Raw genomic sequence first — 72,089 nt, forward strand, 5'->3', positions numbered from 1 at the left:
TTTATTGAGACGAGTGGCAAGAAACTACCTTTGCCATTAAATTGGGAGCTTTTGCCTACATTGTTGGATATAAAATAAAACAAAAAATGCAGTCCCTCTTGACTCTATCCCTTGCCAAAATCAAGGCATGAGTTCTAGAAGGGAGAGGCTAGGCACAATCTAATAAAGAGATCAAGAGCTAGCTGCAGACCAATTCCTCCAACACAGGCTGACTAAAAGTCCTATTAAAGAAGTCATCCAAAGTAGTGATTTGACTAGCCTACCTAACTCAGAAATGATTAGTTTCAGCCTCCATGACATTCAAGTAGCACCCAACAAAGGATGCTCATCAGCAAAAATAGCCTCTTTGAAGCAGAAGCGTCTCTGTGTGCTCCCTCCTACAGAGAAGAAGATGCAGAAGGGTGTGCCCAAGAAGTCCAAGCGTACACCCACGAAGGCAAAAACAATACCCAAGAAGGCTAAGTCACCCAAGAAGCTAGCCCCCGAGAGGGTAACAGCACCAAAAAGAGCTACTACTCCTAAGTCCCCTATTGTGAAGCCTATACCAATTGCTACTCTTGCTCCGACTGCCCCCTCGGCACCATCAGTGATAGCACCAAACAAGTTAGCAATGCCGAAGAAGGCAGTCCCTAAGAAGGAAACTCCCGCCTTTGCTCCATGACTGGAGCACACCTTCATTTTTAGCCCTACTACCATGGCGCTCAGTAGCACCCTCGACTTCTACCCATAGCAGGATCTCTTTTGCTCATGATGCTTAGCAATGGCCATAATATTTTGGGCAAGTTTTGACGAAGATGAAGACCACATTTGTGGGGTATCATTTTAGGAGATCGGAATGGGACTTTACCCTACAGGTAGAGAGATCGAGCGATGCATCCCTTTCGTTTCCCATTCTCTATGAGTCTGCTTCGGTTTAGATGCTCTGCACAAAGTAGATCCGATGCTAGAAGGCTGTAGAATGACTTGACCATTAGAAACCCAGAAAGATTCAGGTTGATTTTCATTGCAGAGTAGACTCAGGAGTCTCTAATCTACAAACCATGTGACATTCCATGGGAGTGCCAAACAACGTCTTTTAGATGACTACTAAAACGTGTCACGATCTAGGCACATCACATTAACATTAGTTAGCTATTACTTTAGTTAGTCTTTAGTTAGTAACCTTACTAACTTACTAATTGACTAACCAACTTTTGAACTAACTAACTAACTTTAATTGTGTGGAAGTATTACATCCTCCTCCCCTTAGAGAAATCAAGATTTCCTCATCTCGAGAGAAATTGTGAGTATTGTTGATAACTTACATTCTCATCTATCCGTGTCGCATCTTCTTTATGATAATCCTTCCATTCGTGGTGATAAGGTATTCTCTAAGGGTTCTACTCCTCAATTTTCTCTCCCTTACATTAATTACTCTATTAGGTTGTAGCTCAAGGACTCCTTGGCTAGGTATTACAACTTGTTGATCATCAAGGATATGGTTTGAGCTAGCTACATATGCTTTCAATAAGCTAACATGAAATACATTGTAGATTTTTATATTCTCAGGGAGTTGTATCTTGTAAGCGCTTGGTCCTAAGAACTTGAGAACCTTATAAAGTCCACAATATCTTGTACTTAGCTGATTAAATTCTCCTAAAGACAAAGAAATCTTCTTTGGATGGACACGGATGAAGACCATGTCTCCCTCTTTGAAGATTCATTCTTGCCTTTTCAGATTAGGATACGTCTTTTGTTGGTCCTTTTGGTAGTTTGAATATCCTGTCTGATAATCTTGATTTGATCATCCATTTCTTCTAACATTTTTCTCAAAGCTTCTATCCTTAGAGTAAGATTGAAAAAATTAAGTGGCATACGGCAATCTGGACCATATAGTGCATGAAATGGAGTCATCTGAATACTTCGATGATAGGAGGCATTAGAAGAAAATTCCACTAAGGGTAGATACTAAATCCACCTTTTAGGTTACTTGCTGGAAATATTGTGAAGCATATCCTCAATTACTTGATTAACTCGTTCTATCTACCCATCATTTTGTGGATGATAAGCAATGCTAAAACAAAGTTGGATTCCAATGGCTTTAAATAAACTCTTTCAAAAATGTGATGTGAAAAGAGAATCATGATCACCGATGATGATCCTTTTAGGTAATCCATGTGACCTAAAAATCTATTTTACAAAAATTCTTGCAATATCTGAAGCTTTGTAATTGGTTTTTGTTGGAATAAAATGAGCGACCTTTGTTAGCATGTCTATTATTACTATTATTGAGTTATATCCTCCTTGTATAGAAGGTAACCCAACTATAAAGTCCATGCTAATAAACTCCCATTTCATTTGGAGAATGTCAAGTGGTTGGAGTTTTTCTGGTAACTTGACACGTTCAGATTTTACCCTTTAGCAATTTAGACATTCAATGACATACTTAAGTACATCACCCTTGAGTTTTTGCCAGTAATAGCTTTTCTTGATAGCATTAAGAGTTTTTTCATACCCCGGATGTCTTGATAAAGGAGAGTCATGTGCTTCCCAAAGTATCCTTCTCTTGAGAGTCTGACTTGAAGGAATGCACAGTCTCATTTTGAAATAAACAAGTCCTTTGTTTTCATCTGTAGAGAATCCTTGATAGTTAGTCTTGAGTTTGGGATCTTGTTCATTATTTTGAACTTTCCAAAACAATTGTTGATAGTTTGGGTCCTTATTTGCTTTATCCTTAGTCAACTCGATGATAGGGTTAGTTGACATTGATACCATTGTAGGAAAAGTTTCTTCCCTAGATGGTCCTTTAGTGAATAAGAGCATTAAGGAAGGATTTACGACTAAGGGCATCTACTAATACATTTTCTTTACCAGGTCTGAACTTAATTTCAAAGTCATACTCCTGCAAAATTTCAATCCACAATCATTGCCTCATATTAAGATTAGACTGAGTAAAATTCCACTTAAGACTTTTATGATCCGTGACTAAGGAAAACTTATTTCCAAGCAAGTAATGTCTCCGTAATTTGAGACATTTATGATCCGTGACTAAGGAAAACTTATTTCCAAGCAAGTAATTTCTCCGTAATTTGAGAGCATGAATCACAGCTAACAACTCCAAGTCATGAGCAACATATCTCTTTTCATGGGCTTTCACTTTTCTTGAAGAGTAAGCTACAGGATGACCTTCTTGCATTAGTATGCATCCCAATGCAAGAGAGCTGGCATCTGTGACAACTTCAAATTCCTTGCTTATGTTAGGTAGCCTTAAAATAGGAGCACTTACCAAACTATGCTTTAGTTGCTCAAAGCTAGACTGCTCAATTGGTGTCCAGATAATGGCAACTTGCTTTTTTAGTAGGTTTGTAAGAGGTGCTGAAATTTGGGCATAGTTTTTGATGAATATCCTATACCATTTTTAGACCTAGAAAACTTCTCACTTCCTTGATAGTGGTTGGAGGTGGCCAATCTTGAACATCTTTGACCTTGGAAGGATCCACTGATATACCTTCAGCAGACACTGTGAATCTCAAGTATTCAATCTTCGTTTTGAAGAAGGCACACTTCTTTTTCTTGGCATACAACTTGTGTGTTCTCATTGTCTCCAGGACAATGTGAAGATGTGATTCATGATCTTCTTCCTCCTTAGAATAAGTTAGAACATTATCAAAGAATACAAGAACAAAATCATTGAGATGAGGTTTGAAAATGTCTTGCATTAACCTATTGAAGGTAGTTGGAGCATTTATCAACCCAAATGACATCACGATCTTGTGTTGAAGGCAATATTTGGAATATCTTCATTCTTGACTCTAATTTGGCAATATCCTACAAGGATCTTAGAAAAGATCCTTGCTCCTCAGACGATCAAGAAGCTTGTCTATTCTCGAGACCGGGTACTTATTCTTTATTATTACTTGGTTTAGCCCTTGGTAGTTGATACAAAGATGAAGATTTCCATCTTTCTTCTTTTGGAATAATAGTGGGGCTCCTCATGGTGAGCTACTTGGCCGAATATACCCTTGTTCTAGCAGTTGTTTGAGTTGCTTTTTTAGTTCAATGGCTTTAAGAATAGACATTTTGTAAGGTCTCTTTGCCATTGGAGTGGCTCTTGGAACAAGTTTGATCTCATGATCGACTTCTCTTTTCGAAGGTAACTTAGTTAGCTCTTCAGGATATATGACGGCGTACTCTTTTAATCGGGATGGTTCTTTTTCTATCGTTTGATCATCTTGATTTACCTTGTTAAGCTTGATCAAGTAAACATGTAATCCCTTCTTCAAGCCTTTCACAATTTGGACTTTAGGTTTCCTTGTTTCACCTTGTGTGGTTGCTATTTCACCCTTCAAATCCTGAAATGTGACTTGAACTTTTCCACAATGGATATGAGCATCATTGGGAATTAGTTAATCCATCCTAGTAAACATTCAGAAGCTCCTAAGCTCATTACTTTGAACCTCATACTTGAAAGGTTTTCTCCTAGGTTAAACTCTACCTTGGTGGTTTGCTGTGTAGAAAGCACTTCCTTTTCATTTGCTAATTCCACAAGTAGTTTTGATGCATTTATTGTATCTATTCCTAACTTCTTAGCACACTTGGGAGAAATAAATGAGTGTTTACTTCCACAATCAATCAAAACTTTAAATGATTTACCTCAGTGAGACTAGCTGGTGTCTGTATTACCGAATATTGATAATTTGGATATTTCCTATGGAATGCAGAATGAAAAGTTGCTCTTTCAATATCTTCTTCCATAGTAGGGTCTTCCTCCCTATTAGTCTCTTTTAGGGTAATATTTGATGTTCTTTCTCTTGCCATAGCTACTTAACCATGGTCTTAGACAGCTCTACCTTGATCTCAAAATTGGCCTTGGTGATAGTTTCCACCAAGATTTGGACACAATCTCTCATGAAATGTGCCAGCTCATTGTAAATAAAGCACCTAAGAACGTCCTTGTTTCCTTGGGTAGGAATAAAATTTCCAAGTGCATTGGATTTAGCCTTTTTCTTCTGACCTTGGTAAAATTGGCCTTGGGTTCTTTTTGCTTGACCTTTGAATCCTCCTTTATTTTGGTTATTGTAGCTCAAGAAATTATTATTTTAAGGCTTTGATTGTACATCCCACAGAATAGGAGCAGCTCAAATCAAAGCATCTTAGAGGTCTATTGGCGCATTGACTCCAAATGAGTGTTCGGAGGAGAATTTCGCCCATTACAGAACTCGGACACTTGTTGAGCAGTATCCATGGTGGGTGCATATTTAAGAGTGAACCAAACTTGGAGTAATACACTTCCAGGATCAGTCTCATTTGGTTCAAATTAAAGAACTCATTCATATTTTGGGTGCGATAAGTTGGAGGCAAATATCTTCCTCTTACATTTTCTTTCAGCAAATCCCAAGTAATGGTATTTTCAGGGACACCTTGATCTCGGCACCACTGCTTCCACCAGAGTTGAGCTTTGCCAATTAGTTTTAGCTTAGCTATCATGGCTTGGTTGGCTGGGACAGTGTAATATCTCCCTCCCCCCACTCCCTATGCCTCCCCCATGAGAACTCCCCCCCTTTTAAAATTTTTAAAATTAACTTAAAAATTCTAACCTCTCCCTCTCTCTCCCCACCGACAGCATGTCGGGGAGAGAGAGAGAGAGATAGAGTTAAGGGAAGGAGAGGGGGGCATGCAACCCCCCAGGTGGAGGGGTGGCGGCTGTTAACGGCCGTCTTTTTTCCCCCATATACCACCTCCTCCCCATTATAAAGGGGAGCAGCCTCCCCCCCCTCTTGTCGCCTTCAATAGCCCCCCCTTCGTGTTCAACAGGTACCGCCCTCCCTGGCCGTGATTTCAGCGCCCCCCTCGTGATCAAAGAACGATGCCCTGTTGCTCTGAGAGAGAGAGAGAGAGAGAGAGAGAGAGAGAGAGAGAGAGAGAGAGAGAGAGAGAGAGAGAGAGAGAGAGAGAGAGAGAGAGAGAGAGAGAGAGAGAGAGAGAGAGAGAGAGAGAGAGAGAGAGGGATAGAGTTCTTCTTTTCCCCCCTTAAAGAGAGGTCATACGCCCACGCATGACCTCTCTTTCCCCCCCTTAAAGAGAGGTCATATGCCCCCTCTATTATTTCCAGAAATACACCCCCCTTTCATTATCTTTTCTCCACTCAAGGAGAGGCTGCAAGAACTTACTTATAGTTGCATAGGAGAGTGCGAGAATTCTATCTCTCGTACACGCGTCTTCGAGTATGGCTCCAAAGCCTAGTTCCACAAGGATGGTTGAAAACCCTACAAGTATGGATGGCGGTTCGAATCAAGATGGCACCGCAACCGCGAACGGTTTATCAGGCATAAATACCACTGGAATCAAGATATCACTCCAAACCTAGGTTGCTCTATTATTAAATCATAGATTATAATTATCACGACAAAAAATCATATTCACATGCATCACATTAATTGCGTGGTTGATAATTTCCTAGGTATGAACTTAGCTGTGATGTATGTAACAAACAAGATAATTTTTGTTGTAAGATGATATCATAATAGGTGAAATTGATTAGATAATTGCATGGTAAATTACCAAAAATGTCTTGCATGAATTCCTACATAAAGTGCATTGCTCCTTGCACAAGTTCTTGTAAGATACACTTTAGAGGACATCGAAAGAAGCAAAGTGCATCTCCATATCGCAAGATGGATTCTAAGGTACATGTAATAAACTGCAGAAAAGATTAAAGTGTAGCTTGACTCATACAATAATCACATAAAGTTATAAAGATCAGATCATTTAAGAAGGTTATTGATCGTGTAAATAATTACATAGAGGATAATGTTAAGATTGCATGCATAGAAAATACCTTCTCATGTGTGGCTTAAAATATCGTATGGATTATATCAAAATTGTAAGCATTGAAATGAAGTCATGGCATTACATTGCGTGCATTAAAGTTGTTGGGAAAGTTCAACTTTGTTTGTAATTTACCAAATGGTACTGAGATCCATGAGTCCCATGTCAAAGTCATTGGTGAATTCAAGAGGGATAGGTAAAAGCTTAGTGCATGTGAGCATTATTAAGAGGGCTTAAGAAGATTATACTTAAGACGGAGTAGGAACTGTTCTAACTAGAACCATCTTGACCAACCATGGTCAAGGGGATAGACAATCTTGATCAATTAAGATCAAAGATAAAGGTACATAGGTACTCCAAGGGATCTAGGAGGAATTAGCAAATGGTCGTGAGGCCACTTGTACTAGGCAAACTGCTAAGGTGAAATTCCTATTGGGTGGGAAGCCAATTTTTATGAGATTCAGGGTAATGAATCTAGGTGTCCATGAATATTTACTCGGAATGGATTGGCTAATACCCAATGATGCCCACATCCACTGTGGGAAGGGCCAAGTCTCCTTCCAAAATTCTAAAGGAAAACTAGTCACGAATCAAGGTGAGACTGGTAAGCCAAAAATACAGTTGGAAAAAGCAACACGGATAATAAAAGGTGTTCAAAAGGGTCTACCTGTCTATCTGATTAAACTGAATAAGCTAGATCAAAATTAGGAATCCGGAGAAGAACCTTCATGGTTAAAGGAATACGCAGATGTATTCGCTGAAGATCTTACGAAACTTTCTCCCCAAAGGGAAGTCGACCACAAAATCAAACTTGTGCCAAGAGCTGCACCAGTTGCAAAGAGGCCGTATAAGATGTCCATTCCAGAAGCTATCGAACTGAAAGAGAAACTCAAGCAACTGTTAGATCAATGCTACATCCATCCTAGTAGTTTTCCATGGGGAGCTTCAGTGTTATTCCAAAAGAAGAAAGATGGAACACTTCGCCTATGCATTGACTACAGAGGGTTAAATCAAGCAACCATAAAAAATAAATACCCCATTCCAACAATAGATGAATTACTTGACCGTCTTCAAGGGGCAAAGATCTTCTCGAAGATAGATCTTAGATCTGGGTATTATCAGATAAGGATCAAGGAAGAAGATATTCCGAAAACTGCATTTAGTACAAGGTATGGACACTTCGAATTCCTAGTCATGTCATTCGGGCTGACGAATGCTCCTGCTACCTTCAACAGGTTAATGCAGGATATCTTTAGGCCCTATCTTGATGACTTCGTACTCGTCTTTTTTGACGATACCCTAGTCTACTCAAAATAAGGAAAGGATCATGAACCCCAGCTTCACATTGTTCTTGAAATAACGAGAGCACACAATCTTTATGCCAAGAAGAAGAAGTGTGCATTTTTCAAGCGAGAGATTGAATATCTGGGATTCATTGTATCAGCATAAGGAATTTCAGTAGATCCAGCTAAGGTCAGAGACATTCTAGAATGGCCAACACCAAATTCTATTAAAGAAATATGTAGCTTTCTTGGGTTGATAGGGTGGTACAGGATTTTCATCAAAGATTATGCTTTGATTGCAACACCTCTGACTGATCTACTAAAGAAGAAAATAGCAATTGTATGGTCACCTGCTGAACAGACCAGCTTTGACAAACTAAAGCAAAGCTTAGTATCAACACCCATCCTAAAACTTCTTGATCTTAGTATGGAGTTTGAAGTGGTAATCGATGCTAGCTCACTTGCTTTAGGATGTGTACTTATGCAAGAAGGTCATCCCGTAGTATATTCTTCAAGAAAATTGAAGAGCCATGAAATGAATTATGCTACCCATGACCTAGAGTTGTTGGCTGTCATCCATGCTCTCAAACTTTGGAGACATTACCTGCTAGGTAACAAATTTTTCTTAGTAACGGACCACAAGAGTCTTAAATGGATTTTCACTCAGAATGAGCTCAATATGAGGCAACATCGATGGATCGAAGTGCTGGAAGAATATGATTTTAAAATCAAATATAGGCTTGGAAAAGGGAATGTAGTTGCCGATGCACTCAGTCGAAAGGCATTTCTAAATTCTCTCATTTTGCAAGATCCATCAACAGCAAGATCTCTAGCCAAAGGTATCAATGCCAAACAACCCAATTCTTGAGCTAGCAAAAGAGAGGGCATATCATGACCCAGTCTATCAGAAAATGCTAAGGGAGATCCCCATCAAGGATCAAGACCCGAAGCTAAAGACGAAGTATCAAGAATTCTCCATCAGTAGTGGACTTGTCTACTTTAGGACAAGATTATGTATCCCTGCAAGCCAAACTCTCAAGCAGAAGATACTTTGGGAAGACCATGACTCCCCTTTCTCAGGGCATCTTGGTTATGGCAAGACCCTTAATACGGTCATAAAGAGCTATTATTGGGAAAGGCTCAAGGGAGACGTACTCAAATATGTCACGAAATGTTTGTCTTGTCAACACATTAAGGCATAACATATCAAAATGCTTAGGGAATTGCAATCACTTGACATTCCACAAATGAAATGGGAGTTCATTAGTATGGACTTTATTGTTGGCTTACCCCAAGTTCAGGGAGGATATAACTCTATTATGGTTGTGGTAGATATGCTCACCAAGGTCGCACATCTCATCCCTATCAAGACAAACTATAAAGCTTTGGACATCGCAAGATTATTCATCAAGGAAATATTCAAACTTCATGGGTTACCCAGAAGAATAATTAGTGATCGTGACTCTCTTTTCACATCACACTTCTGGAGGGCTATCTTTGAGGCTATTGGAACTCAACTCTGTTTCAGTACAGCTTATCATCCCCAAACTGATGGTCAAACAGAACGAGTCAATCAAGTCATTGAAGATATGCTTAGGGCATACTGTTGTCGCGAACCCAAAAAGTGGATTCAATACTTACCACTGGTTGAGTTTGCCTACAATGCTTCTTACCAACAGAGTATTCAGATGACCCCCTTCCAAGCATTGTATGGGCATGATTTTTGTACCCCTTTGAACTTCTCAGATCCAACTTTGAGGGTAGAAGCTTCAAGACAGATGCTGGAAGACATGGATGATCAAATCAAATCAATAAGACAAAAAATTCAAGCTACCAAGGATAAACAGAAGGCCTACGCTGACTTGAAACAGCAAGACAGAACCTTCGTAGAAGGTGATATGGTCTTTATCCGTGTACACCCTAAAAAGAGTTCACTGTCCTTGGGAGAGTACAAGAAGCTAAGTCCGAGGTATTGTGGACCTTATGAGATCATCAAGTGCCTAGGGCATAATGCTTACAAACTACAGATGCCCGCAACTCTAAAGATTCATAATGTATTCCGCGTTAGCCTATTGAAAAAGTATTTACCTAATCTGAATCATGTATTTGATGATCAGCAAATTGTAATGCCTAGCCAAGGAGTCCTTGAGCTATGACTTGATAGAATCCTAGATGTTAGGGAGAGGCATTTGAGATCAAGGACCTTGAGAGAATACCTCATCCAGTGGAAAGATTATCCCAAAGAGGATGGCACCTGGATGGATGAAAATACTCTCAACCAATAATACCCCCAGATCTTCTCGAGATGAGGACATCTCAATTCCTCTAAGGGGGAGAGGATGTAATATCTCCCCCTCCCCCCCTGGTGCCTCCCCCATGAGAACCCCCCCCCCCCCCCCATTTTTTTAAATTTTAAAATTAACTTAATTTTTTTAACCTCTCCCTCTCTCTCCCTGCCGACAGCATGTCAAGGAGAGAGAGATAGAGAGGGAGTTAAGGGAAGGAGAGGGGGGCATGTAGCCCCCTAGGTGGAGGGGTGGCGGACCATAACGATTGTCTTTTCCCCCCCCATATACCACCTCCTCCTCATTATAAATGGGAGCAACAACCCCCCCCCCCCCCCCCCCCCCCCCCCCCCCCCCCGGCGCTCCCCCCGTGATCAAAGAATGTCGCCCTCTTGCTCAGAGAGAGAGAGAGAGAGAGAGAAAGAAAGAAAGAAAGAAAGAAGAAAGTTATATTAACGTCTTCTAAAGACCAAAACTGGCCTATGAGACAAACTGTGATACAACTGATGAGGTCCAGCTATCCAAAATAAAAGTGCTGAATGAAAAGCTAAAAACTGGAAACTGAAAATATGGTGCTGTGAGTGTGATAAGTGTCGTGTATGTGTATGTGCATATGTAGCTTTGGTACTCCAGATAATGGCTACAAAAGGGGAACAAATGTCGGCTGTGATAGGGGAACAACTGTCGGCTGTGATAAAGTGGTGCGATGTGTATATGTAACAGATGCAGGGAGATATACTATCCTGGGATGTAGTAGCAGTCGTCGAAGTCGCTAATAGCAAGTGATCCCTCCTGGATGCAGGATGTGGTACATCGGCAGTGGAGAAAGAGTAAACTGGAGATCTGAGATCCAATGTGTCGAGTGTCGTCGGATCTCAGTCTGCTGTCGATGTAGATCAAGAATCCTCCGGATCTCCTGTCGGTGTGGCTATGGGGTCCGAAACCCACGGATCCTCGTGCGACGTTGGGTACGCTGGTCCTCAGCCTACTATAGTGTGAGCCCGGAGGTCTGGCTGGAGGTTGGTACAGTAGCTCTCACTCTGTCTGTCTGAAAGAACTGTGTAATAGTCGTCTGGGTGGGCCCCTCTCTGACTGGGACCCGCTGTGTGCTCTACTCTCTGATGTGCTATGCCTCTCCCAGAAAACGGCCAAATGATCTCTGATCCATATCAGTCATACATCCCTGAAGTGAGCTGCTCAATGTGTATCTAGATCTTAACTCTGAGTATGCCGGGCATCTGAGAACAAAATGCTCCTCACTCTCCACCTCTGATCTGCAAAGGGGGCATATCCTCTCCTCCCGTGGGATGCCACTGGCTCTGCCACTCTCAATCATAAGCTGATGTGATGATACCCTGAGCTGTCCAATAAGAACTCTCAATCGATATGGCATATAGATCTGCATATATCTCAGAATCTCTATGAATCCCTGCTCTGATATCCTCAAGAACTGTGTATAATAATGTGCCATCTTCGATGGCTGTGCAAGGCTGACCCATGTCCTCTGTATATAAATATGCCATATCTCCTGTCTGATGACTCTGTTCCTCTCAGAGAGAGAGAGGGTGTAAGTGGGAGCCTGAGTATCATATAGAAGAGGTGGGAGTCTATCAATGTCCAGCCCATGTCTGTCAAACCAAGCTCTAGTCTGTGCATACCATGATGTGGTATCCCCCGCTCGAGCCATCTCCTGAGATGCCATATATGCTCTATATGCAATGCGATCTCTGTCCATATCCTGGAATCTGTGTAGGAAGCAGACTGTCTGAAATAATGCCTCGACTAGTATGGGCGGTGTGGCAAGCTCTGCTTGCACAATGTCATGTGGGACTGAGGCCTTGCTGCGAATCAATCTAGATATCATGATCACCTGAGGTCTCTCCATCAATGTCCATACATAATCGGCAAGGCCCGGCCCCCATATAGCTGCTCCATACATCAGTGCTGGAGTGACTAGAGTATCAAAAAGCCACCCCTTGGTGCGGGGCTCCTAGAAATGTGCCTGATGACACTGTCGCTCCATAAGAGCCAATGCTGAGTATCCTCTAGTGAGGCGGTCATGAGCTGCCTGTGTCATCGAGAAAGTCCCTGAAGCTGCTGTAAAGGTGACTCCCAAATATACATATGATCCAGTGACCTCAATACTCCCTCTTGCTACCATGAAAATACTCTGTCTGCGTATTTGAGCTGATGTATGGAATATAAGAACCTTGGTTTTACCAAGGTTCACTGTCATGCCTCTCTGTATGCAAAAATCATCCAATGCTAATAAATGCTGCTGTAATCCCTGAGCTGAGTCTGAGACAGCACAATGTCATCTGCATATAATAAGATATGAAATGTGGCTCCACTGAGATCTATACCTCCACCGGCTCGCTGTTGAATAAACTCTGCTATCTCATCAATGTATAGCCCAAATAGAGTCGGTGAGAGTGGGTATCCTTGCTTCACACCAATGGTGCTCACAAGGGGATCTGATATACCTCCCGGACATCTGACTCTACCAGTAACCCGCTCATATAGTGCATAAATACCCCACATCATGTCATCATCCACGCCCAGATCAAGTAGGCGTCTGAAAAGCCTCTCTCTCGGAACCGTGTCAAAGGCTTTGCGGAAATCCACAAAGCAACAGTACAATCTCTGTTTCTTCACTCGTGTCTGGTCGATCAGACAATGGAGAGAGAGAGAGAGAGAGAGAGAGAGAGAGAGAGAGAGATCTTCTTTCCCCCCTTAAAGAGAGGTCATATGCCCCCTCTATTATTTTTGAAAATACACCCCCCTTTCATTATCTTTTCTCCACTCAAGGAGAGGCTGCAAGAATTTACTTATAGTTGCATAGGAGAGTGTGAGAATTCTATCTATCGTATATGCATCTTCGATTATGTCCCCAAAGCATAGTTCCACAAGGATAGTCGAAAACCTCGCAAGTGTGGATGGCGGTTCGAATCAAGATGGCACCGCAACTACGAACGGTTTATCAAGCATAAATGCCACTGGAATCAAGAAATCACTCCAAATGCAGGTTGCTCTATTATTAAATCATAGATTATAATTATCACGGTGAAAAATCATATTCACATGCATCACATTAATTGCGTGATTGATAATTTCCTAGGTATGACTTAGCTATGATGTATGTAACAAACAAGATAATTTTTGTTATAAGATGATATCATAATAGGTGAAATTGATTAGATAATTGCATCGTAAATTACCAAAAACGTCTTGCATGAATTCTTGCATAAAGTGCATTGCTCCTTGCACAAGTTCTTGCAAGACACACTTCAGACGACATCGAAAGAAGCAAAGTGCATCTCCATATCGCAAGATGGATTCTAAGGTACATGTAATAAACTGCAGAAAAGATTAAAGTGCAGCTTGACTCATACAATAATCACATAAAGTTATAAAGATCAGATTTTTCAAGAAGGTTATAGATCGTGTAAATAATTACATAGAGGATAATGTTAAGATTACATGCATAGAAAATACCTTCGCATGTGTGGCTTAAAATATCATATGGATTATATCAAAATTGTAAGCATTGAAATGAAGTCATGGCATTACATTGCGTGCCATGAGTCCCATGTCAAAGTCATTGGTGAATTCAAGAGGGATAGGTAAAAGCTTAGTGCATGTGAGCATTATTAAGAGGGCTTAAGAAGATTATACTTAAGACGGAGTAGGAACTGTTCTAAATAGAACCATCTTGACCAACCATGGTCAAGGGGATAGACAATCTTGATCAATTAAGATCAAAGATAAAGGTACATAGGTACTCCAAGGGATCTAGGAGATAACCAGCAAGTTGACCAACCGAGGAAGACGGGGTTGTCCATGATCTATTTTACAAGGAAACCTAACGTAAGGATAATTAGGGTCGGTAGGGTACAAACCCTAACCCAAAGAAAAAGGTGAAACAAGCAACCTAGCTTGCCAAGCCTCTGGAATCTCACCAAGTTGCGAACAATCCAGGACCGAATGTCGGGAGCATTTGGGAAGAAGGAATCACACCTTAGCAGTTGGTCGTACGAACGACCATATAAATGATCGTGATTGTACACTTAGGTACATTTTTTGAACTTCTTTGCTCAAGGAACTAATTCAAACCAAACACTTAATGCTTCAGGTTAATAGCCTGGAGGGAGAGGCAGGTTTAGTTACCTCCGACTGCCCACCTGGCCCTATCCAAGGGCGTTGTTAGCCGTGCCAGGTACATGGACCGAACCCGCCATGAGAGATCTCTTCGTGGGTGCTGCTTGGAGCGGGAGGATGCTTTGGTGCCAAGGGAGGCTCTGGCCGTAAATTCCTTGGGTCCAGATCCCTCACAAGAGGCCGATGTGACTCGAGATGGGATCTCGAGGCCTGTGTACTAGTCTATGGGTGAAACTTGGAGCAGCAATCCTATTGATTGCTGGGATAGCCTTCGGGCATCATACTTGATGTATTCCAGGACTATGATAAATAAAGATCAAATATTTGAAAAAGGAACTTTCTTGACATTGTTTTTGTGACAGTGCCTAAGTTATGTGAAGGAAACCATGTCTAAATTGATTAATTAAGAAAGCTACCTTTGCAAGTCATTATGTGGTAGGTAATTAGATAACTAAGCAACCTGAGGAAAGTGCGGTGGACGCAAATTGGGTCCGTCCTACGGAAGGGTGGTCCTAGTTAGCCGGGAACTTTTCTCGAAAGACGTGATAACGATGCTGTGAAGACCTAGAGTTAGTAGAGTTAGAATCCCGATTTATGCTATTTTAGGGGAGCGGAATGGGACTATGCCTTATGGGCAGAAAGATTGAGCTTTGCATCCCTCTCATTTCCCATTCTCCATGAACCAAGTGTAGCATACATCCGCTTCGACTCTGTTGTTCCTACGCAAAGTGGTTCATCTGGATCTCAACGCTAGCTACTTCCTAGAGACTTGGCTGTTAGGAAAGAAACCCTGACTTTAGGTCGGTCCTAAGTGGGAACGGCTGGATACTTTCGCTTTGGGGTGGACTTGGGAAGACCTAGATTGCAAAACCTGTGACATTCCTTGCGAGTGCCAGGTGGCGCTTTCTAGACTCTCTTCCCGATGGGCTGCTAAGGCGTGTCCCACAAGTGGACAAGCGGACACGTTATAGACAGTTCCAACAGCAGTAAAATAATCTTCCATGGATTAGATCCAAATTTCTATATTGACTTCCACATTCTTGCCTTTCCCGCCAAATTTCAGAGGTTTGATTTGCTTCAAAAGATTCCTTTTCTCTTGGGCTTCATTGGGAATTATTATGGGTGTGAAATTTTGGGAAATTTTCATCAATTCCCATGTTAAATTTTATGAATTTTATATAGAGTTATTAGAGTTCGATACTCAAATTATTTCTTAAGCTTACATCGTATTCTATACTAACATGCACTCTGATACCAACTGTGAGGTGTCTGCTAAGCTCATTCCAAGGCGCACTTTTTTGTAGTCCATTAGTATGTTTTCCAAATGACGCCACCTGATGCTCCCTAGGAACATCATGGGGTTTGTCACTTAGATCCCACTGAGTCTACATCACAACGGAAGAGTTCCGACCGAACCCAGTAGGATCGACCAAAATTTCCGGGTTCCTAAAAGCACACGGGTCTCCTAGCAACTAGCTAGCATGAATAATTTTGAGTTTCCACTTCTACAGGATTACTTGATTTGAAGCGGACTTGCCATTGCACTAGGTTCAAAGAGAATGGGAGACATAGGGGAGTGCGGTACGTCAACTGTCCTGCCCATAAGGTAAAATCCAATTCGGCCCCCTAAAACAATGCAAGTCAGTTCTACCTAACAACTAGTCATCTTTCGATTTCTATCATCGATTTAGAAAAGCTCCCAGCTAGCTGGGACCACCCTCAAGTGTTACGTCCACCCGCTTTCCTTTGATGACTAAATAATCTTTAGTTTTTTAATTATCTACAACACACTTATTGGAACATATACAAGCGACTTCCTTAATTAGTCTGTTAAATCACATGTTTGTTTGCATAATTTATCTCATGAACATGTATACAATTCAAACAATCCTTGAATAAAACAAATTTCTTTATTAGATTGGAAGCTTATTACAATTTCCATCTTTCTGACCCTATGGAAGATATATAGAATTCAACGAGGGTATTTGCCCACCAAGATTCCACCCTTGTAACTAGTATTTAGGGTTCCAAGATCCCATCCTAGCTCATGAAGGGGCTCATCAGATTCTAGGAACAATGCAGGATTTACGGCTAGAGCCCCCCCTAGCACTCACATTTCCTACTACTCGAGAATTGTCAAGAATCTCATGGTGGGTGGACTTGCTCAAGATGCTGCACCGAACACACACAGAATGCACAAGGAGAAGCTCACTCAAGAGACAAGAAGAGAGATGGAGGTCAAAACGTTTTCTTACTCATTTCTTCTTCTTCTTCTTCCACACACTTTACAATGTACACAAAGTATAGATAAGATACAACATAAAGGAAAGTGGCCTACTAAGTCAAACAATGCATAACCGACTACACTAATCGATTGGTGATATAACTATGCCAACTGTAAATAGGTGTAACAACTTGAATATAATAAATAATGAGTCACTGGCCATGTGAGAGTCATAATGACCACCAACGTGCTAAGTGTAGACATGTGGACCCATCTAACTAGGCGGTCCATCATGAATGTCCGCATGTGTTGAGCTTGTCATCTCAACACTCCCCCTCAAGCTCAACTGTATCTCTGCAACTCCAAGTAAGCTTCGAAACTTTTGAAGCTTCTCTGTACCCGATGCATTCGTGAAGATGTCAACTATCTGATCCTGTGTACTGATATACACCAAGTCAATCTCACCTGCTAGTACCTTCTTTCTCACAAAGTGGTAGTGTACCTCAATATGTTTTGTCCTCGCATGGAACACAGGGTTCCTAGCCAACTGTATACTACTCATGTTGTCACAATAAATGACAACTGGACCTTCCACCTGCACATCTAAATCAGCCAATAACTTTCGTAGCCATACTACCTCACATGCTGCTACAGTAGCACCTCTATACTCAGCCTCTGTACTCGACAAAGCAACTATAGGTTGCTTTTTGCTGCTTCAAGTAATTGCTCCATTACCAAGAGAGAACATGTATCCGCTGGTAGATCTTCTATCAGACATACTACCAGCCCAATCTGCATCTGTGTATCCAAACACTTGTACATCTGTATCTGCCTCATAGAAAATTTCATAATGTAATGTGGACTTCAAATATCTCAATATGCGTCTGACTACATCCAAATGTGGCTTTCTAGGTACTTGCATAAACTGACTCACAAGACCAATAGCGTAGCTCAAGTCTAGCCTCGTAATGGTCATGTAGATCAAACTTCCCACTATCCTCCTAAACATAGTAGGGTCTTCTATCTCATCCCCAACATTAGCACTCAACTTTACATTCTGCTCCAATGGGACTGAAAGTGGTTTGCATGTTGTCATACCATACTTGGACAACATATCCAAGCCATACTATCTTTGGGATAGCCATATACCATCATCACATCTGATCACCTCAATGCCAAGGAAGTACCTTAGCTCACCTAAATCCTTCATCTCAAACTTCTTCTTCAAAAAGTCCTTGACTTCAGCAATCCCACTATCGCTATCACCCGTAATAATCAAGTCATCCACATAGATGACTATGATGACCAAACCTGCATCTCCCTTTCTCACATAAAGTGAGTGATCAACATCAGAAACAGAAAAGTCAATATTGACAAGATACTCTCTGATCTTGTCAGACCATGCTCTAGGTGCTTGCTTGAGCCCATAGAGCGCCTTCTTCAACCTGCACACATACGTGGGATGCTCTAAATCTTCATAACTTGCTGGTTGAACTTCTTCCTGCAAATCACCATGTAAGAAGGCATTCTTTACATCCATTTACTGCAACCTCCAACCTTTGGCTACTACCAAAGAAATCACACATCTGATAGTTGCCATCCTAGCAACTGGATTGAAGGTTTCTTCATAATCTATACCATATGTTTGGGCATAGCCTTTTGCAACCAGCCTAGCTTTGTACCTACTAATAGAACCATCTACATTGTTCTTAATCTTATAAACCCACTTACATCCAATAGCTTTCTTGCCCTTCGGCAATGGTACTAGATCCCAAGTCTTATTGGCCTCTAATACATCCATCTCCTCATCCATTGCTGCATCCCAATGAGTATGACCAACATCATCCTCAAAATAAGTGGGCTCAACATCCTCAACCAGTTTCACCATATAAGCATAATGGTGAGCTGCATAACCTTCAAAACCAAATCTTTTAACAGGGTATCTGACCCTGCTAGATCTGCGTATAACCGGATTACTCAATGGAGCCTTTACATTATTATGAGCTCTCTGTACACCTAGTGTCCTGACAGTAGGAATACCAAGCTCATCATCTAAGATCTCTGAGCCACTAGAATCTCCATCAAGAATGGCATCAATGCTATCTGACACTTTATTCTTTCCTTTGTCTTTACCTGTAGTGCTACTAGATGCACCCGAAGATGTAGAGCTACTCCTTAGTCTCCCAGACCATGGACTACCTGATGATGTCTCTGGTCCACTAAGAGTTCGTGATTCTTGCTTTCAGCCTGCACATGAGTGTCATGATCATCATCATCATCCAATGCATCACCACTAGATGCATACCAATTACTCATTTCATCAAAGATGACATCCTTGCTCACTCTGAACTTACATGCGACAGGGTTATAACAGCGATACCCTTTCTACTTTAAAGAGTATCCAATAAAGACACATTTTTCTGCCTTTGGATCAAGCTTCTTCCATAGCTCATCTGGCACATGAACATATGCAACACAGCCAAATACCTTTAAGTGCGATACATCAGGCTTCTTGCTAGTAAAGCATTCTTCAGGAATCATCCCATGAACTGCAGCTGTGGGAGTTCTGTTCATAATATAAACAACAGTATGAATAGCCTCAGACAAAAAATGCTTAGGCATATTCTTTTTAGCCATCAAGACACGTGCAATTTCTGCAATATGCTTGTTTTTCCTTTCTGCAATCCCATTTTACTATGGGGTATACCTGCATGTGAACTGCATCTTTATCCCATGAGACCTCAAAAAATCACTGAACTCATTCGAGAGGTACTCTCCCCCTCCATCTGACCTCAAGCACTTTACTTTCAAGCCTGTTTCTCTTTCAATTACAGCCTTGAAAGTTCTAAAGTGCTCAAACGCTTCACTCTTTTCCTTCATAAAATATACCCATAGCTTTCTAGAACAATCATCAATGAATGTGACAAAGTATGAACTGCCTCCAAGAGATACATTTTGTGTAGGCTCCCAAATATCTGTATGCACAACATCAAGGATATTTCTGCTTACATCTCTGTCATGCGAAAAGGGTTGTCTTGCTTGCTTATCAAACTGACATGCTGCACATACCTTATGAAATTCTGCAACTCTAAATGTAGGCAAACCTGTAACCAACCCTTTGGACTGCATTAATTTCAACCTTTGTACATTTGCATGTCCAATGAGTTTGTGCCAAATTTCAATATCTGCAACAACACCTTTTCCTTTAGCATACATAGCAGCATTCATAGTAGGAATTCTAGCATCCAGAGTAAACATACGGCCAACTCTACTTCCCTTTGCTACCAACCTGCACTTGTCATTGAAGTTTTCTACAAAGCAGCCCTTTCCATTAAATCTGACTTGCAGCCCTTGCTCTACCATTTGACCGACTGACACCAAGTTCTTTGTAATAGATGGCACATGTAATACATCTGAAAGACTCTTTGTCTTACCATCATGCAAGGACAAGGGAACTTTTTCAATGTGTGAAATCACATGGCATGAATCATCACCCGTCTGCACATAACCTGCATTTTGCAAATCCTGCATCTCTCCAAACCATTCTGCATGGCTGGTCATATGATTGGATGCACCTGAATCAACATACCAAACATCATCATGTGTTCCCTTTCCTGTAATAGCATTCAACATATGCTGCATAACAAACATACGTTTATTTTTGTCTTCATTGTGTCGTGAAGACGATGCATAGTTTCCTTGTTGCAAGTTACCATTGCGAATATCATCTTTCTTACCATAACATTGGGCTACAATATGACCTGTTTTGCCATAGTAGTGACACATAATACCAAAGTTGTTAGAACCTCTATTCTGCCATCCACCTCTTCCTCTAAAGCTCCCCCTGCCTCTAAAGTTACCACAACCTCTTGAAACCTGCATATTGCCAAATTGCTGATTCAATTTGTTTTGCTGGTTGTCACTACCACATCCTGTACCACGGCCTCTTGAAGAGAACCTGCCACGTCCCCTTCCTGAACTGGAGTAGAAAGCTTGGACTTGTTCACCACTTCTTTCAGATGTCTCACTCTGCATGTTGATCTCTTCAGTGATCATAAGGGAGACCAACTCATCGAAATCTAGAAATGGCTTTCTGACATATATGGAAGTTACAAAAGACTTCCAAGCCTTTTCATTGTTAAGTGCACCCAAGGTAGACGACACCAAATCATCATCATCGGGCATTGCATCAATCGCTGCCAAGGCATCTGCAATGCTCCTTACCTTCAGTGCATACTCATTGATAGATATCTTCCCTTTCTTCAATGTATTCAACTCTTGCTTGAGTTGAATCTTTCGTGCCTTTGTATTTACGAAAAACATACTTTCAAGTATAGTCCAAGCTGCATATGAATTCTCTGCATTTCTAACATGTCCTAGCATATTATTATCAATTACTGCAGACAAGCAATACATGACCTTTTTGTCTTTTGCATTCCATTCCTTTCGTGCCTTTGTCTCTTCTGCAGTTGGAGGATCACTCACCTCCGGCTCCTTTTCTTCACCTGAAACAAACTCGTAGAGGCCTTTTCCAATAAGGAAGTTCGTGACACGGAACTTCCATGAAGGGTAGTTGTTCTTGTCGAGCTTCTCAATGATGGGGTTTCCACTGTTCTTTGCCATTATCACAAAACTAATACCAAACAGCAAGCAAATCTTCTGCAACCCTCGACCTGTAGTGCAAAGTAATACACTAGACAGCCCTTTTCACTGTCTGCTCAACAATACATGCAATCTGCAACCAGTTTGCAGATAAACCTTGTGTTTATTTGCTGGTAAACACCTTTGAACTTACAGATCTAAAATCTGTAACCTGTGCACCTGTATACGGCAGATACAATTGAAATTGCAGGGTATCTCAAACTACTGTCCGCAGCCTTGCGGCTTTAAAACGAGACCTGAAACAGCCTCAGATGCCCAAAATAACTGCGGGACGGCCCTAAAGGGCTTATCTGTAGAATACACAGCGCTCTTCGCACACACCAAATCTCATTGCAATCTGAGATTTTTGCTCTGCCCTGCTTCTGGTGCCTCCACAGGTACTATCCGAGAGAGAGAGTGGAAGGATGGGAGAGCTTCTTACCCGTGGCTTGCTTGCTCGAACCTTACTTCTTCTCCTTCACTTCAGCCTTCTAAATCAGCCTCTCTCAGTGGCACGACTCTGATACCATGTCAAGAATAGCGTGATAGGGAAACTTGCTCAAGATGCTGCACCGAACACACACAGAATGCACAAGGAGAAGCTTAGTCAAGAGACAAGAAGAGAGATGGAGGCCAAAACGTTTTCTTGCTGGTTTCTTCTTCTTCTTCTTTCACACACTTTACAATGTACACACAAAGTATAGATAAGATACAACATAAAGGAAAGTGGCCTACTAAGTCAAACAATGCATAACCAACTACACTAGTTGATTAGCTCTATAACTATGCCAACTGTAAATAGGTATAACAACCTGAATATAATAAATAATGAGTCAGTGGCCATGTGAGAGTCATAATGACCACCAACGTGATAAGTGTAGACGTGTGGACCCATCTAACCAGGCGGTCCATCATGAATGTCCACATGTGTTGAACTTGTCATCTCAACAAGAATATCCCTACGGACAGACCTTTCACTACGGAGCCAATTTAAGCCTCTCGAAGCGATAATCATGACCCCCTTGGAGTAGGGTCTCGCAGCTAGCTTGGGGATAGCCTAGCTTGACCTTTCCTTTTATCCTGTTTGCCAATGTTTTTAATCAGAGATCTAGATTCTAGCAAACACAAATAACCCTTTCAAACGTATATCAAATGATGCAATGATAATCACACCATTGTGCAGTTCACAACTGCCATAGCCAAGGTAGATCTTATCCTAAGGTAACCTTACATTCTAATGAGGATTCTCCTCCCCATAAAGAACTGTTGGGTGCATCTCTTATAACATGTTAAGCAAGGCATGAATTTTTCGTTTAGGCTATCTTACCCAATATAAGTGAAATTCCTTAAAGAAATATATTGTGACAATAACTTAACAAGATGACTTACTGATTCTTTAAATAGAGTTTTACTTTTTAAGCGTTAGCCAACACTTAACCTTTTCACGTTTGACAATAATTATATCGAGTTATTTTACTAATCTCGAGTGTGCATAAAGTCATATGTACAATTACCTCTTGCAACTATTTCTATCATGATTCCACGATTTAGAATCTCAATTGATCTAACTACAAATAATAGTGATTAATTGTTTATACATGTACTAGTATGATTTCTAGATGAAATTGTCAATTCGTGTAAGTGTAAAATATAGAGCTAATATTTTACGTAATTAATTCTTATACGGATGATGTCCATGCAATCTAGCAAGTAGCTCTTGTACCGTTTGATGCAAAGGCTAACATTTATTTTTTCATAGAAATTCAGCATAAACCTTATTATTTTATGTGGTGAAATAATAGCCTAGTAGTGAATAACCTAGTTTGGCATAATGACATTGGAAATTTGACTTTGCTCGTGCTCGCATTTGCCACACCCGATGTTCTGTTGGTAGTGGAAACTCCGGCAATCTTAGGTACTCTCGTATCTCCGACAATACCCGTTTTGATTGCAGTGGTTCTTATGGTCTTTCCACCTCATCAATTTGGATCCATCGTCCACAAGTGGATTCGAGATATGAAGAAGGAGAAATGAATTTGAGATGGGAGAGCATAAGAGAAGATGGTTTAAATGAAGACTGGGACAGGGGGAATTGAGCTAACTTGCTCCCTCACAGCCTCTCGGGGTAACTCCTCTCTCTCCCTCTCTCTCTCTCTCTCTCTCTCTCTCTCTCTCTCGATAGCTCCGTCTCATTGCCTCTTGGAGGGGTATCCTTCTTTCTCCCTCTCTCTACCTCTCTCTTGTAGCCTCTCGCGGTCTCCTTGTGTTTCTCTAAACTACTCCCCATGCCTCTTATTTATAACTGAATTAGAGAAGAGGGTTTACTGAGAAGAAGAGTTCTTTATGGAGGGGATCTTGGCAAAATTAGCAATTTGAATACTCAAATCACAAATATGAAGGGTGGCTATAGTCCTTGTCAATTCGAAAAAAACGTCGGGTTATGATCCTTGGTTTTTAAATTATTATTATATATTTTTTAAATTGTTAGTTAGTTAGTTATTAATGTTAGTTTTTACTTTAGTTAGTCTTTAGTTAGTAACCTTACTAACTTACTAATTGACTAATTAACTTTCAAACTAACCAACTAACTTTTAATTGCGTGGAGGTATTACAATGTCTTCAAACTTGCAAGTGAAGAATTATTGAAGCAAATAGCCACTACCCAAATGTAACCAACTGAATTCAAATCCAAGATGTAGAGTTAAACATAAGCATGTAAAGGCATAAACAATAGTCCTAATTATCAACATAATTATGTAGCATACCCAAATAGCATATAGACATTCAATACATAGACATTAATTGTGAATGCTTGCTATCCAAAATAGAATTGTTCTATTTTGTGTAAATTAGAGAACTAAAAACTACATATAATCAAACTTTATGATTGCTCAAATCTATAACTCTCATGTGCACTTTGTTTTGAACTATAGAATATCTCAATCCAATAGTGTATGTAAAATTTATGGCCAAAATACAAAAGTGCTATCAAGTTATCATAGCTCTACATGAGATTTGTAGCATGCTTTGTATCCACTCAAAATAGATAGAATGGTTGCTTCTTAGCTCAACAAGAACTCAATAAGACTCAATTAAGCCTTGGGAAGCTCCTCAACTAGCATGGAACGTGTTAAAGGTAGAAAAGCCAATGCATACCTCAAATGGACTGAAATGAGACTACCATGAAAGCTATAGATCAAGCTCTCTTCTTAAGTTGAATGCAATATTAATGAATCTCCTTGAATGCCCACTCAAATACCACTTAAAAGGTGGAAGCAAGAGTTGAAGCACAAGTGGAAGCAAGAGAAAAGTAGAAGCTATGGAGATTCAAGCAAGAGAGCAAAAGAGAGTAATACAATATGTGGGAACTCCAATAGTCACAATTTGTGACATGCCTTTTGTTATTCTATTATCATGTAAAGAATAAACAATAAAGTGATAGTAACACATACCACCATCTCCATTGTTATTGAGGTGTGTAGGCAGTAAGTATAAGTAAATGTAGGTTGCTAGGCATAGGTGACATTTAACTCCCAACAACTATTGGGATTCTTGACACGTTTACTTGATAGCTAGGTCGTCTAAGACGCTTGCAAAGGTATACATGAATTATCGTTTCTTGGTTGCTAATGCTATTATATATATTTTTATTTAAAGACATGAGTTCATGATAATATAATCAGATTTTTTGTACATAGATTGCATACATTATGCATGATTTATATATCCTTTGTATACCACTTTGAAGGTTCCTATTGGTAGATGGGTACGTACTATCCTTTGTATACTACTCTAAAGGGTCCTATTGGTAGATGGGTGTATGATATCAACTTGGAATAATAAAACATATGAATGTAGGCATGCCTCACTAATAAGCTACTTTCATTATTATGTGGTGCATGCATTCAACCCACATATAATGATATGAAGGATATGATTACTTGAGGGGCCTAAAATCTACACTCCACAGGATAAATCTATAGTACACCTTGCTCATCCCTACCATATATGTGATGTAGACACCAAGATGTCACTCCTACCTCTCAAAATAAAATTTCTTTAAACCATGTTTACATTTTAAATCACTCTAGCATTTATAATTGACATGTTGTCAACACTTGTTTACTACAATACAGGCTTTTGCAATCTATGGATTTCATCAAGGTAATCTATAATATGGGTCAACATGGATGACAATAGTTGTAGATTTTAGACACATCTAACATGCAACAATAACTCTAGTTCTCATTGGATGTTGTTGTATGGATACAAGAAACATACCTACCTCCTGCTCCTAGTATATCGTGCTTTGATGGATAATCTTAGTTGTAATTGGCTCTTTTAAAGTATTTTTCTAATTTTTTTTGAAGATACCCCCTATAATTTGTTGGTGTAGGTTTGTTGTTCTTTATATGATGACCCACTATTTGGCAAGTTAAGTTGAAGTTCACTTTCAAGTCTTGTTGCTATTATATGGAGGATCATGATTAATGACTCATTGCTAATGAAATTTTTATCATCATAGTTGAGGGTGGCATTGATAATCTTGCTTCGTGTTAACCCATACATGTGGGATGGTATTGGGGTAGTCACTCCTTGCAATAATTTATCATACTAATTTATTTGACCTAGACTATAGTTGGTATCATGGAATCTAGATTTGGTCTCTTTAGGATACCCCTCCCACCTACCTCCATCTTCATATAGGGCATACCTTGCTGCATTAATTCATTTGACTTCCATTGCTTTGTGGTTGAGCTTGATATGGTTGAAGTCTAGTAGAACTTAGACTTAGAAAGGTTATTGTTCTTGCAAATAAATATGTCTAACTAGACAAACCTCTATCATATAGCCCTATCACCATTCTAAGGTTAAATCTCTTACAAATAATCTAGATATTTTGATTAAGGAAGATGAAAGAAATCTTACACTTTGGATAGAATACTCTAAAGGGATAATCAAGAACATCTTCTCCCATATCAACATTATGTTTAGGATGAGAATTTGAAACCAAAATGGACTATTGAGGTTTCCACTCCTTACCCCAACAACTTGATTAAAAGAAACATGTTGGTACCTTGTGAGTAGATAGAAGATGTCACTAAATTCTTGAATTCCACTTGGGAAACCCTCAAGTGGATCAACAAACACGAACAAGGCTTGTCTATCAATGCCTCATCCTCCTAGCTTATTATTGGAAATTCATTTCCAAGCCTATGATCATCCACCGTGGTATTATGGAGTATTCACTCTCATAGCCCTAATACCTATTGAAATCTGGTTGTTTACTGCTAAAGGAGAATGGTATTTCTAAGGTAGAAAAGGAATTCTCTGATCTGGCCGCACAAGAAGGGATGTCATCAACTTCACACACTACTATTCTTTCTAAGGTAGAAAATGAATTCTCTCTGATCTGGCCGCACAGAAAGGGATATCATCAGTTTCACACACTACTATTCTCAATGGGCCTCCCTCTATGTCCTTACTTGAGCACAACCATTGCAACTCCACTTATGGCATATGCATTTCAACTAAGTCAACCAATGGGCCTCCCTCTATGTCCTTACTTGAGCACAACCATTGCAAGTCCACTTATGGCATATGCATTTCAACTAAGTCAACCAATCCAAGTGATAATAAACATGATGCCAAGTTATTCTATGGGGTTTTCAACTACTTACTCCCCTTTGTCAAGTGTTGTTGTGACATTGCAGGGCACAAATCAGAGTAGAAATAACTCTATTCTTTGGTTTGATCATTCCTTGTGGTATGTGATGCATACCATTGACTCTATCTTCTAAGCTAAGACATTGTGAGGTTCCATGATTTTATTCTTCAAATGGATCATTGGTGAAGCACATAATGGAGTTATGGGTTTATTTGTCTCTACATACTTCACACAATGGTTTTGACACTACAAGGAAACACATGTATAGCAACGGCGGGTAGCGACGCAGGAATAGTGGTGTCACTATTTGCGTCACTATTAGCGTCGCATTTGCGACGCAAATAGCGACTCCCCACAGGGAAAAAAAAGAGGGCCTAAACCCGAGCGCGTTCCATTTCAATCATTCGTGAGACATTTCGAGAGGGAGAGCAAGAGAGAGAGCGACCATTTTGCATAGAGGGTGAGAGAGGGAGAGGAAGAAGGCTTGCGGCGGCGGTCGCCGCCACTACCGCCATTCGCGAAGGAGAGAAGTAGTCGCTATTGCAAAGAGGAGCTGCCAAATCCTCGCCAAATCTTTACGGTGAGTCCATTCTCTCTCTCTTTTACTTGTTTAGGGTTTAATTTGTCTATATTGAGAGAGGGAGAGGAAATGAGAGAGAAAGAGAGGGAGAGGGAGAGGGAGGGAGAGAAAGAGAAAGAGAGGGGGAGAGAAAGAGAAAGAGAGGAAGAGGGAGGGGGAGGAAATGAGAGAGGGAGAGGGAGGGAGAGATAGAGAAAGAGAGGGAGAGGGAGAGGGAGAGGGAGGGGTAGGAAATGAGAGAGGGAGAGGGAGGGAGAGTGCATTATCTCTCTCTTTTACTTTTTTAAATATAATTTGTGTATATATATTGAGAGAGGGAGAGGAAATGAGAGAGAAAGAGAGGGAGAGGGAGGGAGAGAGAGAGAAGGAGAGGGAGAGGGAGAGGGAGGAAATGGAAGAGGGAGGGGGATGAAATGAGAGAACGAGAGGGAGGAAGAGTGTATTCTCTCTCTTATTTATTTATTTTTTGTATAGTTTGTGTATAATGAGAGAGGGAGAGGAAATGAGAGAAAAGGAGAGGGAGAGGGAGAGGGAGAGGGAGAGGGAGAGATAGAAAGAGAGGGAAATTAAAGAGAGGGAGAGGGAGGAAATGGGAGAGGGAGGGGGAGGAAATTAGAGAGGGAGAGGGAGGAAGAGAGAGAGAAAGAGAGGGAGAAGGAGAGGGAGAGGGGGAGGAAATGGGAAAGGAAAAGGGAGGGAGAGAGAGAGAAAGAGAGGGGGAGGGAGAGAGAGAAAAAGAGAGGGAGAGGGAGAGGGAGAGGGAGGGAGAGAGAAAGAGAGGGGGAGGGAGAGGAAATGAGAGAGGGAGAGGGAGACATTAAACATAATAGGGAAATGAGAGAGGGAGAGGGAGGGAAAAGAAATGAGAGAAGGAGAGGAAGAGAGCAAAAGGAAATGAGAGAGGGAGAGGAGAGAGAAAAAGAGATAAGATGTTAAACATAATAGGAAAAGAGAGAAAGAGAGGGTGTGGGTGAGGGTGAGGGTGAGGGAGGGAGAGGAAATGAGAGAGGGAGAGGAAGAGAGAAAAGGAAATGAGAGAGGGAGAGGAGAGAGAAAAAGAAACGAGAGAGAGAGAGGAGAGAGAAAAAGAGAGAAAGATCATTAAACCTAATGGGAAAAGAGAGAAAGAGAGGGTCAGGGTGAGGGAGGGAGAGGAAATGAGAGAGGGAGAGAAAGAAAGAAAGGGAAATGAGAGAGGGAGAGGAGAGAGAAAAAGAAATGAGAGAGAGAGAGGAGAGAGAAAAAGAGAAAAATCATTAAACCTAATAGGGAAAGAGAGAAAGAGAGGGTCAGGGTAAGGGAGGGAGAGGAAATGAGAGAGGGGGAGAAAGAGAGAAAGGGAAATGAGAGAGGGAGAGGAGAGAGAAAAAGAGAAAAAGAGAAAAAAATCATTAAATCTAATAGAGAAAGAGAGAAAGAGTGTGAGGTGAGAGAGGGAGAGGAAATGAGAGAGAGAGAGAGAGAAAGAGAGAAAGGAAAACGAGAGATGGAGAGGAGAGAGAAAAAGAAATATGAAAGAGAGAGGAGAGAGAAAAATCATTAAACCTAATAGGAAAAGAGAGAAAGAGAGGGTCAGGATGAGGGAGGGAGAGGAAATGAAAGAGGGAGAGAAAGAGGGAGGGAGAGGAAATGAGAGAGGAAGAGAAAGAGAGAAAAGTAAATAGGACCTTACAATAAGCTTAGGGTACTATGATAGTGTGTACTAAGAATGAGTCCACCTCACTAAGAATAGGATTGGCGATTCACCTCACTAAGAATGAGTCCATGTACCTAGCACATACCATCATAGTACCCTCTTAGCATCATCCCCATAGCCTCATAGTATCCTAGAATCAAGCTTCCACTTGTGTCAGCACAAGGGTATCATTGTATTTTACCCTCCTGCTCTCTATATTTGTGTATGCATCTAGGTACAAAGGGTTCAAATGCATTATCCTAGAAACTACATTATACAAGCTTCCACTTGTGTTGGCACAAGGGTACCATCATATTTCACCCTCCCCCTCTCTATATTTGTGTATGCATCTACATACAAAGGGTACAAATAAAAATAGACAGAAGAGAAGCCAAATAGACAAATGTAACAATATGTGGGTATAATAGTCAGTGTCACAACTTCTCTTCTTCTTTACTACCCATATTTGCTATTGTACCCAAGTATTATGAAGGTAGATAGATAGATAGAAAAATAGATAGGTAGGTAGATAGATAGATAGATAGATAGATAGATAGATAGATAGATAGATAGATAGATAGAGTTAATAGATAAATGGATAGATAGATAAAGAGATAGATAGAGACATAGAAACATAGTTACATAGATAGATCTAGTACCTTCTACCTATTACATAATATCATGGTATCCTAATATTTACTATCTATTCAATATTATCATGCTTAAGGTACCCTAGCACCTGCTACATAGTATCATAGTACCGGGTACTTGGCACTATGATACTAGAGTACTAGGTGCTAGATACTAAGATGCTATGATATTATGTGCTAGGTACTAAGTACTAGGTACTAAATACTAGTGTTCTATGATACTATATGCTAGGTACTAGGTACTATATGCTAGGTACTATGTAGCCGTGGTCGTAGTCGTAGTCTACCTACAATCTTGGAGCTTGAGATGGAGGCAATGATCGATGCATTGATTCCCATGGATGTGGAGACTTCTGATCCACTTAGAGAGGAAGCGTCCATACCGTTATATGATGGGTGCCGAGTATCTTGCCTGAAGACACTGCTTGCACTCTTAAGTGTGCAAGCAAAATATGGGTGGAGCAATACGAGTGTGACCGATTTGTTCAAGTACCTTGTACATACGCTTCGTTGATTTTTTTTTCAGCACTATTATTAAAAACATTTGTGCTTTTTCAAGGTGTTTATGATTTTTTTCAGGTTATTGAAATATCAAATATTACCACCTGCAAATACCATGCCTAAGTCTCGTGATGATGCACGACATGTTTTACGAAAGCTTGGCATGGACTACAATAACATCCATGCATGTATCAACGATTGCATACTGTTTCGAGGAGAATACGAGACTATGGAGACATGTCCAAAGTGTGGTGCTCACAGGTATCAACAGGACTTGCAAGGGCCAACCATCCCTCAAAAATTTCTTAGACACTTTCCGCTTATCCCCCGCATAAACCACATGTTTCGTACGTCCGGCATGGCGAGCATGACAACGTGGCATGCGCAGAATAGGTCCACGGATGGAGCTCAACAAATATGAGCGGATTCACGCGCATGGAGCCACATTGACTCTACCTTCCCAGGCTTTGCCTGAGAGCCAAGGAATCTTCGGCTTGGTCTTGCAATGGATGGCGTGAACCCATTTGGTCTACACTCAACTTCTTACAGTGTGTGGCCTATAGTCCTTGTCAACTACAATATTCCTCCATAGCTTTCTACGAAGAAAGGACATCTCATCCTTAGCTTACTCGTCCCCGACTGCTACAAAGTCAAAAATATGGATGTGTATCTTCGTCCATTAGTCAATGAGCTTAAGATTTTGTGGGAGGAGGGAGTCACCGTGCCAGATATGAGCAGGTGCGATGGTCGGCGGTCAGTCAATATTCAAGCCATTCTCATGTGGACGATGCATGACTTTTTGGGATTCGAAAAGTGCTCAGGTGAACAGGCCTCCATTCTCATTGGTAATATCTATATTTTATCTCGTTCAAGCAAGTATTTACTGGGTCGTGGTGTTGGAACAGGTCTGGTTACCTCAGGTTATCATGTATATCCATTGTGCGGGCCACAATTAGACTCTTGAAGGTCACGAACCATGAAGAAGATGGTATATCAAGGACACACTGCTTTCTTGTGAGAGGATCATGAACTCAAGGAAGGTTTCCTTGGACGACCTCCAACACGTATGAACGCCGCAAGCTGGTACAAGCTGAAAATGGTCCACGCGGAATCACATCCAAACGGAATGCGGCGGTTCTCAGTTTTCTATGAGTTGCCATATTGGACCCACTTACAGGTCAACCACTTGTTGGATCCCATGCATATTTTCAAGAATGTGGGCAGCTTGCTATGGGACCACATCACAGGAAAGAGAGACACTATAGGGGCACGAATGGATTTGAAGGAGGTAGGTAAGATGGAGGCGCTTTGGCCGCATTCGAGTGTTGATGGTCGTGTACAGCTTCCTCACACTCCTTGGGTTTTTTCCACTAAAGAAGAGCGCATTGTGAAGCAAGTAGTCAAGTCTATCCGCACTCCGATGGGTATGATGCGTTCTCTCAGGTCTACATTTTCTAAAGACGACCAATTATCAGGGATAAAATTCCATGACTGGCATAAGATATGTCAGGTTTGTACTATGAATGGATTGTAATTGGCCTGTGCATTTTGCTATTTGGAGTGTAGCCATTATTTGTAATGCTTTCTCAAGCAGTTTGTACTACCGATTGTGATCGCAGGATGTCTTACTCCAGAAATACGCGAGGCCATTTACAAGTTGTTGACTTTGGTGCAATGGATCTCACAGAAGGAGATTAAGACGTCCTCTGTTGAATCCGCAAGGCGGGGAGCAGTGGAGACGGTCTGTCTCTTTGAGAAATACTTGCCCAGCAGCATGCTCACGATACAAATCCACCTTCTTGTGCATCTTGTAGATGAAGTGGAGATTGCTAGACCTGTCCATACACGATGGATGTTCTTCTTGGAGCGCTTCATGAAAACCCTGAAAGGCTTTGTACGACAACGAGCTTGGCTAGAAGGTAGCATGGCTAAAGGTTGGTTGGTGTTTGAGGCGCTAGTGCATATTTCACAATGGCTACCAATGGTGGATCCGGACAACAAAATGCTATGGTCGCTGAAGGATGATGATAGACTGACTGGAGATGTGGTGGCTGGAAATGGGTTACAAAAAAGAATGGATGCCTCAATGGAGGAGAAGGTGAATCGCTTTTGTATGTTGCACCATGTCTCTATGGAGACGTGGCTCGCCAAGTACCAGATCGCTAGGCAAGATCGAGAGGAAGCGCGAGCTGAATTCTGATGTAGTATGCATCATTGACTAATTCGATATCTCGAGGGCATGGAGGAGATGCCACGGTTCATGTCAACGCGATGGTTGCATGGAGCTTTGACCGCAGCGTCTCGCGAAGGGATAGAGGTCTCAATGGAGGAATGGGAATTTTTGAGGGGATGTAGTCCAAAGGTGATGAGGGTTTTAGGATTTGTCGTATCTAAATTTTATATGCAACATCTAATTTGAGTGTTTCAATGTACAATACAAAATATATAGTGCAGTGTGGTCGTGTGGACGGCATTTTCGCGTGGAGCATATTGACAAAATGCGCTCCACAATGGACTATGGTATCATGGCAAGGTTCGAGCAAGAGAGCCCACGACAAGGAATGGATCCAAACATGGTTGTGGATGAGATGGAGTATTTTGGGAACTTGCAAAGTATTGTTACGGTGGATTACTGTAGCTTCTCCATGATACTATTCAATGTGCAGTGGTTCAAACTGGTACTTGGAGGAGCTGGAGCAACAGTTTGATGAGGTCCATCTGGATTTCTCGAAATAGATTCTGAAAAAAAATGGACGGATTTGTGCGACACCTTTGTGTTGCCGGCCCATTGTGAATAGGTGCATGGACTCATTTGTTTGCTAATTGTATTACGACATGGTTTATGTCACAATGGTTTGAACTCTCTTTTACGTGTTTGTGAACAGGTAATTTTCTATACAAATCCCCGATAACCTTGATGGTGGTATGTTATACCTTCAACTCCCCGAACTGCGAGAGTATATGATCAAAGCGATGTTCCAAGCATAGATGAAGATAAAATGCAAATAGAGGGGTCGATATTGCAAGGGGTGGAGGCCACCGAAAGCTTGGACCCAACATCGGATAACAATGATGGAAATACAAGAGTCCAAGAATTCTTTGAGAACGAGGTGGACTCATCCTTTTGTGGTGAGATGTCTATCGACCTTCCAGTGTATGCGGAGTTGTGTCAGGAGATTGAAATGGGACCATAGGATACTTCATACTTGGAGCATCCACTTACTCAATTCATTGACCAATCGCTTATAAGGGTACATAAGATATGCATTTTAAGTGAGATCTTTTTTTTAAAGGATTTATATTACTGTGCTTTGTATGATTTAAATTGATTATTCTAACATCATTTTTTGTCTATCGAGGACTGAGCGATGAGGAGTTACATGATATCTTCACATGCATGTCTCCAGACCAGATCGCGAGATTCAGAGATATGGCAGACCAGAAGCTATCTCGGTCTTCGTCAGGGCGCTCTGCTAGATCTACTTCAGCACGATCGAATGTTTCAGCTTCGAGCAGATGATACGGATGTAGGGATGCTGCAAAGATACGGATGTAGTGAGCCCGCAGTCGACACAGGATACAGGTGCAACTCCTCGCTCTCGTGGTCCTTCCAGGGAGCGTGGTTTAGGCTCAGGTGGATGATGTGGAGGCACGGATGTGGTGTCTCTATCTCATCATTTAGCTGGAGTTGCGTCACCTCAAGGATTTATCACACCTGTGGGGATGTCCACTCCAGTTACTCCAGCTTTTGCTCAGCCGTCAGCAAAAACAAGTGGCACCCCTATGGGTGCCACTCTGAGAGATATTACCTCGGTTGGTACACCGGATGCATAGAGGTCTCCTAGATATGCTTAGGAGCGTGGACGCAGATGGGAGAGGACCCATCTTAGGTAGACTCTGGGGGGATATGGATATCTAGCTGATGATAGGTCAAGAGCCATCATCATGAATGATGAGGGGAGGAGGGTGATGGCTCGCATGAGAGAGTTGTGCCAACAAGTTTTTTGGCACAACGTCTTAGATCATTGGAAGAGCATACCGGAGGGGAGCAAGGACTACATAGTAGCATCCTTACATGAGGAGTTTCCAGTTCCAGTCTCAGTAGATAGATTTTCTACGAGCTGGATGATGGATTGCATGCATGCATATATGTCACACAAATGATCTGACGCACGCAAGGCAATCAAGAGTGGGGCTGCAAAGCCCGAGTGGTTAGATGAAGACGACTGGCGCCGACTGAGGGAGGAGGCTACAGATTCTCCAGGACGTTGGAGTCAGCAGCACGAGGCGGCGAGGGCATAACTCGAGGCCGGAGTGGTCCATCATCTTGGGAGTGGCGGCCACAGGACATATTTGGAGGACTTTGTAAGTTCTTCTTTTGTTTTGCTTGTTTATTTTTTTGCAATATCCTTTGTACTGACAATCATGTTTCTAATAGTTAGCATTTTGTTTTCTTTGCAGCACTCCATTACAAATCGCGATCCGACTGACCTTAAGACTCGATATGCAGAGAGGCACAGTCTCACTTCATTGATCGACCGATTGTATAGACGTGGCGGCCCTATAAGTCACTCATCTTTCTTGTTCGTAGTTACCATGTTTATTTAGAATGCATTATTGTATGGTGGATTGATGTGTTGTTTCTTTTTTTGCAGAGTCTGTTTGATGCTCCTTTGCGATGGGACGAGCTTTCAGAGGGCGAGGATATGTAGCTTACCCTTGGATCCTTAGAGCTCACACACCTTTATTTTTGGGTCGCCTGATCTATGTAGACTTTTTCTATGTATTAGTGATATCTTGTCATGATTGTACCAATCGCTTATTATGCGATCATGTATTTATTTCATGTATCAATGTTATGATTTCAGTATACATTGTTTTTGTTTGCAAGCGCATTGTACACAGTGTAGAAACTATTTTGTATGGCTCTAATAAAGCACATAGTGCTATACTATCCTGCCACAAATTTTTTCCCCCTATTAACATCGCTATTAGTATCGTAAATTTTACTACTCGCATCGTTATTGGCGTCGTTATTTTCATCGCAAACCATCACTATCAGAGTTAGTATTGGCGTCGGTATTAGTGTTGCAAATGTGACGCACATACCGACGCCAATACGGATGCTGATAGCGACGCTGATACCAATTGTTCTATGGCGTCGCCAATAACGATGCTTTTTACGACAATGATGACAAATTTTGTTATTTACATTTTCATCGCTTTTAACGTCGGTATAAGGCCTATATCTTGTAGTCTGACAAAGACTAAGAATCTTATAATTAGTCATAATGCACAAGGTGTCATTGGAAGCATGAGAGAAGATTTTCTAATTCATTGAAAGGTGTTTTGATAGCAATAAAGGCTCCAATAATGCCAACATTTTTTGAGATGGCAAGCTCGACACGTGCAAACATTGATGATGGACCGCCTGGCTAGATGAGTCCGCACGTCTACACTTAGCACATTGGTGGTCATTATGATACTCTCATGGCCACTAACTTATCACTTATTATATTTAGTTTGTTACACCTACCTACAGTTGGCAAAGATATAAGGCCAGTCGATTAGTGTAGTCGGTTATGCACTGTTTAACTTAGAAGGCCACTTTCCTTTATGTTGTATCTTATCTATACTTTGTGTATATTGTATAGTGGGTGAAGAAGAAGAAAAAATCAGCAAGAAAACGTTTTGGCCTCCATCTCTCTTCTTGTATTCTTGAGTGAGCTTCCTCCTGTGTATACTGTGTGTGTTTTGCACAGCACCTCAAGCAAATCCCCCCATCATGCGATTCTTAACAACATTGCCAACTCACAAGGTGGGTATCAGGTTTCTACATATGGGAGGCATTATCCCCACAAGGTCGTTATCATCCCAAAAGTTTTGGGAATAGAGTTGTATCTATCTCAAGGTAGATGCCTCTAGCAACACACACAATGGCTCTAATAGTCTAAAATAAAAGGGAGTGCTTCTTGAAGATTGCAAATCCACAACTAAGAAACTTGGCTTTGATTAATGATATAGGTAGCATGGCTTCAACTGTATGGAAGAAAATTTATCATATCACAAATATATCTTACTAAGGTGTTACACCACTTTTTCTAATGGTGTCTTAGACAACGTCAAGCCTAAGATTTTCTTCTAGGAGTTCTTTTTTCTCAACTAGCCCCTTCCTCTTACAATTTGACATTATGATAGATTGAAAGTTCCTTTCAACCTTGAAGGCTTCCCTTTATAAGTCTTTCTCTACATTTACCAACACCACTCTTTTTTGTAATTGCCATTATTATGACACGAATATTACTATTATCTTGGCTTTTAGCATGTTGGTACCATTGATATTTACATAATTGCTGATAATTATGTGCTTTCACTTATTAAAATGGGACTTAATCATATTCCTTCTAGGAGGTGTGATGCGAATGAGGATATAGCAGCCATGATAGATGGATTTAGTTAACTTTTAGAACTCATCAATCTTGATAAACAATAGTATATGGAGAAATTTGAATCATATGGAGAAATTACTGATAACTATTTGATTGCTGATAATTATGTACTTGCACTTATTAAATGGGGCTTAATCATATTCCTTCTAGGAGGTGTGATGTGAATGAGGATATAATAGTCATGATAGATGGATTCAGTTAATTTTTAGAACTCCTCAATCTTATTTAAAAATAGTATATGGAGAAATTTGAATCATATATATAAAATAAAATCCAAAAGGTCATGGAAATGAATAGTTATCTTAATGTATGTAAACTAGACAACAAGAGTTTAATGCAACTAAATAATGATGTCTTCATATTAGGGATCAACAAGTCTCATAACAACTCTTCCTTGTTTTGTAAGAAGCTCATTAGTTTGTTTCCAAAATAAAGATTCAATGGGGATGATTTTGAAGACTTCCATGTGGCTCTTTCAACCATAGTAATGCAAGTACATGACACACTCAAATTAGTTAACATCCCTCTTATATTAGACAATGTGAAATTGCCATTTCTTATGGGGATATTTAAAGCTCATAAGAAGGAGTTTAGGTGGATTATAAACACCTCTAGGTACATATACTCCTAATATACTATGCTCATTATAAACATCCTTACATGTTGTAAGGAGGCCTTCAAGGAATTTTGTGCAAAACTCAACCAAAAGGTTGCATTCATTTTGGGTTATGTGATTTGATCTTTCAGGATTTTAGAATTTGGGCAAGAAGTATTCATCAACCTACCGACAACATCATTTGCATGGCATTCCAATATAAGCATGTGGAATCCATTTCACTTAAGAATAGAAAATGGAACTAGACTTATGAATAGAAGTCCCAAAATACCAATGAACTAACTCCTTTTTTATCGTATATAGAGGTGTCCCTTTGGAATTTGATCTCATGTGGATAATGAATTCTTTTACTTCAATATAGGGCATTGTATCTATCTAGTTATGCATTTCTCAATATGGAAATATCATGTATTAATGGTGGATATACCATTATAAAATCTATGATAAAAAGAAAACACTACCTTTTACTTGCAATAGATACATCCATCATGCTAGCAACCACCCAATTGGTTGGTCACATAAAGTGATTATATTCCAAGTTGAACCAATACTATACTCCAACAACCACAATGATTCTACATTAGCTACTAGTATTTGTACACTAGTTAAGAGGTTTTCTAATAATGGCTTTGTCCTATCACAACTGTGGAAATTGGTCTTAGAAACATTAAAAAAGGAGCTTAAACTCAACTTTTAAGAACTAATATCCATTCTATGTTGATTGGGGTGTGCCTAGGGACCACATCATGAATAGTGGGCAGACTAAAGGTATCATCCACCCTGATATTGTCCATGGGATAAGTGGAGGTTGCATCAATTGCTAGATGGGTGTGCAAGCATTGAAAATGTAATGGTTTTTTGGAATGATATATTTCTTATTGTCTTACTTCAATTATGTGACTCTTAATTTGGACACAATGGTCTACCAATGGCTATCTTCTTTTGGCATTTTCACTTGAAATGATAGTTGTCACTTGGATCCCCACTCATAGATCCTTCATTATTTTAGAAAGATAAGCCTACGTAGTATAAAGGCATTCCTTAAAAAGGGTCCATAATTAGCTCTAAGTAGTATATTTATCGTGGGTAGGCCCAATATTTTTTAGAAATACCCTAGCTACTAAGATAAAACTTACCATAAGATGACTTTTTATTGAGGTGAAGCCATGGGAGGAATGACTCTCCCAGGAACACGATCAAAGCAAAATCTATGCCGAGATTTCATCTCTCTTGCTCATAGAACATAACGAAAAGAACACATATCTGCATCATTGTCCTCTTCATCCTCATCGCTCTCCATAATTATCCTTTTAGAAACACATGAGAGAGAGAGAGAGAAAACTTCTTGTTCGACACACAATGGGGGGGTTTTGCATGAGAGAGAGAAGGGGTGTATATGGAAAGAAGCACACCCCTTCATCCCCCACATGCACCCCTTCGTATAAAATTTATTAATGAATAATATTTTCTTTTACATTGGCCTTAGCCATTATTTCCTTGGGGATCTCAAAACTTATAGGCTTGCTTTATGAATACACCATTTTTAAAACCGTAATAAGACTACATTGATATGTGATATTATTAATGTAGATGCGATAGGGTGCTAGATTGTGAGCATATTTAGGCTTCATCATTCTCCCCGGACACAATTGCGAAGCCGTCCTCGGCAAGCACGAAGAAAAAAAACCAGAATACAGTTGAACATGTCTTTAGCATCGATGACGAAGCCGAGCCATAGGAGACCACCTAGGGACCACCACACCAAGGATGCTATCCCCTGCTTTGTCATGAGCTTGCACACTCAAAAATCTCAAAGGGATGACCATCTTCTTCATACTCATGAGGATTCTTCAATTGAACCATGTGTTGAGGATGTGTCGAATAGAAACACTAGTATTAATGGCCCTTCTTAAATATGTATATAACATAAAATATTGTGATTTGATTTGTCATAATGGAAAAGTTGTTACGCATGATGATCAAATAGTGCTACAGAACTTCTAATGGAACACGAAACTGCACATCGAAGATGTCGACAAAGAGAAAATAGATCCATCACAAATTGGTGGCCTTTTTGCGATGATTAGGGAGGGAGATGAACACTTCGAATAGGATGTCGATGGGGATGCCCGTCGAAGTGGCACTGCTAGACAGTAGTGCAAGCCTCCGAACATGATAGTAAGATGCCAATGAATGCAAATCGATCTTGTCAGTTTGCTGCAATGATTCTTGATCACATTAGAGGAAACCTGATGATGGTGAACTGGTGCACCCAAATCTTTTCTGAATCGCCTTTTTGTAGTCAAATCTAATAGTACCCTGCCATTAATGTCTTGAATCTCTTCCCCATGAGCGATTGATTTCCAGACCAGTGCACCAAAAATGGAGCCATGGGAGGAATGACTCTCCTAGGAACACGATCAAAGAAAAATCTGTGCCGAGATTTCATCTCTCTTGCTCATGGAACATAAAGAAAAGAACACATATCTGCATCATCATCCTCTTCATCCTCATCGCTCTCCATAATTATCCTTTTAGAAACACACAAGAGAGAGAGAGAGAAAACTTCTTGTTCGACACACAATGGGGGGGTTTTGCATGAGAGAGAGAAGGGGTGTATATGGAAAGAAGCACACCCCTTCATCCCCCACATGCACCCCTTCGTATAAAATTTATTAATGAATAATATTTTCTTTTACATTGGCCTTAGCCATTGTTTCCTTGGGGATCTCAAAACTTATAGGCTTGCTTTATGAATACACCATTTTTAAAACCGTAATAAGACTACATTGATATGTGATATTATTAATGTAGATGCGATAGGGTGCTAGATTTTGAGCATATTTAGGCTTCATCATGAGGCTAGCAGAATAACATATCTCAATACTAAGTGTAATTTGTCAAGAATCACGTGGTGGGGGGACTTGCTTGAGCTGCTGCACCAAACACACATGTATACACAAGAGGAAGCTCACTCAAGAACACAAGAAGAGAGATAGAGGCCAAAACGTTTTCTTGCTAATTTTTTCTTCTTCTTTCACACACTATACAATATACACAAAGTATAGATAAGATACAACATAGAGAAAAGTGGCCTACTAAGTCAAACAGTGCATAACAAACTACTCCAATCGACTGGCGCTATATCTTTGCCGGCTGTAGGTAGATTGGAGCCCCAAGAGGAACACCAAGGAAAAGGGAATTCTCTTGCAAGAAAATCTATCTTGTAACATAAACAAGCTTTTTTATTAGGTTTTATATGATCACAATGAAGAAAAGAACACCAGGCATATCAAATCTTCATGCAGCATCATGTAGATCTCCCACGGATTTGATAGAATCAACCATATTCTTCAACAACTTCACAAAATCCATCAATAGAAAAAAGAAAGCAAAGGAATACACCATCTTTGAATGGAAATACATCACATAGTATTCATCTTCAATATCTTCATAGTCTTCTCTCTCAATCTCTCATATACACTCACTCTGTTTTAGTAGAATTGGCTATCTCTGACTCTCTCTCTCGCTCTCCATCAATAATACATTATATTCTCACTACAATCTCTCATAATCACTCTCAATAATCCTTCTTAGGTCGTGGATACCCCTCCCAAGAGGTATGTCTGATATGAAGAGTCACCAGAGCCACTACAATGTCCTTTCATAGCTCACCACTGTCACTTCACTCGAGTCTTTATTTGAGTCTTCAGCAGCTACTTCTTTTACTTCTTTTAGCTCTTTTGCACTTGTATTCACTTCTTTCCAAGGCTAGAAAACTTTTCCAAGCTACACATACATTCTACAGAACACTTACAGAAGCATACAGAACAGTCACAGTACAGTACCAGAACAGCTACAGAACAGAACAGAGACAGAAGATCTACAGAAGGTTACAGAAGGTCATCAAAACCTCATAACTCATACTCAAACCATTCCAAACTCTCAAAAACTATTCAATAAGCTTTCACAAGATCTCAATCTTCATCAATCATCAATCTATGCTTCATACAGAAGACAATCAGAACAAAACAGAAGCTATACAGAAGGTATACAAAACCAATTAGAACCAATCAGAACATCACAGAACTTCATATCTCTACTGAAAATCATCATGAACTTAATAAAACCATTCCAACCTATCCAAAACACTCTCAAACCACTTCCAAACCAATCAATCATCTCATTAAATCAACCATTCAGCTCTCAAAAACAACAAAAATCAGCCAAAAAACAAGTCATTTCAACACTCAACATATCCCCACACTTAATAAGGAAGCGTCCTCGCGACCCAAGAAAAAGGGAATACAAGTTTATTCAAAAGCTCAACTTTGATCTTCAATATATCTTCAAAAATAGTCTATCCAACCACGACCCCAACTTATCACCTGTATCTAATATAAAAATACAACGAAAAGAAAACCCTTTATACATTAACACTTCTTATCAAACTGGAAATCACAACAAACTTGTAAAAGATACAAGAGGTTGCTTCTTCTTCTGCATCAACATCTTCAACTATCCAACCACGACCCCATCACCACAATTCTTCAAAATGTAGCTCGCACAAAAGCCAATCCAATAGGCAATTACCACGTTCTTATTACATAAATTAACCCACAACACAAACAATACACACAACACAACCATCTGAATGACTCCTCCAAAAAGAGAGATTTTATCATTAAAAATCATCCACCATACATTGGAAAAGGTATCAATGAAGATGATCCCTCTTAAAAGATTGGTGATTTCGGAAACGATCCATAGATAAGGATTCATCTACAAATGTCTTGGGAGGATTTTGAAAAAACTGAAGGCAGCACATCCTTTCCAACAGGACAAGGTATCTGCTAGGCAAACAAAGGGCATGAAAGTACAATACATCCAACTGCTGGGAATCAATGCTCACATTGACATTCATGCACAACTTTGGAATAGGCTTTGAATCATTATGAGAATGTCTATGCATATACGCCAGATACCAAGCAAAATGAGCTGTCAATCGCACAGAAGGATCCAGAGACTGTGAATACTGCTGAGCAAAATGAATATAGTTCTGGTATGCTTGACTGGCAGCTGTCCAATCTCCTGGAATTATTGGCCAGTTTATTTGAGGTCCTGTAAGAGAATCATTCGAGCTCCATCCCCTTCTTCTGGAAATCTGAGATCAAACCCGTCATAGTCACTAACCAACTGAGGTGGTTGAGATATAGAAGTGGTAGGAGAGGGAAGTGGAATAAGGAAAAGTGGATGAAGAGATGGGAAGGCAAAATCATAAAAGGAAGAATAATTTAATGAAGGAGTGGCTGAAAATTGTAGGGAATCACTTAAGAAGGGTGTTAACTAATAAATAGGAAAGGTAGAAGGTACATGAATGGATGGAGAAGGACATGGTGGAGAAGGGGAAAATACTCTATCCTCAATAAAAGAACAATATGTAAAGATGGGAATTTGAGAAAAAGATTGAGGTTGGAAAAGAAGGGGTAAGATGGTTGTGGAATTGATTTGATAGAGTGAAAGATATATATCATAACGGTGAGCCATTTGTTGGTAATACAGTAGGGTAGGAACAGAAGGTCCTAAGACTCTGATAGGCATCAAAAAAGGTAGAATCAAATGGATTATGTTTGGAAAGATAAGCTAAGAGATCCATCCTCAGTTGATTAGTGCTCTGGACATAGGTAGGGGCTGTGTTCTGTCTTTGATTCAAGACCACAGAATCAATCATGGTATGCCAGGAATTATTAGGGCAAGTAGCCACTTTGGAGGAGTAACTCTGAAACATGTCATCTATTCGCAACTCCAAATGGTTGACATACAAAACAGCTTGTAAAACCACGTCTCCCACATACCAAGCCATATCCACTTCATCTGGAATCAACAAGTCTCCTCGTAGATACATATATGACATCAACATGGCATCGGTCGTGACGGAATCTTCAAATACCATCCTTACCACCTCTGTCAGCAACTCAAGAGACCCCAAGCCCCACTCCAACCATCCTCTGGAAGAGGAAGATCCATCGTGGAAAGCTTCATGTAGAAGGCCAACTTCTGTAATTGATAGTGGACAAAGAAAGAATGGTCCGGTGAAACATATTCCTGATACTGCTCAAATGTAGACCATAGCAAATCCATTCTGGACTACAATCTTTCCACCTTATCTTAGAAGAGAGGACACAAGGTAGCCTATCTCTGAAGAGCTGCCAAGTCCTGATGTGAGAGAGAAGGGATCAAGGGAACATGAGGGCTTGGAGGAGTTGAGTTTGTTGCTCCATCAGCTTAAACAAATCTGCTAGGGTATCCTTAGCAGAGGCTAACTCGGATGTTGCCTTATGCAACTGGTCCTTAGACTGCATCAGTTCTTCATAAAAGGAAGCGTACAGCTGTTGAACACAGGCTGTCACACTGATAGTTCAATGGAACTTTGAATGTCTTTACATAGGAAAGGAATGGCATCTCCTGAGACTAGACTGTTCAGTGAGGGGATTGATATATCCAATGAACCTTCTCGATGTGCTCTGAACAGGTTATTACATGTGAGATAACCAGGGAGATCACTACCAGAGGTAGCATGAATGGGCATTGAAGGAAGAACTGAAGGAGCTTTATCTGCTACCCGCTTCAAGCGTTTGCGCTGTATGACCAGGGGAGGCGGAGAATCCAAATCCTCTATATCAATTGGTTCTGACTCATCTGAAGGTGGAGGAGGAGGTACTGGATCAGATGGAGGAGATGGAGGCACACTCTTCTGTAAACCTGAGTAGGTCAAGAAGGCAGACAAGTACAATCCATAGGTGACATTGGTAACATTGCCCCTGGTGACTTTGACGAAATGTTGATCCATCTTAGTGAGTAGGTAAGTACTCCAATAAATAGCTACTCCTTTTAACACCATCCTTGAAGCTTTAAAGAGCTCTTTGGACAAGTAATAGGATGGCATTTTTGTAGGCATAAACTTGTCCTGGAGAAACTGGCAGACCAACTTCCACCTAGAATCAGTGATCATGGAAAAGGAAACTCCTGAAGAGTTGATCACCTTATTAACATCCAGAATTTCCCTTATCTGCTTTTGTAACAGCTTCAAAATCTCTTCGTTAGAGAAAAGCTGGCGAGTTGTAACAAAGGGTTCACCTTTGGAGGGAAGAGACACATCCTTCCCTAGGCCTTGAGGTGTCAAAGTCATGGAAATACCCTGGACCAGTCCCGACTTCTTGCTGTAGGAGGCCGAAAACTCGTCACACATCGATGGATTCTCTGGAAGCAATGGAAAGGAGGCAGCCACGAAAGGTGTGAGTCCCGCCTTCGTGAGAGGCTCAAAAGTGAGTAGGGAAGAGTAATCCCTACTGACTAGTGGGACATACTGGATAGGGAGAGGAGCGTGAGGCGCCATTCAGATAGTTACACACACACCACAAACACAGACAAACAAAAAGAATGCCTGCAAAGCAACAGACAAAAACCAAGGATAAGATATCAACCAAAACGATAAAACGGGACTCGACCAACTATCCCCAAGCAAACCACAGCCTAGAAAAAAATCAACATGACCTCTAGACATATGCGACCGAAAGCTTCATGCTATGCAACATGCAAACACCCAAATCCCCATATCAAGAAATAAAGAAAAAAAAACTACACACCGTACCCTTAACCGTAACAAAGAAATTGAACCAAAACATCACAACAACCCACACATATCAAGACCACAACTTTGATAATCAGGTTTGACCATTGAGAGAACTCCGAAGACTTCGCATACCCATCCCATGAAACGAGTTCATTAAAAAGGGGAAATAAGTGTAGTGAGGGGGAATTAATTTAATGAAAGGTTCATTTTAATAAATTATTAAGAAATGGGTGAATTTTTATTAAGTGATAAACCTTAACAAGAAAACGACGGTTCCTTCTGAAAAATTTAATTACCAATTATTAGGTTAAAGCAGTGCATTAATCCGAATCCCGGACTTTGATACCTAGACTGGGTCTCTAAATGCAAATTCACTTATGTAAAATTAAGGTGATCTGGAGCGCTTTTTTGCCAGCGCGTGCTCTTGTGACGGTTGGTTCATTTTAATTAAAAATATTAAAGTGCTTCTTAAGCGCACTTAGCACGTACTAAGTGAACGATTGGTTTATTTTTATTAAAAAAATGGTGTGTTTAGCGCGAGCACGCGTGCCATGGTGGTGTTTAGGGGTCATTTTAATAATTAACCGTGAATTTTGGGGTAGCGAGAAAAAAATATAATAAAAGGGAAAAAAACTTGGTAGTGGATGTATGTGAATGCAAAGAATGTGCTCTCCTCAATCTAACAAGTATCTGGATTTTTTTCTAGAATTTTCAGTGTGTAATTTGAATTAAAGAGGTGTTTTTTTAAATTTTTGATGAATTTAGGTGTTTAATGAAGTATTTTGACAATCAAATAATCATGGAATAAAATGACACATCAATTTTAGCTTTAAAAATCTTCCAAAAATAAGTAAAAATGTTAATGGAAATTTTAGGAATTTTTTGCAATGAATTTGGATTTTTTAAGCATTTTTCATGATTTTTTTTCATTTTGGGTATTTTTAAAAGAATTTTTAATTTTAAAATGGTATGAATGGTTTTTTTCTAGAAATTTGCAGGTTAGAAAAATAGTGCAAATTATTGCAAAAAGATTGGGAATTTTTCATATTTTTCTTCTTTTTTTTGGAAATTTAAATGTTTTTAAATGATTTTTTAAATTTTTCAATGTTTTGTTTTTTTTAAAAAGGTTTGCGGGTTTTCGAATTAAAAATCTGGGAATATACCTAGAAATAGGCTGGGTGGGAGCTGCGTGTGAACAGCCGGCTGCACACCACCTCACGGACCAGCTAACGCGCGTCCCTGCGCATGAACATCCACTAGCGGTCGCCCGCACACGAGCAATCAAACTCGCACAAACACAACCACGCGGGCGTGTGGCTGCATCTCAAGGGAGAACAGGGGTGTATGTGGATGTCTGCGGGTGGGACGGGGGTTTATGGAGGGGGTTTCGGTGGTGGGGTTTCTGCGGGGGAACAGAGGAGGTTTGGGAAGGGGTTTCAGTGGTGGGGTTGCTGCGGGGTGTACCTGTGGGGGGGAAGGGGGGCCTACAGAGAGGTTGAGTGTGTGTGTGTGATTGTGGGGGGGGGGGGGGAAGGGGGGCTTAGGTAGAGTAATGGGGTGGGTTAGGTGTGTGGGGGAAGGGGGGCTTAGATGGGGTAAATGGGGGGGTTTGAATGGTGGCACGTGGTAGAGCAGGAGTGGCAGAGTGGATAGCGGCCGCAGTAGAGGGCGTCAGGCGGCGTGGAACGAGGACGGCGCGGCTGCAGGAGGGCTCCACGTCAGTGGTGCGGGCGCAGGGCGCCGAGATGAGGAGGAGGAGCGGGTACAGGGCGTAGGGCGGACGACGTCACAGGAAAAGGCGGGCGCACAAGCGAAGGCAGCGGGCGCAGGAGGTCCACAGGTGGTCACGGCGGCGGGGCTCCGACGTGGCGGCATGGGAGGACGCAGATGACGGCGGTACAGGAGGGCCATAGGGCCACGTCATGCGACAGGGCCACAGGCGGTGGCACAGGGGCGTAGTCGGCAGCCAGGCGGCGTAGTCGTCAGGCGGGGGCGCTGCAGAAGAGTAGAAGAAGTGGGCAGGTGGCGTGGAGGAGAGGAGTGAGGGAGGACGAGAGAGGAGGGAGGTAAGAGAAGAAGGGTAGGAAAGGGAGAAGAACAGGGCAAGAGGAGGGGAGGAAGGAGGGAGGAGAGGAGGAGGGCAGGTGGGAGAAGAAGATGGAGGAGAGGGAGGTGGAGATGGAGGGAGGGAAGGCGACACACATGGAAGGGAGAGGGAGAGGTAGTTGGGGGGGGAAAGGGCGGGGAGAGAGAAGGGTAGGGTGGGGGATAGGGAAGGGTGGGAAGGAAAACCCCACCCAGGGGATGGGTGGTGGGAGGGGCCCAAAGGGGTGCCCGAGGGAAAGAATGGGCGGGGGGCCCATAAAAGAGAGGCGTACCCCCGTTCCGCGTGCGTACGCGGGGCGGGGTAAAAAAATTTACCGTGACGGGATCGAAATAGTGCCAGGATGGCGGGACGAGGCACGCAGACGCGACGCGGGTGCGTGGAGACGCGGGAAATCAAAAATGGGCGCGTTCACGCGCGAGACGAGTCGCGTAAAAACACGTAAAAATAAAGAAAAATTAATATCTCCCAATCTGGACGTCAAAACAAAATGTCGTAAAAATAAAAAATGGGTAGGACGACAAGGGGAAGACAGGGAAAATGTGCAATGGGGGTTTCGGGGGAAAGACAGGGTGTTCACATGCAAAAAACACCAAAAATACACCCGAAAACTCATTTAAAAATTAATAATAAAAAATCCAGAAGTCGAAAGAGGGTGAAGGAAAAAGGAAAAAGATGGGGGAAGGCACGACGGACACGACTGTCAAATCAAACTGGAATTCCGATGCAAACAAGGCAGGTTCACATGGAAAAATGTCAAAAAGACGCACGAAAAAGTCTTAAAAAACCGCAAAATTAATATTGGACAAACCGTGCATCGGAACGACGCAGAGTAAAAATGAAAAATGTCAGGGGGAAAGTGGGTGTTAGGGTTATGACGTCCGATCACAGTTTCGAAGCAAGAAAAGTGCATTCACATGGAAAATCGGCTAATGTGCGCAAAATACTTCAAAAATTAATAACTCGAAAACTGTGCACCGGAACAGGGGTAGGTAAAAATAAAAAATGGTCAATTCAAAGGGATGAATAGGGCCATAAGGACGGATGTGGATTTTGGTGAACGTAGGGTGCGTTCACAAGACAGGACAACAAAATCAGGGAATTAAGGAGAACTGCAAGGGAACAGCCCCGAGGGTGGGTGGAAAATGAACGGGTGGGTGGGGGACCCCATCAAGGTAAAAGCAAGCCATGGCATAGAGGCATGAGCAGGTGGAGGCATATGCAGAGAGGTATGCAATGTAGACGCGCAGAGACACGTCCCCACACTTAAAACCTTAATGGATAGGGTGAATCGAGCAACAGGGACCTAGGACCACACAACAGACCATCCACTACATCCCCACACTTAAAACATGACCGCCAATAAGAAACAGAAGTTGTAGGGTTAGAAAAACTTGGCCCATATGGTAGAGAATCAAGGTTGATTGTCGATGGCACTTCCGGTGTCGTTGTCGACTGCAGCAGGAGGTACCAAGGTTCACTCCAACACACGTCCTTCATGGCAGGGACCATGCGGCAGCACCCAGGGAGGTAGCTGGTTAAAGGAATCGCAGGACATTTGTCAATGATGAGGGATATTACACTCAACTCACAGTCACTCAAAGGGAATGAAAGAGCTATCACTCACCCCATGACTAATATCACTCGAGGAATAATGATTGAAACCCATATCTCATACCCGGTTCAGGAATCGACAAGGGGATGGTGTAGAGGGAGTATGCCAGGGTGCACAGTTGATGGTGCATCAGTGCAGCTAACTCGTCTGGCATAGGTGCAAGGAGGAAGGCAAGGGAGCCTTACAGTGTAGTGTACAGAACAGGGTGATGTGTCCTGTGATGACGGCAGAGACCCAGCCTGTGGGTGCATAGGGAAACGGGAACGTACCTGACTCCAAAGGTCGTAACGTCCCTCAATCTCACCTCTCAGTAAATGATTGAAGAAACTCCAGTCACACTCAGCCCACCCTCTGTCTCACGCTCTGCTGATAGATATAGAAGGGCAACCATGTCCTGAAACCCATTGATGTAATCCTCACAGTCACTTGTGCAAAGGTTGTATGCCTTGTGCGCATTTGATGGTGCAACTGTGCATCTCACCCTGTGCTGGCATACGGTGCGAGAAGGAAGGCCAAGGAGCCTTATAGTGCAGTGCACAAAAACAAATCGTGCTTTGTGCATTGAGAGGCCCATCCCATGCGTGCAACACTTCATTCACACTTCTCACCTCTCATTTGATTTGAAGGGAAAAGACTGGTCACTCACCCCACCCTCTGTCTCACACTCTGATAGATACAGAGGGCAACCATACTCACTTCCCCATCCGGTTAGGATGAAAGCTCACGTCACTCGATTGTTTGTCGAAAAAGATCGCGTCGTCAGTTTGTTGAAGAGGTGTTCCTAGGGAGGTAGCCATCAAATCGAACGTTGTGTTGGATAGGACATGTCGTCTGCTAGAGAACAGGTAGACACTCTGCAGAAAGACCCATGACACATCGTACCAAGGGAGGCAGCTTCAGAACTGGATCCTGGGGATATCAATTGATGAATCCACTTTCTGGATTGCTGGGTATTGCCACCTTTTCCACAGCCAGCTTCTCGCCCAAGGGTGTTTGCCACCTTGGAACGAGGCTTGCTATGACAGGGAATTTCTTTCTTTTCTCCCATAACAGTTTTTTTCATTTTTCTTGTTTTTTTTTAATTTTTAATTTTTCTTGTTTTCCCCTATTCTCGAGGGTGTTTCCACCTTTTCTCGAAGAATAGGTCGGCATGACAGGGACCTAAGTCCTTTTCTCCCATGACCGATATGTATATTTTTTTCTATTTGTTTTTCTCTTTTTTTTTTCATTAGGAAAGGAATGGTAAAAGGACCATATGTCAGAACCAACCTCGCCACTGCCGCTGGTGGAAAATAGAGGATAAGAGATCAGGGCTAGAAGATGGGGCTGAGGGAACAGAGGGTTGCGTCCATCTCATCAGGAATGGCTGAAGAACGGCTATCAGAAGTAGCATCATAAGAAGTACAGTGCCACACCAACGAGGAAAAGGATTAGGTGACCGTGATTGTCAAGATCCCCAAGGAGGGAAGTACTTCTTTAGGCGATATCCATTGATCATGAAGGGATCATCAGAGGCATCAATGGTCTGCACTTGGACAGAGCCATTAGGGTTGACAGCAAGTACCTTATATGGACCCATCCACCGCTGTTGGAGCTTGCCAGGAAACTTGCCAAATCGTGAATCATAGGCTAGGACCAAATCACCTTCCTTGAACTCCTTGTGCTTGATGAAGCTGTCATGGTAAGCCTTGCGTCGATCTTGCATGGCTTCCATGCACTGTAGAGCCATCCTACGAGTTTCGTCCAAACATTCCAAGTGCAGGAGACGGCGTTGCAGTGAATCATCATCCCCCAAACGCTCTTTGATAGCCACTCTCAAAGAGGGCAATTCCAGCTCAACAGGAAAAACAACTTCTGTACCATACACCAGCTGGAAGGGTATCTGTCGTATTGTTGCTTTATGGGAGGTTTTGTACGCCCAGAGGGCCTCTGTAAGTCGATCATCCCAATCATGACGATGTGCAGCAATTGTTCTTGTCAAGATCGAGCAGAGGATGCGATTGGTGACATCGACTTGGCCATTGGCTCTGGGGTAATAAGGAGTGAACTTGCGATGGCGGATCTTATACAGCTCTGTCAACTCTTCCATGACTTTATTAATGAAATGAGTGCCTCTGTCACTTACCAGCTCTAAGGGACTTCCAAAACGGGTGATGATATTCTCGTACATGAACAGGGCCACGCTGTTACCATCGTCCCGCTTTAGGGCTTTAGCTTCACACCACTTTGTGACATAATCCGTACATACCAGGATGTATCTGTTCTGTTTCCTTCTGGTGGGAGGATCGATTGGGCCTATGAAGTCAATGCCCCACTTCTCAAAAGGCTTCAGGGGAAGAATGGGTTGCAGTGGCATGGCACTTGTCTTCGTGGATTTTCCCATTCTCTTACAAGCATCACATCTTTTACAGTAATCATAGGAATCCTTATGAATGGTAAGCCACCAGTATCCTACTAGCAGAGCCTTCATGGCTGTGGCTTCTCCTGTAAAGTGGCCTCCACATGGCTCGTCATGGCAAGCTTTCAAAACAATCCCAATCTCATCTCCTGCAACACATCTTCTGAGCACTTCATATTTGCCTTTCTTGTACAGTGCACCGCCTAACAGGGTGTAGGGGGCTGATTCTAACATAAGCTTCTTTCTTTCTTGACTAGAAATGCTAGGAGGGTACTGTTGGGTTGCCAACAGATTGGCAATGTCTACATACCAGGGAGTTATAGTTTCTACCAAGAATAGGGAAGCATCAAGAAGGTCTGGATCATCCTGCTCCTCGTCTATAGTTTGTGGGATATGCAATAGATGATCAGCCAGAACATGGGAACGACCAGGTTTGGTAATTACCTCGAAGTTGAACTCCTGGAATAGAAGGAGCCATCTCATCATTCATCCTTTCACATCTGCTTTGTTCATCAGGAAGGACACGGCCTCATGATCCACATAAAATTTAAAGTGGATAGATAGTAGGTAGTGGCGAAACTTCTCTAGGGCAAACACCATTGCCAAGCACTCCAGCTCTGTCACTGTATAGTTTCGTTCCCTATCAGTGACTTTGCGGCTTGCGTAATAGATGGGTTGATCCAGCTTCGAGGAGCCCTTCTGGCATAGAACTGCGCCTAAGTCTTCAATAGATACATCAGTGTGTACATGGAACTCCTTCGTCCAATCAGGAGGTTGCAGAATGGGTGCCTCAATCAGACACTGCTTCAGAGTGGTGAAGGCTATGTCACATTCTTCTGTCCAATCAAACTCTGCATCTTTCCTCAGAAGCTTGTGCAAGGAGGTTGCCTTTGTTGCAAAAGGGGCTATGAACCTTCTGTAGTAACCCACATGGCCTAGGAATCCCCTTAACTGTTTGAGGTTGGTGAGTGCTGTCAGAGCTGCGATCTTTTCGATCTTTGTAGGGTATGTTGATATCCCTTGTGCAGAGACAATGTGGCCCAACAGAAATCTAGAAGAGACCCCAAAGATGCATTTGTCGGGGTTGAGGGAAATCCCATACTCCCGGCATCGATCAAAGCATTGTTCCAAGTGTCCCCAGTGGTCACGGATCAAACTATAGACACAGAAGTCATCCAAATATACCTCAATAAAGTCGTGCAGATGATTTTGGAATGCGGCCATCATGATTCACTAGAAGGTAGCAGGGGCATTGCAGAGCCCAAACGGCATCACTCGATAAGCGTAGGTCCCCCATTCTGTGGTAAAGGTTGTTTTGGATTGGTCCTCTTCTGCTATGTGCACTTGGTTATATCCGTTGAATCCATCCAGAAGGGAATAAAGGTCATGTCCTGCCACTGTGTCCAACAGTTGGTCTGTGAAAGGAATCGGAAAGTGATCCTTCTTTGTCTTGGAATTCAACTTGCGAAAATCCACATATACGAAACTTGCCATTCTTCTTGGGTACCACCACGATAGGTGAGACCCATTCACTATTTGCCACTGGATAGATGAACTCGGCTTCCAGAAGCTTCAGCAGCTTTGCTTTCACCAATGTGGAATAATTTGGGTTCGTTCACCTCTGTCGTTGCCGTACTGTCTTGGCATCAGGCTCCAAGTCAATATGATGCTGACATATTGTGGGATCAATCCCCTTTAGGTCGTTGTAAGTCCATGCAAACACATCCAAATTCTCTTTCAACAAGTTGTACAAGGTTGACAACTCCTCTTCTAGCAGGCTACTACCCACCTTCAAGTGGCATTCAATGCCATCTGCATCCACAAAAGTTAATTGCCTTTCACCTTCTACTTCACGGATGAAGGTCCCGCGGACTGCTTCTGGGTATAGATCCGACTCCTTCAAGGGAGTGGTGTCCTCTTCTGATGTCCCACTAAAACCAACTTCTTCTTTTGGTGGAGACTTTGGTTGCTCCTTGAGATGTTGAAATGGGACTAGAGCCGTTTTGGGTTTGGTTTCAAGATCAGTTAACTCTTGGTTTGAAGACTCATCTTCTGATGACGCATCCAACAACATCACATAACAGGGACCCTCTGATGCCGGTTGGAATCGTGAGACTGGTGCTTGTTGGCACAGTGCATCATCATCATCTTTGCTTGGCAAAGGTGGTTGAGGACGGCAAGAGCCATTTCTGAAAGACGGCTTATTCTTCTTAATCCATTTCTTATAAAGGTTTTGCATATGAGAAGATCCATTTACCAGACCAAATGGTACCATCGCCATTCTGTCCCACAGCATGAGCTCGTCTGGTTCTGATGCTTCTGGAACTTCTTCTTCAGATGTATCCTCTTCAGGTGGGATAAATTCTTCCATCTTGCTTTCATAACCTTCTTCTTCAATATCATCTCTATCCTCTTCTATCTCTGTCTCTGGCTCTGTCTCTGTAGGAGCTCTGTAAGAGAAGAACAGGTTCTCTGTTTCATCTTCTGCCGTTGTCTCTCGCTCTGCTATGGCCATGTAACAGGGAGAGCAGTACATCCATGCTTCTATCTCACTATCAGAAGTGTTTTCGAAAATCATTCCTGGTTCAGGCAGGAAGTATTCACCCATTGATAATGGCTTTGCATCTTTTGGGAGTTGGCTTATAGTATCCACTGTTAAGGAATGTGTCACTGTTTTCTTGGAAAGGATCTATTTGATAGCATCTTTGTCTGCTGATGTTCCATCTGTAGCCTCATTAGGGGAGTCAGAAGATAATTCCAAGGAGGTGGATCCATGTCCTTTTTGAGAACCATATAGCTTCAGCACCACTTTGTTAGGTCCTCTACCCAAGGTCAAGGTTCCTTTGAATCAATCTGTCCTTGCTCTGGCTTCAAAAAGCCACAGTCTGCACAGTAACAGAGGGTAGGATGTACCATAAGAGTTTGGCTTCACCACCAGATAGGTTAGCCAATAATGTTTTTCAACCACTGTAGTCTTCACATATGGGAGAATTCCCAAAGGCTTGATTCTGCTCTAATCCGCCAGTCTGATGAGCCATTGGGTTGGTTGCACACCTTGTAGGCCTAGATCCTTCATTGCACATCCGTCATAATGTTCACTGATGACCCTCCATCAATCAATGCATTTGCAATGAAGCAACCTTCTATCCACATGCCAATCTCTGGGGTACCCGGATCTAGGAAGGCGTTAGCCACGTCCAATTCTTTGGCAGGCTCTGAAGCTTTGTTGGACTTTGTTGCTGTTGAGGGAGCAATCCTTAAGCCACGTCTTCTTGTCAGTATACTTTTGAACCTTTTTCGGCAACTGGGAGGCAACATCAATAATTGTTGGAATGTGAGGTTTGGTTTAAAGGTATCTAGATCTCTGACCAGATCGTATTCCTTAATAGTATCCACTGGCTTCTCTAACCGGTTAGGAAATGGGGCAACACCCATTTTCATTTTCCTTGTTTCTTCCAACAGGGGCATCATGGGGACTTATTCTGCCAATTGTGGCACTTTCTCCTCTTCTATATCCTGGACCTCTGGTCCTGTCTCTAGAACTATCTCTGTGACTCTCTGTGGCACTGTAGTGCTCTGTACGGCACTGTCAGGCTCTGTTATGTTCTGTTTTTCTGGTGGAAGATTGAACTTCACTGTTCTGGCAGGAGGATTATTTTCTTTTTGGATAGATGGTTCCTTCTTCTTTGCACGCGTGATGGCACCAACTTCCAATTCCACTAAATTAGAGGTAGGCTCTTGGGCCTTGGCCGGATTATCAATAGCACTGTTTTTCACTGGGGCTGGGCTTGGACAGTCTTTTGCAGTGTGGCCTTCTCCTTTGCATCGACTGCATAAGGGCTTATAATCTACTGACCTTCTGGGATTTGGACAATTTGGTGAAATGTGTCCCTTTTCTCCGCATCTGTAACACTCCACTTCTGATCTTTGACCACCGCCAGACTGTCTTCCTCTGTAACTTTGGGATGGAAATCTTCTGGGTTCGAAATTAGGACCAAACTCTCTAGGCTTGGGTCTAATATCCTGTGTTGTCATGTTGGATTCCAACAAGTTGAATCTTGGGTCTTCTTCCTTCTTTCTCCTATCATGCATCTCCTTCAGAGAGCAAATATCCTCTGTATGGTTCTTTCATAAACAGTAGGAACAGAAAGCTCCAGGGATGGTTAGTTTTCATGTACATTTAGTGGCTAAATGGCATGCTTGATGACACTTACCACACCAAGTATTTGATCGCATCACATCTCTTCCTGCTCCTGCAACGTTGGATATGCTAGTGGTATTCACTTTCAGCGTCTGTAGCTGCTCTGTAATCACATCCATCAACTCCTTTTTTATATTTGCAACTGAGTTGGATAAATAATCCTTCAAGCTTTCTCCTCTTGAGGCACTGGTAGTAGGGTTTTGAGGAGTCTCTGTAATCACTGCATAAATAGGTTGGGCTAATGTAGAGGGATCTCTGTTCTGATTCTGATTCAGAGCTCTTGTTTGAACTGTTGGCTGTTGGCTCCAGTTGGTAGGGTTCCACTATTGCTGCTGATTTGGCATTGGGGAAATTGGTTGGGACCATTGTTGTTGTGGTTGAACCATCATTTGAGGCATGGATTGTGGCCACTGTGGATTTGGTGCACTGTACTGTGATACTGAGGGCATCTATGTAGGGGTAGGAGACAGTCCCTGGGACTGCATTTGGTGGGTACATCATTCCTGGCATCAGAGGAGGTAGGACTCCTCTTCCTGGATTCATCGCCAATCTAGCTTCCACTTCATTGTACAGTCTTGCACCTTTGGTTGCAGCTTGCAGTGTGGCTGGTCTTTGCAGCTCCAAAACTTACGGACTTCTGGTTGTAATCCTCTGAGAAACACCCCCTTCTGAATGCCATCATCTAGATTATGGTTAGTCCATCTCTTCAGGATGGATTCCATTCGTGAGACATAAGCTTCTACTCTTTCTCCAGAGGACTGACTTAGGTTCATAAATTCTTCTCGCATCCGCTCTTCAAAACCTTCACGCCTGAATTTAGTGAGGAAGGCCAACTTCAGGTCATCCCATGTGCCAAAAGTTCATGCTGCTTGTCTCTCATACCACTGAAACGCCGTGCCCTTGAAAGTGGCGGGGAATATTGCTAACCAATGCTCAGGGGTTCAGGCATTGTTAGCCACACATGCTACCATAAACTCTGCTACATGAAGATCGAGGTCTTCATTGTACTCTCCCTTAAAAACTGGCAACGGGACTACATTCGCTAGCTTGTCATCAATATTTCCAGGACGGATCTGGCTTGGAAGTGGACCTCCAGGAGGAGGAGGAAGGGCTTGATGTGCCATTGGGACTTCTGTAAAGAGTCTCGCAAGGGCGTCAAAGGGGGCTTCTCCTGCGAGCTTGTTCTCGGCTTTGATTTTTGCTTTCTCTCTTTTCACGTACCTCTGGACTCGTTCTAATGCTTGCCTCTTTATTGCGTCATTCATCAGGGGGTTGGCTCCACTATGTTGTTAGTGCTCCACAGAGGGATAATAGAAGGCTTCAGTCTCTGGAGGACTCTCTTGCCAACATTTCTTCTATTTCTTTCTTTTCAACGTCTCTGAATCCTGCTTTCATGCTACTGCACAGAGGAAGGTATTCGGTTCTTAAGGTGTCAAAATGCATACGTCTGAGCATTGTGGTGGTGCCATCATCATAGTAATGCCAACTTCTGATGGTTTCAACAGTGTATGTTGTGAAAAACACTCTGTCTACCAACTTCCAGTGGGTTGCTAATTGAACAAACAGAAGATTATCAATACACCAAGCATCCCATGTATCTTGCTGTTGAGCATCCACGAACAAATTCCAACTCTTTTCTTTCTTGTCTCTGTGAACCTCCACAGACCAAGACTCTTGAAGCTTCTTCGCAATCTCCCACTTGATGATGTCTGGAAACTTCTCAATGAATGCCAAATCTTCCATGTATGGTCATTCTCTCTGTTTCTGCTCTTCAGTTTGTTCCCAAACAGTTTGCCACCAAGATGCAAGTTTCTGCTGCTTCATCAGGAAGAGGAAATTGTCCACCACATAGAGCATGCATCATGATGGTGATGTGTTTCCACCATTGTGGGATGAATTTCTTGTGGAAAGTGGCTTTGATTATGAGAAATTCCAACTCTTCAGTGGAAGAAGGAACTTTACAAACATCCATTGAATTCCTCTCTTCTTGGCAATGCCATTTCCTTCATTTTCAACCTCTTCTAGTGCTTGTTGATGGCAATTTCCCCGGCTGCGCAAAAAAAACATGGAGCCCCAAGAGGAACACCAAGGAAAAGGGAATTCTCTTGCAAGAAAATATATCTTGTAACATCAACAAGCTTGTTTATTAGGTTTTATATGATCACAATGAAGAAAAGAACACCAGGCACAATAAATCTTCATGCAGCATCATGTAGATCTCCCATGGATTTGATAGAATCAACCATATTCTTCAATATCTTCACAAAATCCATCAATATAACAAAGAAATAAAAGGAATACACCATCTTTGAATGGAAATACATTACATAGTATTCATCTTCAATATCTTCATAGTCTTCTCTCTCAATCTCTCATATACAATCACTCTGTTTTAGTAGATTTGGCTATCTCTGACTCTCTCTCTCTCGCTCTCCATCAATAATACATCATATCCTCACTACAATCTCTCATAATCACTCTCAATAATCCTTCTTAGGTCATGGATACCCCTCCCAAGAGGTATGTCTGATATGAAGAGTCACCAGAGCCACTACAGTGTCCTTTCACAGCTCACCACTGTCACTTCACTCGAGTCTTTATTTGAGTCTTCAGCAGCTACTTCTTTCACTTCTTTTAGCTCTTTTGCACTTGTATTCACCTCTTTCCAAGGCTAAAAAACTTTCCCAAGCTACACTCTCATCCAGCAGAACACATACAGAAGCATACAGAACAGTCACAGTACAGTACCAGAACAGCTACAGTACAGTTACAGTACAGAGACAGAAGCTCTACAGAAGATCTACAGAAGGTTACAGAAGGTCATCAAAACCTCATAACTCATACTCAAACCATTTCAAACTCTCAAAAACTATTCAATAAGCTTTCACAAGATCTCAATCTTCATCAATCATCAATCCATGCTTCATACAGAAGACAATCAGAACAAAACAGAAGCTATACAGAAGGTATACAGAACCAATCAAAACCAATCAGAACATCACATAACTTCATATCTCTACTGAAAATCATCATGAACTTAATAAAACCATTCCAACCTATCCAAAACACTCTCAAACCACTTCCAAACTAATCAATCATCTCATAAAAGCAACCATTCAGCTCTCAAAAACAACAAAAATCAGCCAAAAAATAAGTCATTTCAACACTCAACATAGATGTAACAAACTAAATAAAATAAGTGATAAGTTAGTGGCCATGTGGGTATCATAATGACCACCAACATGCTAAGTGTAGACGTGTAGACTCATCTAGCCAGACGGTCCATCATCAATGTCCCCACATGTTGAGCTTGCCATCTCAACACTCCCCTTCAAGCTCAACTCTATCTCTGCAAATCCAAGTAAGCTTTGGAACTTTCGAAGCTTCTCTCCACCCAATGCCTTTGTGAAAATGTCAGCTATGCGATCCTGTGTGCTGACATATAAAAGTCAATCTGTAATATTTCCGCACAAAATATTAATGAATTTTGACCACTACACGCCCCGCCCAAGAGCAGCTTAAATTAATCTTCCCACGACTAGAAGAACCCTGGGCTAAATGCTCCACCCTCGCACGCTAATAAACTCCACCCATATGGGACATAAGAGGCCGCGGCTTGAAGATCGCAAGGCCGCACAAGAACACCCTTTACGGGAAAGGCAAAAGGATATTGGTTAAAATTTTGCAGATTTTTATTATTATAAACCCCTCCCCCTTAGCTGATGCATGGCAGGGGAGAGGAGTGTGAGAGGGAGTGAGTTAAGTGGGGTTGAGAGGAGTTAGGGAGGGGATCACGCCTCTCTCCACGTGTGTGGATTCCCCCCCCTTTACACACTATATAAACTCCCCCTTAAGCTTGGAGGGGGGAGTCAGAGGAGCTACCACCTGCGTTGTGCTACCGCCATCATCACCACGTCACGGGGCTGCTACCGCCTACCACGCTGTGCCACGCCACCACCATCCTCATCACCATCGCCATCGTGATCATCATCCTCACCTCCTTCGTCGTCAATCTCCTCCTACCCAATCATTCCCCCCCCCACATCACTCTGTCAAACAGAAGCTTCTTGGAAGCTTCTTTAGAAGCTTCCAAACAAGGCTTCCTTAAACCCTTTTCATCCACACCATCTCGGTTTTCTTAAAACCACCTGCTGTAAGGGCCGTGTCCCGCGCCGCAGAGAAGAAGAGCTCAGTCAGAGAGGGTTCGATATGCGAAAGTAACCCAAGGAAAAGTTGCTGAATAAAATTATTTACATCATCAATGGCTCCCAAGAAAATGGCAAGAGACGCACATGCGGGAGTTTCTACTCCAAGTTCGCATGTGGATAGCACCCCGAACCTCAATGACCAGGTTCTTAGAGATTGATTTCGCATGGAAAGAATGCATTTAAGCATGTCTTTAATACACGTACTCGAGTTATATACATTTGGAAATTTTAAACGCAATTATCCATTCGTTTACGAAGTTAGTGCATGTCATGCCTTTGAAAAATCCTTGCACTTCCAAGTTGCAATCTCCTTGAATATATAATGAATAAATTAGAAGAGGGATCATGCTAGGAAGGATGGAGCTTGTCGCATGTTGCACTTATGATTTAAATCCATGGACGTGATTCGTATAAAGGTTAATCTTAGATGCCATTGAATATTGTCCAAAGAATTGCATTGCATGAAAAGGAAACCATGAACTTATATATTGCATGCGAGGATGCTTGCATTTTAAGTCGGGTTGAATGCTGTAGGACGGATTAAGTCAATAAATAGTCCTATGACATTCACTCATGCATGAACTTCTTGATCGAAGTTGTTTTAGAAAAAGATGCATTTCATATTAAATCATGAATTCAATGCATTGGACAAAGGGTTTATAGGTATAATTCTTGATGTAATTCAACGTAGGTTTCTATACGAGTTAGTCCTAAATTGTCAATCATTAAAGCTTGATTCAGTTGCATCATTATAGTTTTAGCGCAAGGGAAAAGAAATGACCATTGAAATCTTTTAGCTGCATAGAAGGAAAAGTCTATGAATCGCATATTTGCATGGAATGTTATGTTTTGCAATTATTTACATCTCTTAGGAAAAGGATTTGCATCTCTTCGAAGGAAAGATCACCTCTTGTCGCAAGACAATTGGATCAGTTAGGTAATTCGTTGTAAGGGTGTAACTCAAATGATGACCACTTCAATGCGCTAGGTAGAGCTAAGCCGCATTAAAATTTTGCTTAGTATCACACTCGAAAAAAACCGACTTGATAATTCCGACCTCAAAGGTCCTACCCACATTCATGGAATGTTAGGGTTAGTTGGACGCCCATACAATAACGATTTAGGGTTTTTACCCTAGGGAAAATTGGCCTAATACTAGTCTTCCGATTGAGTTTAGAAACCCTAGGGCCAAACATTGTCGGCCTAGTATGGTTAGGGTTGGGTTGGGTCAGGAAGACATCCCAAACCCTACATCTTGACCAAACATATTTATTGACCAAGGAACGCCATTTGATGGGAGAAATGATCCCACAAGTTAGGTGCGACACTTGTCTCCTATGCAACAAGTTGCAACGTCGCATGGTTTTGTGTTAAATCACAAAATAGAGTTGCCACTCCTTAGAACAAGGTTGGCAAGTCCTATCAAGTCAAACTATCTTGAGGATGAGTAGTCATCCTACTACATCACCTTCCCTTGAGGCCGATTTTCCAAATTAGGGAAGTTGTGTATCGTCTAGTAAGCAATTGACTAATTAAGTTGGGGCGACGAGGTTGCCCAGGATTTACTGTCTTAGTTTAAGGAACCTAATGTGTTTGTTAAATTGGGTTAACATGGTATAAACCCTAACCCAAGGATAAAAGGGTAAACAAACAAAAAAACCCTTGGGGGTCTTGCCAAGTTGAAATTGATCCCGGATCGAATACTGGATGCATTCAGAGAGAAGGATTCACACCTTAGCAGTTGGACCAAATAAATGACCACTGGATTGATTGTGTTTGTACAGTTAGGAGCACTGTTTGTACTTCTTTGCTCAATGAACTAAAGCTGGAAAAATAATTAATGCTTCAGGTTGAAGGCCTGGAGAGAGAGGCAACATCAGTTACCCCCGATTATCTGCCTGACCCTATCCAAGGGGGTTGTTAGCCACGCTGGGTATGTGGACCGAACTCACCGTGAGAGGTCTCTCCATGGGTGCTACTTGGAGCAGGAGGACGCTTGGGTACCAGGGGGACTCTGGCCGTAAATCCCTTGCCTCCGGGTCCTGCACAAGAGGTCGACATGACTCGGGATTGGATCTCGAGGCCCGCATACTAGTCTACATGCCGAAACTTGGATTAGTAATCCCTGAGGATTGTTGGATTGCCTTCGGGCAGATTATGGATTAGCCTTTGGGCTGGGATTATGGAATAGCCTTCGGGCTGGATTATATGATGTATTCCAAAAACTAATAAATAAGATCAATTGTTGAAAAGGAACTTGTTTGACATTGTTTTTCTATGTTAGTGCTTAAGTTGCATGAAGGAACCGGTGATTAATTTGGCTAATTAAGAAAGTTGTTTTTGCATGTCAAACTAAATGTGATAGGTAATTAGACAACTAAAGAAACTTGAGGAAAGTTCGGTGGATGTGGCCATGGGTGGATGTGGCCATGGGTTCGTCCTACAGATGGGTGGTCTCGGTTGACCGGGAACTTTTCTCGAAGGAATTTGGCAGCAAGGACTGATGACCTAGATTCTAGAGTACTAGAGTTCCGATTTATGCTGTTTTAGGGGAACGGAATGGGACTATGCCTTACGGGCAGAGAGGTCGAGCTTTGTATCCCTCTCATTTCCCATTCTCCTTGAACCAAGTGCAACATGAATCCACTTCGACCCTAACATTTTTGCGTAAAGTAGTTCGCCTGGGGTTCGACGCTAGCTACCGTTCTAGCAAAAACTTGACCACTAGGAAAACCTTGATTCATGTTGGTCCTAAGTGGGAACGGTTGGAATGCTTCCGCTTCGTGGCAGACTCGGGAAGACCTAGATCGCAAACCTCGTGACATTCCATGGGAGTGCTAGGGGCATTTTCTGGACTCTCTTCCCGATGGGCTGCTAAGACGTGTCCTACAGGTGAACAGGCGGATTCCTTACACATCCAAATCACCTAATAACTTTTTCAGTCATACCACCTCACATGCTACCATAACAATACCTCTATACTCAACCTCCGTACTTGATAAAGTAACTATAGGTTGCTTTTTGCTACTCCATATAGTTGTTGCACTACCAAGGGAAAACATAAATCCACTAGTAGATATTTTGTCTGACATGTTACCAGCCCAATCTGCATCTGTGTATCCAAAGATTTGTATATCCTTACCTCCCTCATAAAAAGTCCATAATGTAAAGTGGACTTCACATATCTCAATATATATCTAACTGCATCCAAATGAGACTTTCTAGGCATCTTCATAAACTGACTAACAAAGCCAACATCATAGCTCAAGCCTGGCCTTGTGATAGTCATGTAAATCAAACTCCCTACTATCCTTTTGAACATAGTAGGGTCTTCTATCTCATCCCCAATGTCATCACTCAACTTCACATTTTGCTCCAATGGTACTGAAAGAGGCTTGTGACAAAACAAAGTTGTAGCATTGGAATGTATGCACAAGAGGGAGAAGAGAGCTCAAAGTACAAGAATAATATCTTGTTTACTAAGTTGCTTACAAGTATAACATGGGTACACTCTCCCACACATGATAGTGACCCATAGGCTATCTATATAGCCTCTGCCAAGTTAGGTTTAGGGGTTTCCCTTGCCCTTAAGGCTATTCACACTCATCTGCCCTCATACACCCTTGCTTAGAGTGGGTTCCTATGCCTATCTTCTAACACCCTCCCTCAATGCGAGGGTGGCATTGGATTACAAGGCATGTAAGATGTCCCCCCCTTAAACAACTGGGATGGCTTTATAAATCACACTACAAGAGTGTTTTTAGGTAGATGGTTTAAAAACTCAAGAAAGTCGATCTTCAGATGGATTAGAGGCATAATTGGCCACCAATTCTTTGGGTACATCAGGAGTGTTGGGGCATTTACTAGTGATATGCCCTGTCTTCTTGCATTTGTTATATTTCATTTTCTCGAGATACTTCTTCCAACTGTTGTTTACAATACGTCCTTTTTTCTTATAGAAAGAACATCTAGTGAGAATTGTATGTACCAATACTTGATCACGAGAAGTTGAAGATTCCTAACTTGTGCTTCCTTCTTTGTGGTTCCTCTTTTCTTCATCCAAATAGGATTGGATGGTACTTGCCAATGTAGGATCTGGAATTTTGGTAAGAGTGGTTACAAGGGTAGGAAACACCCGTTTTACAGCTTTTAGGAAAATAGCAATAGCATCTTCTTCATGTATTGGAGCTTGTACTGAGGCAAGCTGTGCCATAAGTTCCTTCATGTGAGAGATAAATTTTCCCAAGTCTTCTCTTGAGCGATATTCCAAGCTAAAGAATTCAATTTTAAGGAAGATTTTAGTATTTTTACTAGTGGCTCCATAGAGCTTTTCAAGCTCATCCCATTTTTCTTTAGCAGTATTTAGTTTATCAATATGATGAATCAATGACTCATCTAAGTGTAACATGATGATTGCATGGGCCCGTTGGTCATCCTCTATATCAACCAAATTTGTAGAGTTAATAGCTCTAGTGCCTTGAATGAGAGGCCAATATCCTCTCTCCATCATCTTGTACTTGATAAGTACCTGCCATGGGTGGAAATCTTTGCCATCAAATTTTTGATTTTGAGGATGGACATCAATATATGTTGTGGCCATTGGGAAGAACTTACCACTTGCTAGAACAAGGGCAGTATCTAGTCCCTTACATGCCACAAAATGCAGAAGCAAATCAAAGTTGTAATGAGGAGAAAGGTTGAAAATCATACATATGTAATATTTCAAAACATGACTTTGGTAGTCCTTTCTTATGAGCAATCTTCTTCCGAGGTTTAATGGTATTTTTAGGCTTCAATGATTTGAACCTAGATTGGACTTTGGGCTCCTCCTTGTGGTATGGCTCAGTGGATGACCCTTATGTTGGACAAGGACGGTCTATGATTTCAATGCTTGTTGCTGATGATTCCGAGGAGAGTACAATGACACTCATTCCTCTAATTTCATTGACCAATGTACTTAAGAAAAAATCACTCAAGATATGCAATACACTACTAGTGTATGATGGTCTATGTGTTTATAGTTGTACACATAGCCTTACAACTTGAAGCAAGGTACTTAGTTGTTTTAATTTCCTAATGAAAACATTCAGATTATGTAAGTATTAACAACAATGATGATTAAGCAATGTGCCTTAGTGATTACAAGCACTCATCTATAGCTCATGTTGCTAGAGATGGTAAATGTCGGTCTTGATAAGATTGATGATGACTTTTCAAGTGCATTAACCTCTAAGATTAGGCTCCCAAAAGGAGTTAACTCAAAAGGAGTTAACTCAAAAGGAGTTAACTCAAAAGGAGTTAACTCAATGATTAAAATCACTGTTAATGACAAGATATCGAGAAACTTGAAAGTTGAAGAAGCTTGAAGCTTCCTGGCTATGGCTGCCAGGAAATTGTCAATTAGGGTTTGGCTTTTAGCAGCCAGTAGAGGTCAAATTTCCCAGAGCCCTCTTAGGAGGAGATGGCCCACTAGGGGGGCTACAAAAGCCCTATGGTGGTGGCTGCCTTAATTGCGTCTCCTACAGCCCGTACTACAGTACAAACTGGCCACTTGCCCAAAACTGCTACATTATGACACATAACGCAATGCCGTGCTTGTTGATGCCCAATGTCACGTTTTGAAGTGCCACGTAGTTATGCCTAAGGTGGAGAGAAGGTTTCTAGAAGATGGCAGGAGCTGAAATGCCCTTCTTTGCTTGCAGCAAGTCCACCAAGGTCAGGGGGTTCAAAAAACAAGCTATGGAGGTGAAGAAGATGGATGAAAGATGGAGTTCTTTTGTGCACTTGGTGGAATTCAGATTTGAGGAAGCTAACAGGATCAGAGGAGGCTCTGATACCATGTGATAAAACAAAGTTGTAGCATTGAAATGTGTGCACAAGAGGGAGAAGAGAGCTCAAAGTACAAGAATAATATCTTGTTTACTAAGTTGCTTACAAGTACAACCTGGGTACACTCTCCCACACATGATAGTGACCCATAGGCTATTTATATAGCCTCTGTTAAGTTAGGTTAGGGTTTCCCTTGCCCTTAAGGCTATTTACACCCATCTTCCCTCATACACCCTTGCTTATAGTGGGTTCCTATGCCTATCTTCTAACAAGGCTTACATGTTGTCATACCATACTTGGATAACATATCCAAGCCATACTACCTTTGGGATAGCCATATACCATCATTACATCTCATCACCTCAATACCAAGAAATTATCTTAGCTCACCCAAATCCTTCATCTCAAACTTCTTCTTCAAGAAGTCCTTAACTTCAGCAATCCCATTGTCACATTGACCTGTAATAATCAAGTCATCCACATAAATGACTATGATAACCAAACCTACATCTCCCCTTCTCACATAAAGTGAGTGATCATCATTGGAAATGCAAAATCCAATATTGAAAAGATACTCTCCAATCTTGCCAGACCATGCTCTAGGTGCGTGCTTCAGCCCATAGAGTGGATTCTTTGACCTGCACACATATGTGGGATACTCTAAATCCTCATAACATGTTGGCTGCTCCATATACACTTCTTGCAATTCACCATGCAAGAAGACATTCTTAACATTCATTTGCTGCAAACTCCAACCTTTGGCTACTGCCAAGGCAATCAGGCATCTAACAGTTGCCATCTTAGCAACTGGACTGAATGTCTCTTCGTAATCTATGACATATGTTTGAGCATAGACTTTTGCAACTAACCTAGCCTTATACCTATTAACATAACCATCTGGATCATGCTTGACTTTGTAAACCCACTTACAACCAATAGCTTTCTTAACCTTAGGCAAGGGTACCAAATCCCAAGTCTTATTGGCTTCTAATGCAGCTATCTTCTCATCCATTGCTACACCCCAATAAGCATGACCAACATCATCCTCAAAACAAGTGGGCTCAACATCCTCAACTACCTTCACCATATGAGCATAATGGTGAGATGCATAACCTTCAAAACCAAACCTTTTAATAGGGTATCTGGCCCTGCTAGATCTGCGTACCTCTAGATCACTCAATGGAGCCTTTACATTACTATGAGCTCTCTGTACACCTGGTGTCCTAACTAAAGGAATATCAAGCTCATCATCCAAACTCTCGGAACCACTAGAATCTCCATCAAATCCCAAATGAATAGTAGATGCATCATTACCATCGAGCACTTTCTTCTTTCCTTTGTCTTTGCCTGCAACACTTATAGATCCACCTGAAGATGTGGGGCTACTCCTCCTTAGTCTCCTAGACCAAGGGCTCACTATAGGTGTAGTATCATATGATGTTTCTGGTTCACTAAGAATCTATGATTCTTGCTTTTCTTTCTACACATAGCTATCATGATCATTATCATCATCTAATACAACACCAGCAGGTGCATACCAACTTCTCATCTCATCAAAAATAACATCCCTGCTCACTTTGAACTCACCTGTGATAGGGTTTTAACAAGGATACCCTTTTTGCTAATATCAGCTTGGTATGCTACACTAAACAAACACCTAATACTTTTCCCCAATATTTGTGTGTGTGTCTGTGTGTGTAAAAGAGCGAGAGAGCTCATGACATACATACAAAATGGCATTGTAATATGTTAGTTTTCAATGGTTTTCCAATTGGGCTCTCTAGAAGGTCATGAATTCGTACCTTTTAAGATTGGTGAAAATTTCTATGTCATTGTGTATAAAGATGTTTGCTACATGTGTAGTATACTTTCATTTCCTTTCTATTGAGCTTTATTTTCTCATATTAACACAAGTACAACCTTATGAGCTTTGTAATGTCACATATTCATGCCTCGAAGTGGCCCAGCCAGGAGAGGGGGGAGGGGAGGGGGGATCACTCATAAATATGTAAGCATATTAGGTGGGTTGAAAAGAATGGATTTTTAAAATACTATTTTTACACATGTTTACATACAAAAGGATGTTATATAAAGGGACTACTTATAGATTGAATAAAAAAGGGGTGTATTTTATTTAGAAAAAGCTCATAGATAAATGTGTTTTTAAATAGTGGTGCGCAGATCGATCGCAGTATGCTCACGTAGTGAATCTCGGAAGGTCCCCAAGAACAATGAACTCTACCTTTTTGCACAAAAAACAATGTAAAAGCATGAACGACAAGAAGCAAGAGACCAATTGGGTTCAATTTCCCCCCATGCCTTGTGTGAGCGCTTCACAAAGCATGTATTTTATGTATATTTCCATCTTCATGCTCAATAATAGCCCAATTTACAAAAATATGACAAGCTTTTAGCTTTTGAGTTTGCTTTCTGCAAAAATAGGAAATAAAGCTAATGGACGGTGCCCATAGAGTCTGGCACGCCCAATCTCAATGTCCAAATAGAAATAACATATCCGTGCGTATAGGCGCATACAAAATAATAATCAATAATGAATGCCTTAATAGACATAACAAAATATAGGCATGGCGCCTATCAAAATATAATCCAAAGGTCGAATACTCGCTAGACTCCAATGCTTTCCTCTGCCACTGCTGCTATCTCTACACATCAACTGAAGCATTCACAATCGTTAGTAAAATAATACAATTAAACCGACAAAAGTGAATACCTAGCAGTCTTCAGCTACATAAATAAATCAACTGGTTAGAAATAAATCCTAACCTTAATTTATTACGAGTGCGCACTCTAAACTCATAAACGTTTATTAATTTAATATGCATTTTGCGGAATCACCCGCTATGGAATCACCCACGTACACACTAAATTAATGAAATGCCCGAAAAGGACAGGCGTCCCCATCAACTTCTCGCACAAAGAATCCTCTTTGTGTATGAGCCCCGGTCATCTAAGTTTACGGAATCCACCGTAAAACCTCACGGAATCCACCGTGGAATATGCCTCCTGGCATCATACCCCCAGGGTGGGATAGCAATTGACCTCAATTGCTATTAGCTCAATGTGGAGCTAACAGAGCGGGGAAAGCATTTAAGTCTCTAGCGTGCATCCATTGTGCTTCCTCTACAGGATGGTTCTTAAATTTTACTAGATATCTAGAATACCTGTGGCCAGTTCTAGTGGTCATGTAGTCAGTGTCTATGATGGCTTCTGGTTCAAGTATTTCAGTTTCTTCCTCTAATAAAGGTGGGTTTTCATAAACAGGGTGGATAGGTAATTGGCCTCTAAATGGTCTCAATAGACTAATGTGAAATGTATTGTGAATTTTCCAATGAGATGGTAATTCTAACTTGAATGCATTATCATTAATCTTATGAATGATTCTAAATGGTCCATAGAATCTAGGAGCTAATTTGACAACTGGATATCTATCTACACTTTGCAGTCTACGTTTTTCTATTCTCAGCCAAACATAATCATCAATTTTGAAATTCATGGCTTGTCTTTTCTTGTTGGCTTGTTTAGTATATGATTGTTGGGCTTTAGCAATCATATCCTTAACCTCATCAAAAATACTATTATGCATAGTAGCAATATCATCAGCACTCTGAATTTTATTAGACAAAGATGCAATAGGTTTAGATAATCTATATCCATAAATGACTTCAAAAGGTGCTTTCTTTGTAGATGTGTGCGGTGTATTGTTATATGCAAACTGTAATAAATGCAAATGAGTGTCCCATGTCTGAGGTTTAGAGATAGTATATGCACGTAAAAGATCTAGAATGGTGCTATTTGTGGCTTCTGTTTGTCCATTTGTTTCTGGATGAAATGCAGATGAGAAATCAATCTTTGTGCCTAGATTTGCAAACAGTGTAATCCAAAAATTGTTACAAAATCTAGAATCACGATCTGAAATAATCACTTTTGGCAATCCATGGTTAGTAAAAACAGTTTTCAAAAATAACTGTGCTGCTTGTGATGCTGTTAAAGTTTTCTTACATGGAATAAAATATGCTTGCTTACTAAATCTATCTACAATTGTCCAAATCATGTCATGGTTAGATTTAGTATTTGGTAAACCAGTAATGAAATCCATAGAAATATATTCCCAAGGTTTAGATGGAATAGACAAAGGCATTAGTAATCCATACTGTTTACCATTATGTATTTTTATTCTTTGACAAATCAAACATTCAAAAACGAAATTAGATACATCTGGATCCATATGTGGCCAATAAAAATCTTCAGTTAACATGCGTAATGTAGATATGATACCTCTATGACCTTGATATGGGGGACAATGAATTTCATTCAAAACAAAAGATCGGAATGGAATAGTAACACACAGTCTCTTTTCAAAAAACATAAATCCATCATTATATGACAATGAATCAACAGGAATAAAATTATTTTGAACTAATTTTTGCCAATCAGAATGAAAAGTAATATCCTGGTGATATGTATCTTTCATAGTAATCAAAGAATCAAAAGATATGATAGAAATATTATGAATTGCAGGTCTTCTACTCAATGCATCAGCAACTACATTTTCTTTTCCAGGTTGGTATTGAATGATAGGATGAAAACTTTGAATGAAGGAAGCCCATTTGATATGACGGTCAGAGATTTGGGGTTGGCTAAGTAGATGTCTAATGCTTTGCTGGTCGGTCTTGATCATGAATTCTGAACCCATTAAGTAGTGTTTCCACTGTTTTAATGCTTGTACAACTGCTAATAGTTCTTTGTCATAAGTGTAATATTTCAGCTCAGAGGGTTTCAGCTTAGAACTAGAATATGCTATTGGATGATTGTCTTGCATTAGTACGGCTCCTATTCCTGATCCGCTAGCATCGGTCACAACTAGAAAGAATGGTTGATTAAAATCAGGCAACTGTAGAACAGGGGCATTAGTTAATGCATGCTTCATTAAGTCAAAGTATTTCTGCTGAGTTTCAGTCCATTGATAAACAATTCCTTTCTTAAGAAGTTTGGTTAATGGTAAAGCAAGTAATGAAAAATTACGTACAAACTTCCTATAGAAACTAGCAAGACCAAGGAATGAGCGTAATTCATGCACGTTTTTAGGAACATGCCAATGCAATATTGCATCAATTTTCTTAGGATCAACTTTAATTCCTTCTTTTGATACAATATGACCTAAATATTCTATTTCTGTCTTAAAGAATTCACTCTTTTCAGGATTTGCAAACAATTGATTTTCTTTCAGTAATTGAAAAACTAATGATAAATGCTCATAATGCTCTTTTTCACTTTGACTGAACACCAAAATATCATCAAAGAAAACAATCACACAATATTGATATTTCATAAAGATACGGTTCATCATTCTACTGAAAGTGGTTGGTGCATTAGTCAATCCGAATGGCATGACTAAGAATTCGTAATGGCCAAACTGTGTTCTGAATGGAGTCTTAAATATGTCAGATCTATCTAGCCTCACCTGATGATATCCAGACTTAAGGTCAATTTTACTAAATATAGAAGATCCTTGCAGTTTGTCCATAAGGTCATCAACTCTGGGTATAGGATACCTATTCTTTACAGTGATCTTATTTAATGCTCGGTAGTCAATACACATACGATAGGTATTATTCTTTTTCTTGACTAAGAGTACAGGTGCACCAAATGGAGAACTGCTAGGTCGAATTAAGCCTCTATTTAGTAATTCTTCAACTTGGTTCTGGATTTCTTTTTGCTCTATGTGATTGTGCCTATATGGTGCTTTGCAAGGTGGTTGTGTGCCACGGATTAAATCAATCTTATGGTCTTCTAGATGTGAAGGTGGTAAACCTGGTGGTAGGTCTTCTGCAAAACAGTCCTTAAAATATGCAAGAAATTCCTTATGCCTAGGTTGCATATGATTTTCCTTTGCTTGCAATTCATTCACCCAAATGAGATATGATTTAGTACTCTTGCGTAATGCACGTTTTGCTTGAGTATGCGAAAGCAGTGGAAAAGTATTAGATGCATGCATACCATATAATGTAATAGATTTTCCTTGAAAATTAATATTCATTGTGTGCGTGGAATAATCTATATTTGGATTATGCTGGTGTCTCCAAGGCATTCCTAAAATAATGTCGCTTGACTGTAATGGGACAACTAAGAAATTTCTTCTTTCAATATATGAACCAATTTGAATCTCTAAATCTTGTACTTCTTGTGTGCCATTGTATCTAGTGCCTAAAAATGCAGCTTTTATGCGATAATGCGTAGGTACAGTCTGTAATTTCAATTCCTTTACCAATTTTGCTGAAATAAAGTCATGAGTACTACCGTCATCATGCAAGATAGTTCTTTCCTTTCCATGCACCAAACATTTCATAGTCAATAATGAATGTGGAGTAAGCATACCTGGTAAAGTGTCGAAAGTAGTAGTAGTATCATCCTCATCTTCAGTGAAATCAGGCATATCCTCATGCTCGTCTTCGTCCATGGCTCCAAGATAGTTGATATGTGCTGGTGGCTTCTTTGAATGACAATTTGCTGCGAGATGCCCCAGCTGGTGACATTTATAGCATA

This window comes from Lygodium microphyllum, chromosome 13 (assembly GCF_053477565.2).
Source record: "Lygodium microphyllum isolate KBCC chromosome 13, Lygodium_microphyllum_v1.1.10, whole genome shotgun sequence".
NCBI classification, from domain to species: domain Eukaryota; kingdom Viridiplantae; phylum Streptophyta; class Polypodiopsida; order Schizaeales; family Lygodiaceae; genus Lygodium; species Lygodium microphyllum.